The 72,089-nt window shown below is 33.5% G+C and overlaps 5 protein-coding genes across 7 annotated transcripts in view; 2 read left to right on the top strand and 3 right to left on the bottom strand.

Annotated features, from left to right (window-relative positions):
- LOC126717710 (probable calcium-binding protein CML25) overlaps positions 1–355 on the bottom strand; it is a 1,173-nt gene extending 818 nt beyond the window's left edge. The window contains exon 1 of the mRNA XM_050419560.1: positions 1–355. This exon is cut by the window's left edge and continues 818 nt beyond it. Within this exon, the coding sequence (XP_050275517.1) occupies positions 1–39 (39 nt within the window). The 5' untranslated portion in view covers positions 40–355.
- A 16,078-nt stretch (positions 356–16,433) lies between these two features.
- LOC126719480 (F-box protein At3g07870-like) lies at positions 16,434–26,811 on the top strand. The gene is made up of 2 exons (XM_050422028.1): positions 16,434–16,576; positions 25,680–26,811. Exons 1-2 carry the CDS (start codon positions 16,434–16,436, stop codon positions 26,809–26,811), a joined length of 1,275 nt encoding a protein of 424 aa, XP_050277985.1.
- A 6,550-nt stretch (positions 26,812–33,361) lies between these two features.
- LOC126717708 (ankyrin repeat-containing protein At2g01680) lies at positions 33,362–37,642 on the top strand. The gene is made up of 3 exons (XM_050419557.1): positions 33,362–33,916; positions 35,079–35,488; positions 36,405–37,642. Exons 1-3 carry the CDS (start codon positions 33,595–33,597, stop codon positions 37,278–37,280), a joined length of 1,608 nt encoding a protein of 535 aa, XP_050275514.1. The 5' UTR covers positions 33,362–33,594; the 3' UTR covers positions 37,281–37,642.
- Positions 37,643–38,629: 987 nt separating this feature from the next.
- LOC126717709 (DNA-directed RNA polymerases IV and V subunit 4-like) lies at positions 38,630–42,400 on the bottom strand. Of its 2 annotated transcripts, none has more exons than XM_050419558.1 (9): positions 42,172–42,400; positions 41,072–41,170; positions 40,848–40,916; positions 40,611–40,706; positions 40,250–40,367; positions 40,090–40,167; positions 39,893–39,926; positions 39,750–39,818; positions 38,630–38,993 (listed from the first exon to the last, which is right to left on the bottom strand). In XM_050419558.1, the coding sequence occupies exons 1-9, from the start codon at positions 42,182–42,184 to the stop codon at positions 38,868–38,870; spliced, it is 702 nt and encodes a 233-aa protein (XP_050275515.1). In that variant the 5' UTR covers positions 42,185–42,400; the 3' UTR covers positions 38,630–38,867. The 2 variants fall into 2 exon arrangements, with proteins under 2 accessions (XP_050275515.1, XP_050275516.1); XM_050419559.1 differs by lacking the exon at positions 42,172–42,400 and adding an exon at positions 41,480–41,696.
- A 1,959-nt stretch (positions 42,401–44,359) lies between these two features.
- Positions 44,360–56,438, bottom strand: LOC126717711 (protein VAC14 homolog). 2 transcript variants are annotated; one of them, XM_050419562.1, is made up of 20 exons: positions 55,899–56,438; positions 55,647–55,760; positions 55,490–55,555; positions 53,859–53,948; positions 53,644–53,763; positions 53,466–53,494; positions 53,198–53,340; positions 53,010–53,104; positions 52,660–52,746; positions 52,363–52,470; positions 52,109–52,200; positions 51,842–51,923; positions 50,302–50,367; positions 49,256–49,371; positions 49,003–49,123; positions 48,550–48,711; positions 48,262–48,390; positions 46,499–46,567; positions 45,344–45,634; positions 44,360–44,881 (listed from the first exon to the last, which is right to left on the bottom strand). In XM_050419562.1, the coding sequence occupies exons 1-20, from the start codon at positions 55,986–55,988 to the stop codon at positions 44,780–44,782; spliced, it is 2,172 nt and encodes a 723-aa protein (XP_050275519.1). In that variant the 5' UTR covers positions 55,989–56,438; the 3' UTR covers positions 44,360–44,779. The 2 variants fall into 2 exon arrangements, with proteins under 2 accessions (XP_050275519.1, XP_050275518.1); XM_050419561.1 differs by having other exon boundaries at positions 53,198–53,355.
- Between the last annotated feature and the right edge of the window lie 15,651 nt (positions 56,439–72,089).

The following is a 72,089-nucleotide window of genomic DNA, read 5'->3' on the forward strand; positions in this document are numbered from 1 at the left end:
GGTTTTCTTTTTACGGTGGAAAAGGGATTTGAAACCCATGATTTCTTTTTCTTGTTTTTGCTCTTCTTCTTGTTCAGAGTGAGAGAGAAATATAGGGTGTTTTTGTTAAAATTGGGAGAGGGTGAACGGAGACACAGATTTGGGGAAAAATGAAAAAAATAGAAAGAAGGAAACAAAGAAAAACTAAAAGGAAAGAGAGTGAATGAGGGAGATTTCTAAAAGTTTTCGTAACAAACTCAATTTCTCAGTGCGACATTGTTGGGAAATGGAGATTTGTAAGTACCAAATTTGGAGAGAGAATGACTGTTACGCGTGATGGAATCACGGGAGATGGGAGGTTGAGAAGCACTCATTCATATATACCTCATCATCCTTGAAATCTCGTTTTCGTAATTACTTATTTGTCCTTTTTCTTTCGGTTGAATATTTTTCCATACACGTTAATGCCACTCATTAAGAAATTTGAATTTATAAATGCTAATTAGTATTAGCATAAATTTAATTCTGGTTATCAAGGGCCGTGTAATCCGATATGTTTTTTTTTTTTTTTTTTTTTATATTGTGGTTATCGTCCGTGTACATGTCTAAGACATTCTCATGTTCTTCTATTAAAAAAAAAAAAAAGACATTAATTCTCATGTTATAATTTGTAAAATATTAAAAATCTTATTTATATTTTGGTCAAAATATTTATTTTCATTTATGTATTTTTAATTGTGCTGATTTCAACTTTCAACTTAGGTTAAAATCTGCCTATACTTCTTTTCATAAAATAAAAAAAAATAAAAAAATTCTTTCCATACCAAAATAAATCTTATTGATATCTTACCCGGATGATAAAGAATAATCATAATTAGATAATAGGGAGATTCAAGGAGATCCTTTGTCCCTTAGAGGTTTCTCTTTATACAACAATGGTCCTCATTTTACTCATTTATTTTTTGCTGACAATAGCTTGTTATTTTATTGTGCAAATTTGGATGAATGGATTACAATTCAGGAAAATTTGACTTTGTACAAAAAAGCTTTAGGTCAACAAATAAACCGTGAGAAGACTATACTTTTCTTTAGTAAGTTTGTTTCAGAACGGAGGAAAGGTGAAATAATAAATTTCCTAGGAGTTCCTAAAATTAGAGAGTATGAAAAATTCCTGGTGCTTCCAACAGTGGTTGGGAGGAATAAAAAAGCTAACCTCAATTATATCAAAGAGAGAGTTTGGAATAAATCATAGGGTTGGAAGGAAAAGCTATTGTCCCAAGTGGGTAGAAAAATTTTACTCAAGGCTATGGTACAATCTATTCCAATTTTCACGATGAGCTGTTTCAAACTTCCTTTAGGTCTCTGTCATGAGATTGAAATACTAATCAGGAAATTTTGGTAGGGATAACGGGGAGAGCAAAGAAAAATTCACTAGAAGAGTTGGGAGTCACTGTGTCAATTGAAAAACCAAGGTGGGATTGGGTTTAAAGACTTGGTAAAATTCAATGAGATGATGTTAGCTAAACAAGTTTGGAGGCTTGTTAATGACAAATCTTCTCTCTTTTATCAGGTCTTCAAGGCAAAATTCTTCCCCATTGGCTTGGTGATGCTAAGTTTCTATTGGATCTTATGCTTGGCAAAGTATACTAAAAGCTAGATTAGTTATCTCTAATGGTATGTTGTGGAGGATTGGATGTGGGAGAAGTGTTGGATTTTTGGGGATAATTGGCTTTCGGGGGATTTTCCTTCTAATGTTCTATCTCCCTAAACTAATATTCCAACTGACAAAATTGTTTCTTTCTTATTTGACTTAAGGACAAGTGGATGGAACAATTCTAGGATTGATGAAGCTTTCTGTAAAGTTGTGATTTACAACTATGTTTTATGTTGGCTTTATTCCATGACAAAAAGTGTTGTAATTGCATTAATTTTATTCCTTGTATTTTGTGGGATTTTATTGTATTGGGTTTAGTATTAAGTTGGTGAAGAATCGAGCATGAAATGAAGAATTAGTGCAATTTTGCGACTAACTCGCGAGAAGAGTAACTCGCGAAAAGGGCACATGAGAAGCACATACTGGAAGCTGAAGAGTCATGCCAAGCTGTCAGTTTCGCGAGTGTCTCGCAAGAAGGGCCAACCCGCGAGGTACCCGCGAAACTCTCTACTTGGAGGAATTTAAGTGGCTTTCTTACCCTTTATGCATACTATATATACCCCCATTACCTACAAAAGTAAGAAAGGCTATTCAAAGAGAAAAACCTTAGATATGTTTTCTACAATACAACACACTCACCTTTTAGAGAGAGAGCTACTCATCCTGATTGAGAAATCATTATAGTCTCTTCTCATTCTCTCTCCCATTGTCATACCTTGAGAGGAGATTTGTACCCAAACACAACTCACACCTATTCAGAGTGTAGTGAGTGTTTTGGAGCTTGGGAAGCTTTGGGGATTTGCCAAAAGAAGCCGATAAGGCTTGGCGGATGCAATTGAACATATTACGAGATCCGGAAAGCTAGAGAAGACATGACTCCGAGAAGTCCATTGATAGCAGGCGCTTGGAGGGCTCAAGTACATTGGGTAGATTAGGCTTGGAGGGTCTTTTGTTATTCTCTAGTGGATCGATTTCAACTTGGAGGGTCACAGAGAGGTTTTTTGCTGAGTTCTTTGGTTTCCTCTTCGATAACACGTCTTGGTGTTATCTTGTGTTTGCATTTATCTTTCCTTACTCTTGTGCTTTACATTTATTGTTTGTTATTCATGTTTATGCACTAGAGTAGTATCGGTTCATTGTGCACATTTACTCTTGTTCAGCACTTTGATTAAGTAAGAGTAAAAGCAATCTAGCAGTATTTTTTAATTGGGGGTCTAAACAAGCTCTTATGTTTTAGCACAAATCTAAACTTTCACTTTCCTTCCATTTGAAGCTTAGAAGATTAAAGTCATTCCACTTTGTTTGACAAATCAAGAAGATTGTATAGTATGGCCAAGAACTAAGGATGGGAAATATTCAATCAAAATTGGATACCAACTTGTCTGCGAAATGGAAGATAGAGAGAAAGCTTCGAGTTCCAATGCTTTAGCCTCAAGAACTTTTAGGACTAGTGTATGGAAGCTCAAAATTCCTAATAAGGTGAAAACGTTTTTCTGGAGTGCTTGCTCAGAAGCATTTCCAACCATGTCGAACCTCCAAATGAAAAAAATCCTAGACAATCCCTTGTGTAATCATTGTGGAAAATCTCAAGAAAACACTCTCCATGCTCTTTAGGAGTGTGAGAATATTCACACCATATGGGTATCATCTTTCAATGGAACGGATTATCCAACTTTTAATTCGTTTTCAAACCTTGTTAGTTTGGTGGGGAATCAACATCATCAAAATTTAGAGTTGTTTGCTATGGTGGCTTGGTTTATCTGGTATCGATGTAACAAGCTTCGACACAAAGAACCAAGTCTCCCTACCTAGAATATACTGGTTGTAGCCTGCAACCTCCCCACAAAATTCCAGAGTAAGGCTTCGTGCATCCAGAGTCAGCTAAGACTAGGACATACTAAGTGGAGACCTCCAGCACCTGATGAGTTCAAGACAAATTATGATGGACACATTCATTTAAGCACATGTTGCACTCTTTGAATCTTGTAAACTTAGCCATGATGTACACATTTACTTGAACTTCACTACACACTTTTGTTTAGCGTTATTGGATGCTTTTGTTTTAGCTTTATCAGAATTATATTTTGAATTCACTACTAAATGCACCATCCTAGCTTTGTTGGATGCATCATGAGGACTTTATTGAACACGTTATTTTAAACATGCTAGGTATTTTCTGCATCTTTATCACACCGAATGTACAAACCTTGTCTTGTTGGTCCCACTGTAAGCAGACCCTGGTGATTCTTCACTTCTCTTACCATGATTTGAGTGCAAATTTAACTTGCCACCATTGCGCATCTCTACATGGCAGGCTCTAATGTTTTTAGACTATTTTTTGCAATTAATCTTACTGCTTCTTCTCTGCTAGTATTGCTCGATGTCATGTATTACTGTTGAACACCCCACATTTGTATTTATATTGCCACTAGAAGTTGTGGCATACTTGCACGCCACAGACACAGTAACATGTCACAAATAACATCAGTGTTTCTTGATGTCACCAAATCTTTCACTGTTACTATTGGATTGGACGCTCTTTGATCTATCTACCTCCACAAATGAAAAGTTTTTACTTTCCATTGACAAGAATTTCGGATTTGACTACCCTCTCAAACCTTGTTTACTTATAAACATATCAAAACAAAACACGCGCATGATATAGTGTGTTTGTTTACACTTAAGAGTCCAAAACGGACGTTTCCGAGCCCAAAATTCAAAATTCGTGTTTGGTAAACTATTATTATCACGCGTTATCAAAAAGCAGCTTTTCCAAATACGAAGGATTATCGCATTTTCATATTGGACCTTAGAGCTGCTTTGCCGAAAACGCAAATAAGTTTGAAATGTTACCGTTGGTCATTTTTAGCATTATCCCTAAACTACCCCTATTTTTATTTTAAAATCCCAATTTTACCAAGATCTCTATAAAAAAAAAAAAAAATACCGTCATGTAGGAGAAGAATTTCTCTACACTCTATTCTCCCTCCTCATCTCTATGCTCCCTCCTCATCAATTGCAAGAAGCCCAAAAGAAGAATCGCACCGTGCAGGTAGTAGTGGTTCTTCTTTCTTTTCCTTTCCTCCAACTTCTGACCAACCAAACAGACTACAAAATTTTAAATCAAATGTGTAATTTTCAATTCCAACATAAACCCATAAACCCACTACTGCTGCGAGCTTCTTCTTTTGCAGCTGCGGCTTCTTCTTCTCTCATTTTTTTTTTTTTTTAGGTGTGTAATATATTTCTTTCTTCTTGTCTTTGGGGTGAAGAAGAAGAATTGTATTTTGGGTGAGAAAGATGATAGGCCAAGAATGTATTGACCCCTTGTGATATATTAATTGATTAATTAGCCAAGTTTATTAATTAATCAAATTAACATGCAAAGCACATGGTAACACAAACAAATCACCAATTAACTAAAGTATGCAACGGAAAATAAATTGACACAGTGATTTGTTTACGAATGGAGAAAACCTACGCGGCAAAAACCTCACTGGGTGATTTTAAGGTCATCACTCCCGAGAATCCACTATTATCAAAACAAGTATTTACAAGTAAAGGAATCCTAGTACCTTATACCAACGTACAATTGAACCCTTATCCCAATACCCAATTGGACTTGTTCTGTAGTGACAATCTCTCCTTTTCAATGCAGGGCTCCCAGAACGTGACTAACCAATAGATGTGCGGATCTCAATACGCGACTTGATCACCAACTTGAGAAGGATGTCGGCTGCAAAGTTCTTCTGTTCATCACCCGATGAAGATCATGAAGTTTCTTGGTCACAAAACCTTATGGTGTACAAACACAACAGCTTCTTCAAGAGAAAGAAGAACTAGGGCAAACTAGGTTTCCGGTCACATTTTTCTTCACACTTGTGGAATTGTGCTCTTGTGCAACTGCATAACCTTTTACGACCCTTAAAATAATCCTTATATATGTTTAGGATTATGAGAAAAGAAATCCCAAATATACATTCACGGATTGGATGAAAATCAGTTTTGAAAAACTGAACTTCATAAATCTCGACAAATACCCTATCTGTTGAGCAACTGTCAAGGCTTGAACTAAAACAGTTCTTTTAAACCTCGATAGGTACTATTTGTCGAGCTAGCAGTTGAGATTTAATGAACAACACTTCTTCACTTGATTCTTGGACAGACTTGCATGATTTTAACACTTGAACTTGAAATCTTGTTTCTTGAAGTATTAAACACATCCTAGATCTACCTAATTACAAGTAAAGTGCGTTTTGTCAAAGGATTAGCCAATTACATAAAATGTTGACATAAGTTTCTAACATGACTCACATATGTCCTAACAATCTCTCCCTTTGGCAATTCGTGATAAAACCACAACAAACAAATGAACATATGAGAGAAGTCATAAGTCACTTAACTTAAACTCATTTGTTGAATACAATAAAATCTATCCTAACACAAACTCTTGAAAAACTTTGCAAGAAGAGAGTTTATGACAAGTAGACTTTGACAACCTATATTTTTGAAACACTTTAAACAAAACTCATTAAAGAATCTTAGTGTGAAACAGAAATAAAAGATCACATACAATATATAAGAAGCATGTGCATAAAGAGAAAAAAGAAACAACACATGTAAAGATAGGTGAAAGAACTGTAATAACAACCTCAAATGTATATATATCAACAAGTGCAAGGTTTGCTATCACAACATGATCACAAGATCTAAGGTACATGAACAATGTATCTAAAATAAAGAGAAAAGAAAAAGATACAAAAAGTCCTCACTACATCCCTCAAAATATGAACACTCCCCCTAACAAAAATCTCCTATACTAACCCTCCCCCTATAAGTATAACTACTCTCATATCCAAAACTACTTCCCCTTTTTGTCACGAGTGACAAAGGGTAAGTATATCAAGTAGACATCTCATCAGTACTGGACGAGTTAGCACCATTATCCTCAGCATCAGCATCAGCATCATCATCCTCATCCTTAGAAGCCTCTGGAGTAGGAGGAGGAAAAGCAACGAAGCCACCCATGACAGCCTGTCGTCATGTAATACGACCAATACGGGTGTTCACTTGACACAACTCATCACTAAGAGTGTCGAGGCGAGCATCCATGCGCACAAGCTGTGCCATGATGTCCTCAAGAGTCACACCGCCCATAAAAGAAGAGGTAGCGGATGTGGATGGAGCTGTAGAAGCTAGAGGAAGGTAAGCATCCATGCGCACAAGCTGCGCCTCACTCCGTTTAACAGTAGCAATGTCTATGGCACACATGACATGGAAGTGATCGGAAATGGGAAAATGGATAGAAAAATGGCATAGAATCCTCGTGATAGCCAAAGGGAAGATGAGCTCATCACGGGTCGCCGTATCCCTTTATACATCTATGAGGGAAAGAATAAAATAAGAGGGAAAATCTATAGTATGATGCTCTAAAAGGGAAAGCAAAAATCGAGCACAAGGCTCTGTAATGGAGTTTTAATGAGATAAAGGATGCAAAACAAAAGTCATAACCATGTTAATAAACCTAGGACCTGTAGCAAAGGCCGAACAAGAAGTGAACAGACGATCACCCCAATCAGAGGGATGCTCACAAAAAGAAGATATAAGCTCATCTTTATACACGATCTTAAGACGATCACAACCAAGGTAGTTAGGATGCGTTACCCTAGGGACATGGAGCATGTTGGATACAATATCTGGAGTGACCACGATGCGCGTACCTCGAACGCGAGTGACAAAGAGAGGTCATGAATAATCAAATTCATGCATGTTGGAGTAGAACTCCTGTATAAGCACGGATGGACAAGTGACTGGGACGTCACACAATGACTCCCAACCCCTGCTGTGAATGATAGTGGGTAGGTCAGTGTCGGAGAAGTCTGACAAAATGACTTGGCATTCTGAATGAATGCCTCGTCTAGAAAAGTTCTCCAAAAAGTCCTGTCGGCCTTTATCATCATGGAATCAAACATGAGAGGGAGTAAGATTAGAAGAAGAAGAATGAATGTCTCGTCTAGAAAAGTTCTCCGAAAAGTCTTGTCGGCCTTTATTATCACGGAACCAAACATGAAAGGGAGTAGGATTAGAAGAAGAAGATGCCCCGGAATGAAGAAGGTTTCGGAACGGAGTAGATTTTTGTTTAGGTACAATAGAGCAACTAACCGAAAGAAGGAGAGAGAGAGAGAGAGAGACACGCAGAAAAGCACCAATCACAATCAATATATAAGAATATAGAGAATGTAAGGTACGTATGCATGAAAATGCATAAGCATGTGATATGCAATAGTAAAAACATCATGGGCTCAACCCAATCCAATCCTACCAGTACACAATCATTTCAACAAAGTAAACACACATCTAAAATGCATGAAACATTGTTATAATGCAAATGTGATGCAATGCATGATGATTTAAAGCCATTTTCACAAAATCCATGCCAAAAATTTCACAAAAACTCCATTAATTTTAAAAAACCCCAAAGTTTATCAAAAATCCCAAAAGTTAGGTCAGAAGATATGAAATGCATGAGAAAGAGGGAGAAATCAACATACCAGATGAAGAAAAATTATCTTTAGGCCGAAAAACTCTTGGGAAAGAAGTTTGAAGTGAGAGAGAGAGGTTTTGGGAGGTGAAGAGTCAACAGGAGTCGAGAGAGATCGAAAGGAATGAACCTGAAATCGTGCAGATCCTATATATAGAACCTCTTAAATCTCGATAGATCGAGAAGTGTCGAGGTTTAAACTTCGACAGATGCATCTATTGAGCAACTATCCAGAGGTGTCCACAGCAAAAAAAGGCTCGATGGATTGAGGAGCAATCAAGCATCAATCGAGGAGACAGAAACTTTCTCGATAGATCAAGGAGCTATCGAGATTGTGATAAAAAGAAGTTGAAGAGCTCGATAGATAGCCTAGTTGTCGAGATTGCTTAAAAACTGTTTTTCAAAAAGAGAAAAACACAGATATAAATGCAATCAAACATCCAACTTAACCAAGGATCCAAACAACATTTTAAACTCTCAAAAACATCTCTCAATCAAGAAAAATGTAAGCACATAGATCCAAAAAACACTCACACACTAAACAAGTCTAACCAATTTTATATTTCAAAAACAAGTTAAGACAGTTCAGTGAGCATACATTAACACATGTAAACCTTATGATGGTCATATCACATTGTACTTGCACATGTATCAAAAGTAGCAAAGAATATTGTGTGTCGTGTGTGAAAAACATTGAAAGATTGCATAAGTGTCTGCGTGTTATGATGATTTGAGCTATGAGAAAATCACTTTAACTCACACACAATCATAATTGTTTGATGGGGACTATCACCTTCGAGGTACATCCTATAACTCTCACATCTCTTAGAATACACGCTTGCAATCATATATAAAGCATCTTGATTTTTTTGCTTTTATTTTTCTTTGCATATTTTTCTTTTAAGCAAACCATACATAGACATATATGAGATAGAAAAGAAATACCCAATTATGTTAAGCATTTGATATTCCATTTTTGCTATGTCGAAGCATACAAATGTCATTTCATGATTGGCTGGTAACAGTGGTGGGATAGTTATTTATGTCTTTCTCTTAGAATTTTCTAGTCCTTCCCGTCAAAAAAAGTGATACGAGTGTTAAATACAAGAGATTACTTAATTGTACTCATCACAAACACGAGACACAAAGCTCACTTGCTTAGTTGTGCCTAGAGATGCACATCTAAGTTATAAAAGATATAAAGTTTAGAAAACTTTGTTTCAATGGCCATCCAAGGTACACAAGTATCAATGTACACAAACACACACTGTTTTTGTATTTTTCAATTTTTTATATTTTTATTTTTATATGAAAAACAAAATAAAACAAAATAAAACAAAACTGAAAAGTAAACAAACAAAAACATGTTAAACAAAGCAATGCATAAAACTAGATGCAAATGCTTGAGGAAGAAGGAGGAGAAGGAGAGATCAATCCATGGAGATGACACCTATGTTTTGGCGAAGGAATTCAATTACATAAAATGTTAACATATGTTCCTAAAATGAATCACATATGTCCTAACAGAAGAAGAATTGATAAAGAGACAAGATGGTGAGTGGAGGAAAAGAAAATATATTTGATGGGAATGGGGGATGAAACAGGCAGATGAGAAAAAAGTGAAGGAAAAAATAAATAAATAAAGGTATTGAGTGGGATACGTATACATCATGTAAGGAAAATTACTAAATAAAAATTACAATTGTGTTAAAATACAACAAATTTTCACAATAGTTGAGGTGTCAAATCTTTCATATGTCAAAATAAAATTAAATAAATTAATAAAATATTAGACTAGGATTGACCACAACTAAAAACAAAGAGTATTGTGAAAATATTATGACATTTTATTATATCTCTAAACTTTATAAATTAGTACTATTTTTCTTTAGGAAAAAAAAAAAAGTGTTATTGACATAAATTTTTATAACATTTTTATAATAAAGTTTACATGGTAAGTTGTTATTTGTTCTCATTTAAACCTACTAGTGACATTATTATTTTTTTTTTCCTACCATTAACAACTTGTCATATAGACTTTATTGTGAAATTTTTGTGAAAATATTGTGTCCATAACTTTTTTTTTTTTTTTTTTTTTTGAGAAGTATGTCCATAACTTGCATTAAAAGAGGTAATTAAAACAAAGAATTCTCTTTATATATATCTTGTCTTTTTTGGTAATCTACAACTCAAACTGTCACTTTTATAAGTGTTAGTCAAATACTCAGCTTTTTCAAAAAACACTTTTTGATAGTTTTTATCAAACACTCAGCTTTTTAAAAAAACTCAGTTTCATACTGCACTTTTTAAAACCGCCACTTTTTCAAAAAGCACAATTTGAAAAAGCTGAACCAAACTAACCCATAGTAATAAAATATCCCAACAGCCTTTCACAATGTGGGCTTGGAAGTTGGAACTAAGTTTTGTTTATTTTTTTAGAAATAATTACAATATGCTGCTAACCCCGCAGCTCGAATCATTTCCCCACTAGACCCCCAAGCACTTTGTGCATGAGGAGATGCCAATTCAGCTACAAGGCCTTTGGCAGAACTAAGTTTTGTTAAAAAAGGAACCCATATGCCTTTCTACAACCATGAACAAGTTTTGCGTTTAGCTGCTCTAAAAAAGCTTCTACCTATTTGATATTATCATAGGATCCTTACCAATGGAAAGTTTTTAATCGTTACATCTTTACTGTTATGTTATATGGATTATATGTTTCTCAAAAAAAAAAAAAAAAGTTATATGGATTATATTGAACTAATTAGTATGCTATTTATAGTAAGCTAAATCCTAGATCAATACAAATTGAAATTGGATTTCTTTACTTACACACCAAACAAGATTGGATATTAGACTTTTGATTTTCATTAATTAATTCCCAAAAAAATTAGGTTTGTAACAAATCAAACCTTCAATTAGTATTTTCTCTAAATCGTAAAGATTTATTTAATTACATAATTCACTTTTGGTAATAATGAATTTTTTTTTTTTTTTATGATATGATAGAAATTAAGAGAACATTACATGATTTTAATAGTTAGAAATTTATAATAATAGAAAATACTAACATGATGTTTGGTTTATCAAAGACCTAATATGCAAAAGATTAATTGTTCAAAGAAAAAGTTCAAGGACTAGACCAAAATTAATAATTAGAAAAAAAAAAAAAAAAAATCTAATGACTAAATTGACACCCACATCAAAGTTTGACAATTAATTATAGGATTATGATCTTCTAAAGTTTTTAAAATTACTCTAACGTAGGAGTCTTAAACTGCTGCCCATAAGCATTTTAACAAAACATTAACTAGTATTATCTTAATATATATTTAAATTATTGATGATTTAATAGGGTAAAATATGAATTCAACAAAAAAAAAAGTATAGTAAAATGCAATTCACACATTTTAAAATAGATAAATAAGATTTCAAAAATTTTATTGTGAAGTTATTCTAAAAACTCTTAAAGTTCCTAATCAATCCAAGGTGATCATACTTGTGAATAGGGATAGAGTCAGGATTTGGATTTAGAGGGAGTAATTCTGCTGCTTGCTGTGTGCAATAGCTCTAGCCTTTAACTCTACAACTTAACAACTAAGGATTTTTTTTTTCGTTGGTGTCTTTGTTGCATGCGGGCTAGATAAGGAAAAAAAAAAGTTTTTTAAAAAAATTTTAGAGGGCCAGGTTGTTTATTTTGGGAAAAATCAGTTGATTGGACTTAATTTTTTTTTTTTAGTTTAACTATTGGTAATTTTTGTTGTTGAGCTAATTTTTTTGGACTTATATATTTTATTTTAAATTTAATCTATTAATTTTTTTTATGGCCTTTAAAAGGTGATAAATGCTAAAACTATAATTTTTTTACAAATTACTAATGTGGTAAATAATTATTAGTAAATAAAAAGTGATGTAAATGTGCAAACTAATAAGAATTTGCTACTTCAATAGTTTGTAAAAAACATAGTTTTAAAAACCGGACCGGACCGGCCGGTCCAACCGGTTCAACCGGAAACTGGCTTCCAATCCGGTCCGATTATGGTATAAAATCGGTAAAGTAAAAACCGGCCGGTTCAACCTGAGAATCGAAAACCGGCGCGGTCAAACCGGTTTTGCTCCTCAAACTAAACTACGTCGTTTTTAAGTTTTTGGCTCCTCAAAACAACGTCGTTTTTTTCTGCTCCTCAAAACTAACCTAAAGTCCTCACTGACTCACTCTTCTCATCAGCCATCTCACTCTTACCTCACGATTCACGCCTCCTCTTCTCATCTGCCTCACTCTCTCACTCACCTCAAGCTCTCAAGGCCGCTCAACTCAACTCAATCTCTCTCTAGTCTCTACTCTCTACCTCACTCTGTTCTCTCTGCCTCACGCACAACGGCACAACGGCACGCCCTCGCCCTTTGAGCTCACTCCTAGTCTGCTCTACCCACAAACCATTTCAACTACCCACCCAAAACCCACAACTCAGCCACCACCAAGACCCACAAAACATCCCAACCATCCACCACAACCCACAAACCCAGCCACCCATGACCCATAAACCATCCAAAAACCCAAATCGATAAAGCTTCACAACAATAAAGGAAAAAAAAATCCAGAACTGAGATTAAAAAAATGAATCAACGATGGTGGAGGTGGCCAAGAAACAGTGGGGCTGACGACGATGGAGGATAACGGAAAGAAAAAAGAAAAAAAAAACTCAGTGGATCGATGATGATTGGATCGGTAATGAATGGCGCCGATGGCGGTGGAGATGCAATCGGTGATAAGTGGCGCCGATGAGTGGATCGGTGGTCGGTGATGAATGGCGCCGATGAGTAGATCGATGGCCGGTGATGAGTGGCATCTGGGAGTGGATCGGAGGCTGGAGGTTTGGTTTGTGGAAGGGAAACTTTTTTTTTTTTTTTTTGGAGAAAGCACAGTGTCGAGAGAGTAGGGAGAGATGAGTGACTAAGTGATTTTGTAAAATATTTTACTGTTTTTACACCTGTTTGACTTTTACACACACTTGTTAATATATATATATTTTTATATATAATTTAAAAATTATTAATTATTTATATAATTTAAATAAATAATAATTAAATTATTTATGACGTCACCGGTTCGACTATCGGTTGAACCTCGGTCCAACCAAAAAACCGGTAATTAGCTCCTCGACCGGTTCTTTCACCGTACCGGTTTTTAAAACCATGGTAAAAAAAACTGTTAAAAGTTTATTACTATAACATTACTCTTAAAAGAGTTGATAACATTGTTAAGGAGGGCAAAGTGTAATTTTATTGAACAAAACTGCTAAAATTAATATCTGTTAGTTATACTAATATTTTTTTTAAAAAAAAAAATTTGAGAGGGAGGACCCAGTCCCAAGTCCATATCTAGCTCCGTCCATGCTTGTGAAGACCTTATCAAATCGATCTAGAAATTTAATTTAAGTTGGTGTCCAAATCTCTCTTTTTCTCTCTCCAAACAAGAATTTAAATTTAAGTTGGTGTGTTATAGGTTAGTTTATTTAATTTATTTGACTTAGTATAGTTTTGTAAAATTTCACTATTTCTAGATAAATACACTTTTAATCAATTTTTTTTTTTTAATTCAAAATAAGTTGGTGGATGGGATTTGAGAGACCGAGGGTTGAGACAACACAAATGACAGCCCTTACTTGGCTATCACTTCCAAAATCTGTCTCAAATCTCATTTTCCAATTGATGAATGAGTGCACTGTATGGTCACGCGTATTGCTCTCATAGTCTCGTATAATTGGGCCCGCCTGTTAAGTTCATACTCTAGTTCCCTTTTTATTTTTAGATAATCAGAAAGGTTTAATTGAAGCCAGAAAGCTAAGAAACGAGTACAGAACATCAGGAAAAAGCTCCACCTGTTTCTCTCCATGCCAACATGCAAATTGTATAAATAAAAAAGGCAGGAAAATTATGATGATTACTGTCTGTCCTTGTTATTATTATTATTTTCTTACAATAAGAAGATTCTCTGGAACCAGCTGAAATTGCTGTTATCATTTTTAATCTAATTAATATCTATTACTACAAACTATTTTACAACGTTTTTATAAACTATTGACATAACAAATTATTATTAGTTCTAATATAGGTTTATCACTAATATCACATTTTTATTTATAAATAATTATTTAGAAAATACTAAAGTCATATAAAAAATTTGTAAAAATACTATAAAACAATTTGTGTATGTTTACTCTAAAAAAAGAAAAAAAAGACACGAACGATATCTTAACCAGCGTGAATTAATTGGTAATATATATTGCAAGTGTGTCAACATTTATTGCTAATAAAGAGTGAAATCAACATATTAATTTAATTATTACGTGCTCCACGCACCGCATGCTAAGGCACCTAGGAAAATGGTATTGGCGTGTCTGAACTTTTTATTAATAGAGCAGGGCATGCATGTGAAGTGATTTGCGCATGGTGATAGCAATCAATATTAAATTTCCAATACAAATTCATCGTCCAAAGTTATTGCAATGAGTATATCCTGTCAAGCTAGCTAAATTTATGTACAATTGTTTATTTAGGTGTAGTAAGAGTAAGTTTCTAATTTTTTTTTTTTTTTTCTATAGAAACATCTATAAATAAAATTAAATAAATAAAATGTAACATATATGACTTTGTATGTTGAATAATTACGTAAATTATAAATTTATCCATAAAAAAACTAAGATCTGCATCATATGATGTAATTTCACTAATTTGCATGTCATATATCTCTAAGTCTATACTAACAAAACAAATATATTTAAGTTTTGACCCAATATACCTAAAAAGTTCAATAAATGTTTAATTAGCAACCAAATACCAAAATATTTATCAAAACATATGGAAAATATTTTCCAAGTTCTAAGTTCCAAATTTGAAATCCAAAATAAGTTAGCAAATGGAAACTAGCTAACTACAATATGAAATCTAAAAGCAAGATAAATATTAAGGTGAAGTAAACATTTAATTATTCTCATTCTAAGGTTCTTATAACCACCGTCCTAAATTATTAATCATCATCATCCATTTATCATTTATGTAGACATTATATATTTGTATACTAGAGCTATAAAAGATATCAAAATACAATTTCACACTCAACTATTCAAGTTATACTGCTCAGCAACAATTAAAGAGGATGCTCAAAAAAAAAATCAATCAATCAATATACAAATACAACTGTACAAGCATAATTGATAAAATTATATAAAAAAAATATTTTAGTAATATTAAAACACAAATTAGTATATTGATCAAACAAATTTAACAATATTATAGCTTAAAAGTCAGCAAAGTTAACATCAAATTCTTCATTAAGAAATGAAGAAGCCTTTCTTCATTTTGATTACAAGTGAACTAAAAATTAGAAAACATTTGCTTAGGTTAACATAATTTTATAAAAATAAAATAAAAAGTCATATCATCACAACTTGAAAAAATAAAAACCCTTAAAACTTCATCAAAACAAAAAATTTATCCCATTAAAAAAAAAAAAAAAAAAAAAAAAAAAAAAAACAAGAATTTATGTTTTTGGTAAGATCGGTAAGATTTCATATGATCCTACGATTCTATAAGATCCTACACGATCCTACTTAAAATTTTACCATTTTTACGATTCTAGTGCAATCCTAAACGTTTTGGTAAGGTGGAATCATAAAATCGTACGATTCTACGATCTAGATCACGATTTTGACAACCATGAATAAGAACATGTACAAACAAAGGATTTTATTAACATATGCCCTTAGGGCATACATTAGCAAATTATTCTAGGGAATTTTTCATGGGAAAATGAAAATTTAACTAACTTCTTTTTACCTTTATTTATATTTTTCATGAAAAGTTTCTTGAAATTGATGATTAAATGTATGTGCTTAGAGCATAATTAACCGACCAAAAAAAAAAAAAAAAAGCTCGGCCGCTGTAGTACTATACAATAGAGATGATGGAGAGTGGAAGAGAGTTTCCTTAACATTTATTGCTAATAAAGAGTAAAATCAATCTATTAATTTAATGGGTCCGGTTAATGTGTGCTCTTAGAGCACACATTAACCATCTATTTTGAAAAAGTTTTTATGGAAAAGTGAAAAAACTGTCAAAACAGTCAATTAGGGAATTTTCCCTAAGAAGCCACCAAAAGTTACCTTCGATACCAAAATTTACCGCCCCAACATAGACAGCAAAGGCAACATTTACCTTGACATTCTCAATGAACAAAATTGGACCCGTAACTATACCATGTCTGATGTGTTGGTAGCTATATACTTGTTACTCACATTCCCTAACCCTGAGGATCCTTTGAAACCTGAAAGTGAAATTGCACTTCTGTTCAAGAATAAACGTGATATCTACACAGAGAACGCCAAGAAATGGACCGACAGGTATGCCAAGCGATGAGCACTCTACTCTACTGCAGCCATTTAGACTTTGGGTTTTATTCAATACCCATTTTAATAAATAAAGAGAGATTTTTATTTCTTAAAACTTCGTTTGGTCAGTTTCTTAATGAACTCAACATACAATCTCTAACAATACCTTAGTTGTGTTTCTATGATTTAACAATAAATAGAAACATATATTGCATCAATGCAATTTCTTTTTAATTATTAGCCTTAGTGTACCCTTACATTACAATGACATACAATTGTGTTTGTTATTTTATGTGCCCAATGGGTACTGACTTTTTTGGAGGTTAAAAAGTATTTCTAACAAGGGAATATGGTTTAAATTTTGTTTGTCTAATAAAGCCCCTTCCTGGACGTCCAGGTTGGTTTCTCAAAAAAAAACAAGGGAATATGGTTGTTAAAAAATTGAGATAACATATAAAATGGATAAGAGGATCTTCTAGATCGAATTATAGGATCAAATTGAGAATCATAAGATTTTTTTTTTTTTAAAGTAAAAATCACTGGTAATAATGATGTATCAAGAATCTAACAAAGGTGATTAAATCTTTTTCAATAGAAACTAAGAATAAAAATATATAACAAATCAAATCAATTTTAAAGATATAAAAATGTAGATCATAAAATATACCTATCAAACTTTATTACAATAGAATTGACATCAGTATTTATTTTGAAAACATGAATTCCATTAAATAAGAGTGAATAATTAACTTTTTATTTTTTTAAGAAGAGAGTTAATAATAAACTTGTACCTCTCTAAAAAATATAAATAATAAAAATGAAGATGTATTCAAGAATCTTCATCAACATTAGACCTTTTCAATAGAAATTAAGAATAATAACCTACTCCAAATCAAAGAAAATTTAAAAGGATAAAAGTATATATCATAAAACAGTATCACATGATTTTTTAATTTTGAAAAAATGCATTCAGTTAATTAATATAAGCTAATTAATAATTAACTTGTACTATCTTCATTTCTCCTATATGTTTTTGATATGCCAAATGGAGAGGGCGAAAGAGTTGCTTATCTCTGTCACTGGTTTAACCGACAATGACCTTTAGAATTAACAAAAAAATTGTAATAAGTAAGATGTCGATCAGAAATTTATCTAGAAGAAGTGATATATTTGTTACAAAAGCCCCTATAAAAGTTAATATTTTGTAACTTGAAATAAAATGAACAAATAATTGACTATTAATATGTCAAAGTTTAAAGTTAGGTGAGATTGTAATCTCTTATCACTCCCATAATTTGAATATAGATTCTATCTCAATCTTGCTAATTAAAGGTAGAAATACGTAGATTCCAGTTAACTCAATTGGAAAAAATTTTGATGGTTGAATAAGAGATTTGAAATTTAATTCTCGCTTATACCAAAAATTGATTGATGTCTTAATCTGAAGATAAAAAACACAATTATAAAAAACAGATGTCATAATTTGAAACTTTATAATTAAAAAAAAATAAAATAAAATAAAAGAAGAAGAAGAAGGTAATAATGCGAATTAGATTGTCTAAAATTTTAAGATCATATGATCTTAGTATCTATGATCATCAGAATTTCATATAGCATGATGAAAAAAGCACCCAAGTTCAATGGATGCTAAAATGTCTATCTATAAATTATCTATAGTCTATACTAATATAATACTATTTAAGGGACTTCTTCTATTTGGGATTTTCATTTTAGATATCCAAAATACCCTCAAATGCATCTATTTGAAAATTTTAAATAATAGAATTAGACATGTACCCAACATTTACCACTCCATCATCTCTTTCATAAGCAGGTTAGGGATCTATTAGCTTGCCTTATTGCCTCATACTAGCTGTCATCAAGATAGTATCCTTACCTATGATGGTTCTTTGGTGATAACAATAGGGAAAATAAAGATAAGAATTGGATTTAACTGAGGAAACCTTGACCTCTTGAGACTTAGCTCAAAATTAATTCTTTGATGATTTATTCATTAATGTCTTACTGCTTAAATACAGCAATTGATAACAACAAAAACGAAATATGAAGGGATACTGTGGCATAACAACCCAACATGCTAGGGACTCACTCACAATTGAAAAACAGTCCAAACTAACCAACAATCCTAACGTTACAATAACAAACACCTAAAACAGAGGACACTAATAACAATCACCTAAAACAGAGGACTCCAAACCACATCCAAGTAGATAAACGTATCATCATCTGATTTAAAGGCTTCCGTGTGTGTTATGTAAATGTTTGTTAAAATTCCTATGAAACATTAGTCCTATTAGTTTTGAATTAATATAAGAACTCCCAAGGCCAATAAACCCAGGATGTTTCAAATATAACAATGAGCCCAGCCCAATGACCTGTTCCCATGGCAATCATCTTCTAGTTTCTTGTCTTGCTAAGTAATGGGATTAATAGTGATACTGAGGATGACTTGGGTTGCATATTCTGCTTCCAAGACCAGCCCAAGGCTTAGTCAACTTAGGCCATTGCCTGGGGGCCCCTACTAGAGGAAGTCCCCGAAATGTGGGGGCAAAAATGATTTTTTATTTTCTTTCCAAAAATGTATTTTGCACATTTAAAAAAATTTTAATTCCTATATTTTTTTCTCCACTTTTAAGAAAGCCCAAAAAAATTGAATAATATTAGAGATAATACATAGGTCTTACAAATAGATGTGTCATCAATCACAAGAAGTAATTCAAATAAAAAAAAATTAGAAATACTATAAATTTTATAGCATAACATTTACAAATTGACGTGACAATAAATATGATTAATGGATTTCAACAACTTTTTTTTAATAGTATATAAGAATTCAATAACCTATTAAATGCAGATTTGAATTACTTCAACAACCTATCAAATGCTCGTTTATCACTTTCTTGAAGTGTAGATCACATTCGTTACTACATTAATTTGTAAGTTTTTTTTGTAGTAAAGTTTGTTATACTATTGGCATTTTCCCAATACCAAAACTCAAAATAATAATAATAATAAATAAATCATATTAAAAAGTAAGAGTAATGTGAATTTTTGTAATATATAAGTATTTAATTTAAATCATTTATTAATATTCAACTATAATTTTTTTTATTTCCTTAGTATTTAAATTTTAATCAAATTTTTGATCAACCATATATCTTTTGTAAAACATTTTTTTTTAAATCCCTAAATAAATAATGGTTTTATGCACCATAAACAGCTTGTCAACATTTAAATGGTGAGTTTGTAAACTAATATATTGACTGTTCAATATATGTTATTTCTGCTTAAGTTTATTCGCTTAACAACAATTGAAATAAACACTAACAAAACACACGCACAAAAAATTAATAATACACACGCAATAACAAATAAAGAGAAAAATTATGTGCTTAAATTAATCAAAATAATTAAATGCTTTTAATTTTAATTTTTTTTTTTTTTTTTTGAGAAGAAAATGCTTTTAAGTTCATTCAAAGAAGATAGTTCATGTGCATGATATGCATGAATTATAAAGATAATATTTTACAATATATATTTATATGAACTTAAAATATACTGATATCCACTCGGCTTGTATATTAGTAAGAAACAAGTATGGAGCAAGACCTTGTTAGGATTGCATTGGTGGATTTATGTGTAGCTGGATTCGAGGTCAGCTAGGCCTCCAAGATAGAGAGAGAAGATAACAGAAGAAAAAAGAAAAGGAAAAGTTTCATTGAAGAATACAATTTGCTTGGTTGTCCATTATACAACTCACTAGTCTCTTATACAACACTAAGACAACTGTCAAGACCCATCAGTCCCTAACTAACTCTAACTGACTTGCACAGTCAATAACCAACTCTAATGTATCTCACATGTGAACCTTAGGCACGTATACTCACTGCTGCATCCCAACCTACACAGCCTTGCGTCACAGCCTGCTCTGCACCCCAACACCAGCACCCTCTTATTGTACACATACAAACCCTTATTACACATCTTATTTATTACACCTCATTCCAACTACACTTAACAGACCTTTAGGGAATAAGAAAATGAAAGAAGACTCCTTTTTTGGTGCAGCGAAAATGAATTCTGCAAAAAAAAAAAAAAAAAAAAAAAAAAAAAAAAAAACATTGAATCTATATCTATGTCTATGTCTATATAATAATCAATAGTCGAAACATTTGACTTTTTGTTAACATTTTCTCATTACGTAGCATGACTACATAAATTAATGCCACATTTACATTTAAAAAGATTGAAGCATTATATATTTTCGTTTGGAGGAATAAGATAAACGTTTTAGTAATAGTTTCACTTTTCAGAACTGTTGTGTTCAGTCACCTGTAGTAAATTACAGGCACAATATTCTGTCTCTAGGATAGTAGTTACGAAATATCAATCAAACATTTCCTTCTGGTAGTCTACAAATTTTGCCAAACTTTAGTTGCATCCTTTCGTGTTTACATGGGCAGTTACAAAAACTGTCGTTTCTTCTCATTCTTTTACCTCTTTCTGTGACTTTTTTTGATAAAAGGGAATTCTCTTTCTGTAACTTACTTTCTGCAAAAATTCCAAAAAAAAAAAAAAATTATAGAAACAAGTTTTGGCTTATTTGGAATAAGAATTATTCAAGAAGCAAATATTACGATTACTACAAGAAAAGTCACCAAAGAAGTTCAAAGGTCAATTACTCCAAATGTTTCCCTTCTCTCATGTTTTAATTTTTAATCAAATGTCTTCTTCATTTGCTATTGCTTGATTAATGCATATGATTAACACATAAACAAAACTAATCCTAAAGTATCTGAACATTTTTCCCAAAACAAGCACTACTTTTGAATTGAAGTTGATAATTAATATTTTTAGTTTACTAACAGATTAAGAAGTCATTTAAATTTTTTCCCGAACTCTTTCACATCCCGCAAATTGTTAATGCTACCCCAATTTCCTTTTCAAACCACAAAAGGCACCAAAGTGGAGAAGAAGTGAAGAACACATTCAAAATAACCACTCCAAATTTATCCCAATAATTTCAAAAAAAAAAAAAAAATTCATCACTCACCAGTACTGTCTAAGTCTGACAGTATGAAAGTGGTTGATGGAGTGGATTAGGCCGAACTTCTAAGCCCCAATCTCTCTTTCTCTCTTTCTTCTAAGCCCCAGAACTACTCATCTTTTAAAAATCTTTGTAAGGTATTATCATATCACTACTTATTACTTGCTTTCTCCCAACAGCCCCACGTGAGTCTATTTGTCAAAGTCTATTCCCTACTTAACTCACCTTTAGGCTACACGTTAGCCTATATAACTACACGAATTAGATTTAGGTATAGTACTTAGATGCTATTCTTTAAGTTTTTCTTTTGAGATTCTACCATGTGAATTTTTTCTCATGGGAAGAAAATATATTTTTTAATTAAGTAGTTACATGGTTGAATTTTAAAATGGAAACCTAAGGAACAACACTTAAAGTTACCTAAGTTTTGTTATAACTACACATGCTTTTGTCATTTTATTAGTTATTTTTTCTCATTTGTCATTTTATTAGTTATTTTTTCTCAGCGACATTTCACATTTCATTAGTTCGTCATTGATTCTTTAGCAGTTGGTTATGAAGTTGAACATTTAATATAATTTAGTATATAGAGTAATTTTATGACTTACAAATTTTACTGCATTGCTTATTTATTATTTATCTCTAAACAAATAAATTAATCTTCAATTAAACAAGTAAATATATTCATTGTCACATTTTTTTTGAATAATTATATTCATTGTCACATTAGTATGTAAAAGTTATTTAAAAAATTTTGTAGCATTACAATCATATCGTAAATAGCTTATGGTGCAAAATCATTAGAAAGTGAATACCAAGTCATGAATCCATAATGTAGAAACCAAGGAAGTCAATCTCGTATCAGAGGCTGTACCGTTTGACCAGTGGAACGATATATTTCGGTACCGATTAATATCGGTGTACCGTTTCGGGTTTACCATTATTTTTTATATTTATAAATATATATATATATATATATATATATGTATGTATGTATATATGTATGTATGTATGTGTGTGTGTGTGTGTGTATTATAATAAATATAAAAGTTTACCATAAAACATTTCCTCAATTCAAAACAAATTATTCATGGTTTTAGACTTTAGTATCAATTAAAAAAAAAAACATAATATAAAAAATAGAAAGTTTAAAAGTTACCATTGCATACTAAGAAAATAAATAATACTAATAAGTTTATACAAATAAGTTATCATTCTACCCTAACAAAAATTCAAAAATTACAAAACTTAAAAAAAAAAAAAAAAAAAATTTATGTACTGGCCGATATTGCCTGAAATTGGCTGGTATGGCCAGTACATGGCTGATATTTAAACTAGTACGAAATGTTGATGTTTCGATACCGGTATACATACCAGTACGATACATACCGGTTGGTATGGCCGGTATTGACTACCTTGGTAGAAACTACAACTAGACATTAGTAAAAATTTATACGGTACATGACAAATAGATCATTATTAATTGAAAATTTTTATGAGTATTAGATGTTTATTGCATTTTATTTTTGTTTTGATACATAGAGAAACTGAAATTTAGTGGGAAAATTATAGTACAATAAATGTACAAAAATGTTTTGACACAAAGAAGATACAAAAATGTATTGGCAATTTTACAAATTCTACATTTAGAGAGAATCTTTCAAATGTTTTATTAAATGGAAAGATGATTTTGTTAGTTTATTGTTTGTTAACTCCTATATTTACAAGCATTTATGCACACATGCTAACCATTTAAGGTCAAATATAATATTATTTTCTTCAAAATACTTTCAATAGTTTTTTTCCGTGCATCGCACGGGTTAGTAATTAGTCTATATCTAAATAATAACTAATAGCCGAAACATTTAACTTTTTATTGACCACTCTTCACTACACCACGTGGCTACATAAATTAATGTCACATATACATTTAGAAACACCGAACAGTTATGCATTTTAAACGAAAAGGTGCATATTAACTGAAAATGTGTCTGTTAAATGAAAAGGTGTCTCTTAACTGAAAATGTACCTATTGAATGAAAAAAAAAATGTTTATTAAATGAAAATGTGTCTATTAACAGAAAATGTGCATATTAAATGAAAAGGTGCCTTGAAGAGTTATAATAATTTAGGTATAAATAGTAGTTTATATTCATTTGGTAACTTCTTCTTAACTTCTTATCTTTCATCTTTCTTAGAAACACTAGAAACTTGTGGGTATTCTCTAAAATTGCTATTTGTAAGTTGTGTTTTTTTTGTTAAATAGTGAAAAGGTCCAGAAATCATGCCACACCAATACTAGCAACAATAATACTGAACAATTTCTTTACACGTTTTGTGATTGTTACATGATAGCATTAGGTTCTGTGGCTGTCAATTGCTGACTTTATGTCACATAAAAATAAAAATAAAAATAAAAATAAACAAACAAACACAAAATCAACAAGCAATCATAGAGTTTTCTAAATGAAAGTCGGACCAATCCACGAGTAAAGTATTGAATTCATTAACATCATAGAAGCCAAACCAAATTAGAAAAACGAATACTGTCGGACTCAAAACATAAACGATTTTATGTTATAACTGCTAACATTATCTGAAAATCAAGTATGTTACTGAACCAAACAGAATCACAGAAATAAAAAGTAAAAAAAACAAGAATATAAACACAGGCCATCCATACGTAAATGTATGATAATGATACATAGTGTGATAAGTGTTTAAGAGTCTTCCCGGCCCTAACATCACAACCCTATATTAAAGAAAAAAAGCAAGTATTCACAAAGTTTCAAACTTTGGTTTATTCAAAATCAAACTATCATATTCATATCACCCCCTCAAAGTCACATATCAAACCCTAACTTTGTAAACACGTGAAAATAATTAATAACAGCCCTAAATCAATAAATTGATTACAAACTTAAAAAACAATTTTCTTTTAAAAGATATATTTGAAAATATAAAAATATAAACTCACCTTCATTTTGTCATCGTCTCTCTTTTTTATCTATGCTACTGCGTTGCAATTTTTCTAAGGTTTTGATCAAAGGTAATAATAATAAAATAAAATAATAAAAAAAAAGACGTTAATCTATCTATATTTATATCTATCTATATATAAGCATTCGATATGCACCTTTTGGTATATCCAATATGAAGAATTATGACATTTCAATAGACACTTTTTAGTATATCAAAATTGAAGGGTTATACCATTTCAATAGGCACCTTTTGACATATATATTACAATCTATCTTTTATATATATATTCAACACAAACTAAACTAAAAGCACAACTTTCTGTCTCTTATTTCTTCCCACAAAAAACTAATAAATAAAACAACATTGCTTTGTTCTGCCTAACTAATAAAACTTTGTGTTATTTCCTTCAATATCAATATTTTTTTTCATACATTTTTGCTTACTATTGCAACTTAAAAATAATGACTTTTTTTTTTTTCCTAAAACACATTCAATAGCTATTCGGGTTAGCGACTAGTAAAAGTATAAAACCAAAAAGGCCTAATATCTTTTGGGACTATCGTTTCTCAAAAGATAAAATATATAAATAAAAAAAGTGACTGTGTGACTCTATATGAGTGAAATAGTCGTGTCAGTTTAATACAATAATACATAACAACCAAAGCGTGAATTGCTCTTTGCCTATTAATTACTCCTAATTTCCAGCTTATTTCTGATCTCTTAATTATATAACAAACATAGGAATAACGAATAATAGGAACAAACTAAGAACGAATGGGGTACAAAAATTTCAAGACCTTATAGCATGATTTATAAATTTCTTTCACAGTGCTGTATTGCATGTGAGAGTATCATTTAGCATATCAAAACCTTTTGCAAACTCATGTCCTTCGACTCTGTATTCATGGTTTTTTCCATTTTCTTCATTATCTGGCTAGGAGTTGCATTTCGAGTCCTTCCCTCTACATTGAACACTGAGATATGGTTGAGGAAGAAGAAGACTAATATATCAATAGACTCAATACCAGAACTGCCTTGTATAATACTTATGGATATTTTATCCAGACTTCCCATTACAAGCGTCCTTCAATATAAGTGCGTTTGTAAGACCTGGTTCAATATAATCTCAGACCCTTATTTCGCTAAGCTGCACTTTGCAAGAGCACCCGTCAGCCTTCTTTTCAGCAACGCAGCTGATTTAAGTATCTTAGATAAGAGATTGTATGTGCTTGAGCTTGAAGGTTGGGACACACATGATTCTTTTGCTCCGTTGAAACAATTGCCAAGAGAGATTAACCATCTAGGTGGGGTACTGCAATTTCAATCTTCCTGCAATGGCTTGTTGTGCATCAGTGCAGTTTGTCGCAGGAAACCTGTTACGTATGTGTGTAATGTAATTACAGGAGAGTACATGGCCCTTCCACAACCCAAGAATGATGGATTCAAAAGAAGAATACTGGGGTTTTGTTTCAGCCAAACCACTAATCGATACAAGCTGATTCAAGAAATTTGTGATAATAGGTGGTCTTTTGCTACACAGGAGCATCAATCACATCAGATTGAGGTATACACACTTGGTACAGAGAAATGGAGAAATATTGGAGATTTCCCATATTCATTTCCTAAATCAGAATACCAAAGTTTTTGTGACTCTTTGAATGGTGCTCTGCATTGGTTGGTTCAGCCTCATAACAATACCACATTCATATGTCATTTTGACATTGAGAATGAGCAATTTAAACCATTTCCCGGACCCCCTGTTCAAGACCTTTCGAGGGTTAGGCATATGCATTTGGGAGTGTCAGGAGGTTTCCTCTATTTATGTGAGAAATTTTTGACTTCTTATTCTGTTGAAATTTGGGTTATGAAGGATTATGGTGTCAAACAGTCTTGGACGAAAGAGTTTGTTATCTCTAATGCGGAATGGACTAATTCAATATGGAATCGTGGACCTGTACAAATTTTGAACTATGGTCTATACACAAAAATGGAAGCAATGGAAGGTGCTGAATTATACATTTTGCATAATTCTGAGTTGTCTGCCTATAATGCCAAAAGACATGAGCGGAAAATTCAGGTTTGTGGTATTGATCCATTCCACTTTGTGATTCCTTACGTACCAAGCCTTGTTTCACTCAAGGAAGCTGTGATTGGGGAAAGTTCACAGGTAATTTGTACCAAATCAGAATTGTCTTAATTTTTTTTCCATTTAATTCTTCATCCTCTTCTGTTAGTAATCACAGGTTTAAAGTTTAAAAGAAAAATATCTTCTTAGGCTGTATAGCGCACATACATGACATAATTTTCTTTATATGGTGAGTAGCAACAGCATGTAAACGTCGACATGTCATGTTTGATAATATAATTCTTGTTGCGTACATCTGTTGTTCTCAAAAAATTCATGTTTGATAATAATGTCGTAATACTAACGGTTATGCTTTGCTCACTAATCAGCATACCTCTATAAACATTTAGTTCTTTAGAATGATAAAAATGTGAATTTCGTGTTGAAAATCAATACTGCTCTAACTTTTTATTCAACTTACACTTCGACTATTTTGCGAAATTACACATCTTTTTTATGGTAAGCAATATAACAAAGTTGGATGTACTTTCAGCCATTTTCATTAAAATTGACATAGTTGTTTTTTCACCCGCAGCTCATCAAGACCATCCAATCTCTTGAAGTGAGTAGACTATATTCCTTGTTGATTTCAGTGACTGATAAACTTGATTCAGCGTTGTGTAAGCTGGCTTACCTGCTTTTTTTTATGGGTGCTACGCCGGGAATTAAACTGAAGCCTAATCCTTGGTTCATAAAAAATTACATTTGCCGTTTAAAACAAAGATGACAAGAAAATATGCAAACCGGAAGTACAGCCAACCAGTGAAATGTAGAAATGCACTGCTTGAGAACTTCTGGGTTTCTCTAATTGGCAAAGTTTCACTCAATCATTCACATTGTGCCCAGTTACCATTTCTCATTGATGCTGATCCAGTGTATATGGCAACATCAAGAATAGATTATAGATCCATGGCAACACCAATTAAGAGACTACTTCTTCGTTCAATTGAATCTAGAAAACACTACTATACTTATTGCTTATTTGCTTCCACTTATTCCACAATTTGTTTTACCTTTTTGGCTAGGTACAATTTTTAAAGTTTTATTTTTAATTTTAGGGACTGCTGTATTAACCTTTCTTTTTTACTAAATAAGTAATCATAAAATCGTACTTAGTCTATGGAGTTACCAAGATGAAGACATCAAATTTGAGGAGTGCAAGATCACCCAAATCATTCCATTGCAGAAGTAGGCGAGTGAGATAAAGAATGGCATGTACTTACACTCTTAGTTGTAATTACTAATTAGTAATTACCCTACCCTTCCAAAATACTAAACGGTTATGCTAGAAAGAGTGCAATTAAAATGTGATCATGCACTCTTTCCTTGCTCCAAACAATCTGCCACAATTTAACTTCTAGAGCTTTACAATTTACCTACTCAGTGATAGTTTTTGAGGATTATTCCCCATTCATTGTATGTGTGATCATAAATGTCTAATGGCCATGGCCATGAAACAAATAAAAAAAATGGAAATAGTATAAGAACAAATCCTCAGTATACTTGGATGAAATTAAATGACACAAGATGAAAAGTTCCCCAATAGAAGTGAAATAAAAAAAGTTCTTGGGAACATGAACATTAAATTTTTGTAATATATATAGTGAAGTTTTAAGGTACTAATTAATGATGCCCACAATGGTTTTACTTGTGTCAATGTTAACCATAGTTGCAATGTCCAGACAAGAGATAAGGATGAAAAGAAGGAGATGAAGAAAAGAGAAATACAAATATGGATACCAAAATTTTTTCTATTTAATACATTCTCTTATTAAAAAAAAGGGGGGGGGGGGGGGGGGGGGGGGGAATTGGGGAGGAAGAAAGATATGCAATGCCTAACTAATCAAATTTCTACTTGTGTTTGTTATTTTAAGTACCCAATAGGTACTGTCGTACAGACTTTTTTGGCGGTTAAAAAATATTTCTAAGGGGTATGGTTGTTAAAAAATTGAGATATTACATACAATTGGTGGATCCTGCAAATCGAATTATAGGATCAGGTTAGAATTATAAGATTTTACTTCATTTAAATATAAAAATAAAAATAAAATTTGAGAATTATAAGATTTTACTTCATTTATATATATAAATAAAAATAAAATTTAAAAATATCCAATAATTTTGATGTTTCAAGAATCTAACCTAGTTGATTAAACATTTTTCAATAGAAATTAAGAATAATAACATATGACAAATCAAATCAATTTTAAACAGATAAAAGTGTATATCATAAAATATAACTATCAAACTTTATTACAACAATATTGACACGAGTATTTATTTTGAAAATTTGAATTTCAATTTAATAAGAGTTGCTAAGGACCTTATAACTAAATTGCTACTTTTTCATGCACAAAGTGCATGAGGGTCTAAGGAAAAAGGAGTTTGAACTGAAAGGCTAATAGCATATTGAAACTATCTCATAAAAAAAAAAAAAATTTAAATAAGAGTTAATAATTAACTTGTAGAAAAATAATTAATTTGTATTGTCTTCATTTCTCTTATATTATATTGATATTTCCATTAGAGAGGGAAAGAGAGTTTCTTGTTGATGGGAAAAATCCTATATAACTGTGAATAAATTTCAACAAGCACAACAGAAGCACAATCACACAAGAACACAAAAATTTACGTGGAAACCTCTTCTCCTTGAAGGGAAAAATCACGGAACAAACTCTGAACAATTTCACTATATTACATAGAGATACAACTTGAGCAAAAAAAAACTCTCTCTTTTTCTTTTCGCTCATTGCTCTTTTCCTCACCATGTATCTCTCACTCACTGGGACTTCTCTTCACTCTTCTCTTCTGCACCAAATGGTCGAATGACCTTTCCTTTTATTTCTTCACCTTTTTCTTCTTTTCCTCCTTCTACATTCTTCACATTAAAGGCCTGTTTGGTTGTTTGTACTTTTTGGTAATACGTGTGGATGAAAAATTGTGTAGAAATACATGTAATATTATTTAAAAACTGAAAACTGTTGTTTAAAATACCATACCAAATGGCCCCCAAGTCACAATAAATGCAAGCCAGTTACCTTGACTTTTGTACGTAACAAAGATGACTTCAACTCCTCTTTTTGGCAAGCTTCTCCAGCAAGTTCACTTAAACTTTTGGCCAAAATGGCCAAACTCCACTTTTTTTTTTTTTTTGTGCAATCTACCACTATTTGTGAAATATTTAGCAATCTACCACTTTTTTTAAACTTGATTTCTAGTGAACTTGAGTACCATGAAAAAATTTTGAAATATTTTGATGTAACTCAAGTTCATGGAACTCGAGTTCCATGAACTCCTAACCATCAAAAAAATTTAAATTTTTTTTTATGGTACTTAAGTTCCATGAACTCGAGTACCATGGAAAACTCGATTTTCACAAAATCGAGTTTCAAAAAAGTGATAAATTGCTAAGTATTTCGCAAACAGTGGTAGATCCATAAATATTTTCCCAAATAGTGATATATGGCCATTTTTACCTAAACTTTCTGACTTTTGTACATGATGAAGGAAAACTAAGAGACATGAAAAACAAGGTCATTAAATAAACATGTCTATTACAAGTGGGTTGGAACCACGGTGCATTGCACCCCACACTTGTCTCTGTCACTTATTTAATCGATGATGACCATTAGAATTAACAAAAAAAAAAAAAAAAAATTATAGTAATAAGTAAGATGTCATCCAAGCCCAGCTATAGATAAGAGATAACTTGAGAAAAATCAAATATGACAGTTTGTAGGAGAGGCTCGATCTTGTTCCACGTATTCCAGGGATGAACAGAAAGTAAGAAGTCTCAAAGGGTGTTTGGTACATGGAGTACCATGAAAAACTCAATTTTCACAAAATCAAGTTTCAAAAAAGTGATAGATTGCTAAGTATTTCGCAAACGGTGGTAGTCTGGTAGATCCATAAATATTTTCCCAAATAGTGATATATGGCCATTTTTACCTAAACTTTCTGACTTTTGTACATGATGAAGAAAAACTAAGAGACATGAAAAACAAGCTCATTAAATGAGCATGTCTATTACAAGTGGGTTGGAACCACGGTGCATTTCACCCAACACTTGTCTTTGTCACTTATTTAATCGATGATGACCATTAGAATTAACCAAAAAAAAAAATTATAATAATAAGATGTCATCCAAGCCTGGCTATAGATAAGAGATAACTTGAGAAAAATCAAATATGACACTTTGTAGGAGAGGCTCAATCTCGTTCCATGTATTCCAGGGATGAACAGAAAGTAAGAAGTCTCAAGGAGTGTTTGGTACATGCACTTAAGAACATGTGTTTTATTATTTGAAAACATGTGTAGAAATACGTGTAGGTGAAAAATGTGTGAAAATACGTGTAATGATGCTTAAATTTCATGTAGTGTGTAAGTAATTTTTGAAGGTGGAAATACGATTTACCCACCTGATCTAGCGTATAAGTAAATTTTTGAAGGTATGGAGTATTGTCAAATTTCATGTCGTGCTCTAAATGATAAATATTAATTGTAAAACTAGCTGTTGTTTGTTAGTCAATGAGTCTTTCCAACCCAACCCCAAAAAATCTTTTTTTTTTTTAAAAAAAAACACGAGAGAAAAAGTAACCTTAACCTTAACCTTTCCTTTATGGGTGAGGTTTGTATATAGTGGTCAATTCTACTAAGGGTGAATTTGGTTTAGTTTTTTGAAACTGAGCTTTTTGAAAAAGTGGAGGTTTCAAAAAGTGTGGTATAAAACTGGGCTTTTTTAAAAGGCTGCTTGGCTAGTACTTATAAAAGTAACGATTTGAATTGTATATTACCAAAAAAGACAATGTATATATAAGGGAGTTTATTTCATACTTAAATCAACTACTTAATAATACTTACTTAAAAATAAAAAAATAAAAAAATAAAAAAAAAACTACTTAATAACAATAATAATAATAAATTTATTGTTAACTAAAATTTGTTGTAAAAATACTTTAGAGATAACATTACTCTAATATAAAAAATAAAAATAAATAAATAAATAAAAAAGAAGATTTGTTCATGCCCTTACCCCCACATCAGATGTATAACCAACACAACACCCTTTTTCTTTTTTTTTTTCCAATTTTTTTCTCAGCCACATTTTCTTCACCTTTTGTCTTCTTTATTACTCCCTTATCTCTATTTTCCTCCACACACACACACTTCTTTACATTTTGTCTTCTTTCAAGTTTCAACACCTACCTCTCTCTCTCTCTCTCTCTCTCTCTCTCTCTCACATATTACTGGTAGTACCTAATACCCACACTTCAACAAAGTGATTTTTGTGAGTCACAGTTTCCTTCTTGCAGTAAGGCTTTGCCTCATGGCTCATCAAGAATCAAGACCCACTTCGGCACCACCATTTAAGGCAACTTTTTCATCGTTGTGTTGATTAGTGACTCCATGATTCTCATCAAGAATCAAGACACAATTCATTTTGGCAATATCCACTGTAGCAAAGAGATGAGATCTAGTTCTAGAACTGAGGACTGCAGATAGCGTGATCTGTCTTTTGAAACACAATGGGCAATTTGGGAAATTCACAGTAGCTTCCAACGATAATATTGATAACACGCTGTAGCTTTTTGCAAAAACTAGTGCCCAGCTGCCGCACAAAAAAGTGCGAGTCTTTTGTATTTGGAAAACAAGTTTTTCTAAAACACGCATTTGCATTTCGTTACCAAACACACTTTTTGGATTTTCAACTTGAAAACATGCATTTTAGCTCCTGAAAGTTGAACCAAACTCACACTAAATATGTTGAGATATGGATATATATTCAATTTAAACACATGTCTGTATCTTAACGTATACAGTAGAACTAACCCTAAATACAAGCCTAACCCTTTATTTTTTTAAGGAAACCTTGACCTTAACGTTTAATGGTTAAAAGTCGCTGAAAGTGAATTGTGAGTCTGAGACCCACAAAAACGTATGTAATATATATATATATATATATATATATATATATATATAGAGAGAGAGAGAGAGAGAGAGATATGAGTTTAAATTACACCTAATATAACTCTAAACAATGTTACACTACTCAATAACTTATTATTGAATTCATATTTTGAAAATTCAACTGTTGAATTACATGTTCTATATGTTCCTAACATACATGTCAAATTTCATGTCAATTAAATGTAATTTACCATTCAATTTATAAACTAATCTTTTATGCATTATTTCAAATTACAAAAACTTGAATTTAAACAATTGATTGATAACATTACTGTTGATCTTTGATTACCTTAAAATTTTTCAAGCATGAAAAATATACGAAAATAATGTAATCTAATAATAAATTTATTAAAATTTACATCTAATTAAAAATTATTTGTTAGTATAATATTATTAAAGTTTCGCGTGTAACTTTAGCCTAACCTCCACACACACCCACACACACACATATATATATATATATATATATATATATATATAATAGAAAGAAACGAATCTTTGAAGTCAAACCCTTCCTCTTTCCACAAACGACAATCCACATGGGCTTCACCTCAAAAATAGACCCCACCATTTCCACCATCAACATCATCAATCAAACAAAGGAGAGGAAAGGATGCTTGAGAGTTTCAACAAGTTGCAATAAACAAACAAAAGTTCACACCGACCCACACATCTTCTTTCATCTTCCTCAACGCTCTCTCACACACATACCTAGTCCTCTCTCCTTTCAAACCCACAAAGAAAACTTTCTCTAAAGTCTTTCTTTTCCCATTGAATAATTCTTGATAACTTTTTTCCTTTCCATCAATGGAAAGATAGAAACTTCTTACAGTTATTGATCACTCAGTACTGTTACTACTTACCATTTGCCTTCAACTCGTCAACACGATGGAAGTCTCAAACTCATCAAAGGCTCTACGATTCATCACCCACCAGCCCTTCTTCTCCGCCGTCGGATCAGGCGACCTTGACTCCCTCAAGCAGCTCTTGGATAAGCTGTCCGGAGATGACCCATCAGATGCTTCCCCCATCTCCGATCTAATGCCTCTGCAGAACGATGCAGGGGAGACTGCCCTGTTCTTGGCTGCAGCCGAAAATCGGCATGAAATTTTCAGCTACTTGCTTAGATTCTCTGATATTCAGACCCTCAAGATCAGGTCTAACTCTGATATGGATGCCTTTCACATCGCCGCTAAGCTTGGCCACCTGGGTATGTTACTCTCAACTCTCAACTCTCAACTCTCAACTCTTAATTTAGGTCCGTGTATCTGTTTTTTTCTTTTTTCTTTTGATGGGATTGTTGGGAATTGGCTAAATTTTTCGTTTTTGTGTTTTTTTAATGAATGATTAGCTAAAATTTTCATTTTCTGCATGGTTGTATTTGATTTATGGATCAATAGTTATAGAAATATAAGCTGCTTTGGCTGAAAGAATGGTAAGAGTGAGTGATTTAAGTCAGTTTGTTTAGTACTTACTCTTGCTTTTAACAGCAAATATGAGTGTATTTTTTGCTCTGCGAAGCAATTGAAGTGCTTTGAGAATTATGACTAAGTGATACCTAATCGTTGCTAATTTCTTGTGCATATATATTATGGCTTACAAGTGGTTCTCTTGATCTAATCAAATTTTGTATTGATATGATTGGATTTGTAGGAGATCGAAATTTAATTGATTGGATGCATAGCTCTGTTCTGGACTTGGGTGTGAGGAAGTAGTTCATGTAGTACTGGGCTTTTGTGTTTCAGGGAAGAGCTTGTTTCATATGAGTGAATTTGTTGAACCTTGTAATCATTGAACTGCGAATGATTTTATTGATCTAGCGTCAGACTCAAACTGTGAAATGAGATTATTTACTTGTGGAGGAATGCTTTTATCTTTGTCATTTTGGCAAAGCTTTTTACCCCTTTAATGGGGTGTATATAATGATGTATTAGAAAGAAAAATCTGACTTACGATGGTTCTAAATTCTAAGCATTCCTTGCTTTGAGCATTTTTTGTAGATTTAAGGTTGAGATTAGAGAGTAGAAAATAACCTTCGTGGTAAATTTGAGAGTGATGGCCTGTAGTCCTCCTCAAAACCATGCATGGAAACAACTGATGTGAATTGCATGCATTCAACAAGCCATGATGGTGCTTTATCTGAAAATAAGTGTCTTAGCCTACTATCAAAATACTGAAGCGATTACAACAATCCTAACAGTGTATATAATTTGGCCGGTAAAACTGAGCATCATTCATCCAGGAGTTTACTCTAAGTACCATTTGCTTAAATTATTTTACAGTTATTATGTAGTGTTGAAAGGATATATTTCACTTACCCAAATACAGAGAGGATTTCTTTTTGAGTAGTGTTTGACTGTTATTTTCTTCAGATATTGTGAAGGAACTTTTGGGCATTTGGCCTGAGCTTTGTAAGTCATGTGACTCCTCAAACACCAGCCCGCTTTATTCAGCTGCTGTGAAGGACCATTTGGATGTAGTGAATGCCATCTTGGATGCTGATGCCAGCTTAATTCGCACAGTAAGGAAAAATGGGAAAACTGCATTGCACACAGCTGCCAGGTATGGCCTCCTTCGAATTGTAAAAGCACTTATAGACCGTGATCCAGGAATAGTCAGCATCAAAGATAAAAAGGGTCAAACAGCACTCCATATGGCAGTGAAAGGTACGTGTCCTTCAGTAGTTGAGGAGATATTGGAAGCTGATCGCTCTATTCTGAATGAACGTGATAAGAAGGGTAATACAGCTGTGCACATGGCCACAAGGAAAGGCCGTTCACAGGTATTTTTGTTCTGACTTTAAAGATGAAAACATGTTGGCACATTTGTTTCCTCTAGAATTTCTTTTTCTTTTTTTACATTTTTGCAGTTAGTATTGATTTTAATTACAGTAGTAACTAGTAAGATTAGGAGCTATCCATTTCATTGTTGTGAGAATTCATCTTGCACCTTCAGTACCACTTGCCAAGGACCCTTCTGCTGGACTCTTTCATAGTTCATACTACCTACGTGAAATATCTCTATCACCTCTTAGCTATCACATTAACTGTACCACCTCTTTAAACAGAAGCATATAACCGTGTCCGTGGTAGCAATCTAAGATGAGGAAGAGGATTAGGAAAAGCATAAAGCGATCACTTCCTTAAAGAGGCCTTAAAGTTATAAATGAAAAGACTACCTGTTTTATGAGTCAGCATTTACTGATGACTATGAAAGTGGATCTATAAAGTAGATGCATCAAGTTAACCTTATTGGGTGCCTCTTACCAGCTATTAATCATTGCCTATTCACCTTTTGGCTGTTGGAAACCTTACCAGTTCTTCAGCTACTGATGTTGGAAGCTCGATTTTCCTGTTATTTGAGTGAGATAAGTTGAAAAGGCAAACATCAATATTAAAAATTAATTTTGGTTAACTTAGAGGATGAGGAAGTAGAAACTTTCAATACCAATCATCATTAGAAAGACTATAGCAACTTAAAGGGTTTTCATCCTATCAAATTGCCTGTCTGATTCCACTACCACATTTATATGTACAACTTTTATCCTAGAAGAAACTAGAAGTTTGATATCATATCCTCTTAAGTTCATTCTTGATCACAAATATTTGAAGGCTTTATGCACTTTAAATGTGCTTGTTATTCCCTCTGTAGTTGTGTTAGTTGTTTTCCTGTACTGAATATTGTTCTCAATTCTTCAGATAGTAAGCCTGTTGCTGACCTATGCATCTGTTGATGTCAACGCGATTAACAATCAGCATGAAACTGCAATGGATTTGGCAGATAAACTGCAGTATGGAGAATCTGCATTGGAAATTAAGGAATCTCTAACTGAAGCTGGTGCTAAGTATGCCAGGCATGTTGGCAAAATGGATGAAGCAATGGAACTCAAAAGGACTGTCAGTGATATAAAGCATGAGGTGCACTCACAATTCAAAGAACATGAACAGACCCGTCGACGAGTTTCTGGTATTGCCAAAGAATTAAAGAAAATCCACAGAGAAGCTGTTCAGAACACCACAAACTCTGTCACAGTCGTTGCTGTTCTTTTTGCCTCAATAGCTTTCTTGGCCATATTCAACTTGCCTGGCCAATATTTTACAGATAAATCAAACGCAGGGAAGGCTAACATAGCTAATAGTATTGCTTTCAGAGTATTCTGCCTTTTAAATGCTACCTCACTCTTCATTTCTCTAGCTGTTGTTGTGGTTCAGATCACTTTGGTGGCCTGGGACACAAGGGCTCAGAGGCAGGTTGTGTCTGTTGTTAACAAGCTAATGTGGGTTGCCTGCACTTGCACTTGTGGAGCGTTCCTGTCAATAGCTTTTCTTGTTGTTGGAAAGCCAAATTCATGGATGGCTATAACTATAACCATTATGGGAGCTCCAATTCTTGTAGGGACTCTTGCAAGCATGTGCTACTTTGTTTTCCGGCAACACTTCGGGATTTTCCGCAGTGACTCCCAAAGACGCATCAAAAGGACTGGTGGGAGCAAGTCTTTCTCATGGACACACTCTGCAAATATATCAGATCCTGATGACTATAACTCTGACCTTGAGAAGATCTATGCTTTGTAGACACCAGATTTAGAACAATGAGTAAGCTGCTCAAGATCTTCTATTGTTCATGCAATTTTAGGCACACAATTTCAAACTATGATGAGGTGCACAGAAAAGTTGTTGGGTTTGGCTCTGTATGATGGTTGACCAACAAAAAATTATGTATATTTAGGCGCAATGAGGTGTAATATGATAGTTCAGTCTGTACGAGCTTGCATAAGTTTCCAACAAATTGCTTGTTGATTGTGATAGCATGTTGCTGTGGTTGTAAATTTGCAGTTTTGTATGGTTCCAATCATACTAACATAGCAACTTGAATTTGTGAACTTTATGAATTCCTGTATATCTATTCAAGGCAAGAGAATTGTTTAATGTATAAATTGAGTCAATATAAGATGGCCGAAGAATCTGAGCAGGTTGATGCTCATTGACTACAAACTAATGCAAAATAATCAATAAATAACAAAAAATATATTAGAATGTACCTTAAGATTTCATGCTAGATATCTCCCTTTTTTTACATTAGATTTTTGTTTCTTTCACATTTTTCCTTAGATACTTGGTGGGGGTTACAGACATGAGATCAATTGCTTTTACAGAGCTAGAAATAAGAATCGTTTGGTGCAGAAAGAAAGGAAGATGGGTTCGTCTGCGTGGTGGGGGTGTATCAGCTCTGACATCCTTACATGAAGTTTAGGAGCATGGATGTGGAACAGGACAACAAGACTTGTGTTTGTGTGTGTGTGTGTGTGTGTGTGTGTGTGTGTGTGGGAGAAACAGGACAATAAGAACTTAATGTCATATAATAAAAGTTTGGTCTTAGAAGTAGATATCTCACGTGACTTTTAACAATAGTTTTACAATTAAATTAAATCTAACAGTTCTTTAATACACAGCTACATATTTATAATGGTTGCCAAATGGAGTCTACATGACCCAATGAATCACTACCTTCAATTCCACCATTAACTGCATCCCACAATCATTAGTGAAAGTTTTTGGTCATTTCCATTTTAATAGTTCTTTTTTATTTTTCTAACTACCACCATGAAGCTGTTCTCCGTTTTGTAGCACAGCCTTGCTACTCTTTCATGCATCATGGAATATTGGAAATGCCTTGATTTTGGGGTTCACACTCCATTTGTTCATTGTGGCTTTCTCAGTTCTCACACCTATATTTTGTCCATGACGTCCACTTTTTTTTTTTTTTTTTTTTTTTTTTGGGCTGAATGAATTAATTTATAAAACACAAAAAGCAACGGAAGGGCACGGCCCATCTCTCTCTTGGGATAAAAGGCCAGTCAGGAAGAACGAAGATGGGAAATGGCCCAAAGAGTTACATCAAAAGTCCATTTCACAACATTGCAAGCAACAAAATTAATGGATTTATAAGTGTACCAAATCCCAAGCTACACAGTTCTTTTAACAAAAGTTTCATATCAGCTACAATACCATTGATTAACCATGGAACATCAAAGAGATTGCCATTAATTACATTTAATACTGAAGTCGAATAACCATCAAAGATCATAAAATCAAATTTCGTTTGGATTGCTATCTTAACTGCAAGTAGAGCTGCTGTTGCTTCACCACACAAAGGAATCCTCATGTGAATTTTCCCCCATGTTGACTTTCCTCCTCAAGTTGACTTGCCAAGCTAGCAGACTCTTTAAGCTTAGCTAGCTCACTTAGTACACCTTTGAGGGGTTCACTAAGCTTGCTTCTCTTAGCCTGTGAGAAAATATGTAGTGTATCATGTTCAAATGATTGAAATAAAAAATAGTTACAGCAAGTTGTCACCCCAGATAGTAGCTTTAAAACCACAACACAAAAGAACATAACCATAAATAATTCTTCCAGTAGACTGGCACTCAGTGAGCTGAACAAAGTCTCTTGAATTGTTGAATGTAGCACTAAAATTTGGGTCTCCTTCAACATTGGCCTATTAAACTACAGCTCAACATATATAGAGAGAGAGAATCCACGGTAGAGCTGTAGAAACTAGTAAGTGTTTTAATTGCAATACCAGATGCTTTCCTAGGGATTTGCTGAATGGCAGAACACATTCAGATTATGACAACATTATCAGCAACTGAAAATTTTTCACTCATATAGTCATTCAAAAGAAATTAAGGGAATGGCATGAATATTAAGCCCCAAAGTCAGGAAATATTAACATTCATATTTAAAATAATTGGTGGCGCAACAAATGTCAGTTCTGCAACTATAGTCATCAATACACTAAGCACCAATTTGGCTTGTTTCTACTAACTTACAAAAAAAATCCAATTGCTCAACAGATATCAGCTCTACCTTTGCAGTTATTGATATAGAAAGCATAAGGTTTGCAGATTTTCTACTTGTTTAGTTATTACACATAAACAACCTTTCTCAAGCATAGAACTAGAAATGAACAGTAAGCAAACACTAGCGTAGTAAGCAATCTAACATATCATTATCTAAAAACTACAAACCCAGACATCATACCTTCAAGGATGGAACCAGAGAAAAAACTTCATCAACAGACTCTGGACCAACATTGGCAATCTCACATAACTGCAGTCAAAAAACTGAAAATAAGAGTGCTGCATGACTTTTAAGATTTAAGTGACTCAAGTTGAGATTGAAACCTCGCTATTGGAAACGCCATGTTTTGTGAGAGTCCTTATTCCAGTTAAGAATTCAACAGCATATGGGTGATTTAAATGGATGACGCATCAGAAGAAGTGATGGGTCAACACACACTCAAAGCAAATCTAAAGAATGAGTATAATTAAAAATAAAAAATAAAAAAGTAAATGCTCTGAAAAGTGAAGTTCAAGGATACTCAAGAACTTTTCTAACAGACTGGGGATTTGTATAATGGACACCCCTTTTGGCATACTGCAGTCCCTTGTCAAATGGTCTGGAAACAAACGACAGATTATATCACTAATTAAATGTACTAATTTATATTCAATAGCAAAATCTGAAAATGTGTTCCTCACACAGGGAGTTTCAATTCTGGATCTTTTGATAATGTGACCATCTGATCCTGGATTCCTTGTAAAATACTTGCAGCCTCACAATCCATCATGCTCATGCATTTGACATTTTCTGGTAGCTCTGCATATGCCACCATAAACATGTCACAACATGGTGTTAACCTACCAAAGTACATCCCCAGCTTAAGAAATTGATCTAGAACTAAGTTTTCCAAAACCAAGAAAAAATTCACAGTATACAACCATAAAATCTACAGTATTAACAAGTGAAACATTCAAACACATAAAGAGGCCAAATTTTCATTATCTCAACAAAATAATGAATATATGCCTGTAAACCAAAAACATACATCCAAGTACCCACCTAGCTCAATGTTAAGCTCCAGTGGTTGTGGTTCTTTAGCTGGGGTCTTTCCACCATTAGCAATTTTGTCTCCTTTTCCCCCTTTGCTTGAATAGCCTTTAAAACATTTAAAAATAAAAAAGAGAAGCTCTTTCAAGGGAAATCAACACAGGAGGTAATCGATCATTGATTGTGCATGGAAAGGTAAAATCAACATAAACAGGCAACAACCAAACAAAACAATCATCAAAATTGGACCTTTTGGAAATGGAGTGTCATCCTTCCCTACATATTTTGGTGAAGAAAGAGTTTTAGGTTCAGGGAAACCTATAAAAGCAAGACCACCAATTAGAGAAAATTAATGAATACGATTAAGTTTCCTTCAAATGATTATTCAAGATTAAGAAGATAAGCATATTTATGACTAGCATATTCCAGTAACAAACTTAATATACACTAAAGGAAAAGAAGAAAACATTAACCTTCAAAATTGATATGAACTTTCCTTCCATACTTGGACTTCATTGAGCTGTCATCCTTCCCTTTAAAACTACCTTCCTTTCCCTTTGATTTCAAGGTTGCTACACCCAAGAATTTACACAAAGAAACAAGTGTGTATTCAAAACATTGTATGTTCTAAACAAAGCTTCAGTGCAGGTTAGAAAGAAAGAAAGAAACAGGAATGTGGATATTGTACAAGTGCTATTGCACATGTCACCACTGATTGGTCTGACTGGTACATGCAGTTAACCAGGGTCCCAAATCCAACCAATACCCATTTGAGAAATTACAAATTTAAAAGAACAACTGAGATATAGCAGAGAATAAAAAGTGAAGAAACCAAATCAAACAAACCCCAAACAAGACATTAACAAAGAAAATTTTGGAACCTGGGTATATAACATGTACACAGTATACTTAAACTGCTACCTGAATCATTATACAATTATTGGCTTTATTAATACAATTACTCTTACTCATCCAAAAAGAAAATTTTTCCAACATGGACCACCAACATTTTCCTCAAGAGATTTTCTAGGCCTTACTTTTTTCTTTTTTCTAGGCCCTACTTTGACTCTTGGGTAAGATAAAAACAAAATTAAGTATCAAACTTTACACTATCAACTATTAATTGCAATAGCAATGTTGAGTAACATTTTCACTGTTAACCAAAGATAAAAACGAAGTTTTTATCAAGAGTCTTGTAATTAAATAACATTTCTTGCATATTCCATTAAATAGAGATATGAGTTCAAATCACCTCACCACATTATTGTAACTATTGAAGTTTAAAAATAAATAATAATAAAAACTCAAAAAGCAACCAAAACTTAAACAGCGTAAAAGATATTGTAGCTAAAAGTAAAAAAGACAACAGTTTTTCAGATACTCTTCTTGTAAAGAAAAATAAATAAATAATTAGTGGGTGTTTCGGGAAATGGGTTAAAATAAATGAAGAAATAGCTCACGAAATGTTTAGGAAGAAAACAGAAGGAAAATACAAAAAGAAAAAAGAGATATATTTGAAATCAGGCTTTCCATGTGCGTTAGTGGAGATAGATAGAGGCAGAAAACACTTTACCTCCTTTCTCCATCGCCACCTGTATTGTATTTCTGCGATCACAATTCACAACACTTCGTATTTTAGAACAGTGTATTCACAACAACTTTGACTTGGCTTAGATCTAGTGCTCTCACAAAAACCTTTTTCCTCCCATATGGGATTTTTTTTTTAAATAACTATAAATCTGAAACAATATTATTAGTTGGACAACTTTTCAAACTATTTGCATTTTTAACAATTCGAATTTAATAGACTATTTTATCATTTGAAAATACTCTCAAGCTTTTTTTTTTTTTTTTTTTTTTTGAGAAACTTTCTCAATGCCTACATAGCTAACATAACAAACAACGTCATGGCATTTTTTAAGTGACGTGATAACGTTTTTAATATTAAAATTCAAAACTCATTATATATGCATGAGAAAACCCATCACTAGTTTCAAAATTGGAAGACTTTGACTATGACACTGGTCATTAGTCTCTAAAATTTCAAGTAAAAGCTATCGACTAACAAAATAATGTCATGGCATTTAGTGACACGACGACATTTTTAATTTGAAGGAATTAAAACCCATTATTTATACATGATAAAATTATCACCAGTTTCAAAATTAAAAGACTAACGCATTATGAAATAGGTTTTCTCCAAATTAAATGATAATTTGAAAACATTCCCAATCACAAAGAGAGAGAGTTGACACTAAGATCATTGTCTACTTTGGATGCCTCACAAACTCCTTATGCTGATGAGCTGCTTGAGAGCAAATTCTGCCTCCATTTTAAAGTCTTTAAAGTTAAAACAACTCGTATTGCAGATCCACTATATCATAGTTGTGTTACTATGATCATTTTATGAGAAGATCCACTATATCATAGTTGTGTTCCTATGATCATTTATGAGAATCTTTTCATGAAGTGTCTTCCACCTCATTAAAGTTTTGTATCTAACGTATTAATTAATTTATTTATTCAATGTATTAGTATGGTTCAAAGATGTGTAACATAAGTGAAATTTATTCTCAAAATATTATAATGCATAATAAGTCAACTTAATAAAATAGTCAATTATAAGTAATGGACAATCACTTTCATATTAACATAAAACTTTTCTCTTACTCAGTGTTGGTCATTTTATACAAATGTTATGGTACAAACATTGTGCCACATACTCTCGCATTGGAAAGACTCCAATGCACTTTATCTGAAAAAGTTTTGCATTATTTTGAGCAACTTCTTCCAAGAACAAATTTGTTGCATTTTGCAAGGTGAATCAACTGAGAACAACATGAATATCAATTGACAATTATAAGACAATGAAGTGAGAAACTGATAGACTTAATTGTATCCTTTTCTTGGACTGAATATGGCAAGGGAGGGTGGTGCTATTAACAAACAAAAATTGTTCATCGGATTACATTTCAGAATGAACCTTTGTTGTCGCACATGCTTCCGTTTGTCGAAGCATTTTCCTGCATTTGGTGTCTATTAATTTTATCACTGTTGTAATTCGTTGGCTCAAACATGTCTTGCACACTTCCTGTTTCGACACATTATATAAGACCTAACAAACTTAACATTACACCTTTAATCTGACATGGTATTAAAGATATTATAGTTCAAAAGGCCCAAACCTATTGTAAGCAAATTAACCCTAAAGTTCTCATTCCTCTCATATAAAGGATAAATCTTACTTTACATTTAATTAGTAAAATCTAATTACATGTAATACTGTCTCATCTCACATAATATTAGATTCCACTATTTTTTTTTTCTTCATAAAAAATTAGTAGAATCTAATATCATGTAAGAGGAGAGAGTATTGAATAATTACTCCCTCTATTGAATGATTGGAGCTGAATCTTGATGTTGTGCAAGAAATTAATGAGACTTCTAGTCTAGTAGCCGTGTTGTGTAAAATCACACGGGAGAGCTAACTTAAGTTTGGACAGCAAAGGAGGCCCCTAGGAAATCTGCTATTCTTGATTGGTCCCATTAGCTTCCATCATTGAAGATATCTACGGTTGGTTACCTCTTTGTTATTGGCATTTTTTCATATAAAATGGGAGGCTGCATGCCTTCTTCTTCTTCTTCTTCTCCTTATTCAATTTTGAGTACCGGGGGGAGAGAGAGAGAGTCTCTGTAACACAATTTATTCGTTAGCATTATTCAAAAAATGGATGACACACATGCACACAATATACTAGTGGTTGAAAATCGATAAAAATAATTATAACACATCCATAATTTTTCTGTAGGATTTGTATACATGAATTAGCTAATTTCTTATTTTATAAGATTTCTGTAACAGATGAACATAACAAAAACAGACTGTATCTTCTAAAATAATTATCTCCCTCTAGCCCTCGTGGTTTTCAATAAAAAACAACAGAACCACATGGGTATATCTTGCTGCTTACTATGGAAAAAGAATAGCTCAGGAAATCCAAGCTCATCTTAATTCAAAACCCTTTTAACCGTCCCAACCTCCATACAGTTTAACAAAACAAACTACTACGATATACAATTTTACAGATTACACTAGATCTCATCCATGGGTCAGACATCCTCTGAGACCGGTGTACAATTAGCCTTGACTATGGGCAGGAACCAGGAAGCAGCAACAATCATCACAGTTGTAATTGCCCCGGGCCTCTCTTTGATGATCTTGAAGGAGGCCCACTCGTGTCTGATGAAGAAGGGTGCCGAGGTTCTTCATTTCTTTGCACCTCCTGCATATTGACACACAACAATATGATTGCAAGAATAGCAATAGCAGCCTTAAATACAAAACTCAGTAAAAGTTGAGACAGAAAACTATAAGTAGAAGATGATAAATAAATTTTAAAAAAACCAGTGCCTTATCACAAATACTTGAGGCAGGCAACATAAACTTTGCTCCAAAGTCAAGTCACTCTAGCCCCACACAACCCTTGACCCCAGTTAAAAGAAAGAACAAAAGTATCCAGCCCTACTGACAATGTTTTGTCTTCAGCCTCAAGTCTAACCCCTAATGCTTTGAGCTAAAGCTCACCGGTATCTTTTTCCTTTTCCTTTTGTTGTGAGCATGAGAACATGACAAAAATCCCATTTGTTAAATTAACTCACTTCATCACATTTCTAGAAAACACTCATTCAGATCTTTATAAAGCTCAATGACAGTAAGAATAACAAGAAAAAAAAAATCATGAAACCTTTGATAATGAAGTGGTAGAACTGTTGCGGTATTGTGCCTGTGCTTGTGCATGCATACGGTGCTGGTACTGCATTTTCTCAAACTGTTGTAGCCTTAAAGCGAAGTTAATTCCATTATTTGAATTTCCACCATCCTGCATTCGGTCACCATCCTCAGTGATTTGAGATCCACTTGGCATGTGATGTAGATAGGGGTTCCCTGAAGAAGTTCGCCTGAATTGCTCACCATTGAAGGAATACGACGGTACAGTTTTTAAACGCGTTCGTAGTATCTTGAAGGCGGCACTTTGCTGCGATCAAGAGTCAAATGCAAGGTAAACATTAATTACTAACTACACAATTAAAGCACTTTACACACACACACACACACACACACACACATATATATTGCATTTTGGAATAATCGCCACCAAGCAGCTAGTGTTAGGAGCAAGATTAATCTGTTTGGGCTGAGACGCATTGAGATTTTAGTATGAACAAGCCCAATAGCTGGGGTAACAATCAGATGAAAATCACCTTGATGTGAACCTTACTCTTTTACTTGGGTCTCAAGATCCAAATACCAAAAAGATTTCCCAGGAAAAAGAGGAACATAAAACCATTTTCAGCTGGAAAATAATCTGTATTCTAGTTCTACTCCTAAACAGTGCAATATACTGATTATAGTTAGATGAACTCTATATGTTTTGGCAAATTTTGTTTTCAGGCTCTTTAATTTGCAGCTCCAGCTCGAATTACCAGATCCCTATCCACCTCACTAACTGCAACTTGACCATGCATCCTAATTTGTGGTCACTTTTATGTTCCAATTACTCAAAACTGGAAATCCCAATGTATCATGTTTGTGATTGTTCATCATTACAAGGCATTTGGCTAAAAAGTTATTTAAAAAATTGTCAAGTATGACAAAGATAAAGAGAATAAAATAAATAAATATTTTTCATGGATTAATTGTGTTTATATACACGCGAGGACACAACTATCTTCTCAAAAAAACCAAAAAAAAGTGTGTACAAAACTACTTACATTACATGATAGTGTATAAGTCGGTTTTTTTTTTTTTTTGATAAGTATAAGTCGGTTTTTAATGCAGGCAACATAATTGTCATTAACAAAGGGGAAGGAATGAAAGTAAAACTCTTCCAGAATCATACCTGGGGAAGCAACATCAGAAGGCCATTTAAGGCTTTTAACAACCATATATATCTTCCAGGTTCAAGAAGCTGCAAGAACCATAAAAGGGGTCAGGCACCAGAACATATCAATTGTAAATTGGGAAGACAAAAGCAGGAACATAAACTAAAAAAAAACCCCATTTAGTTGCAAGAAAAACTGCACCACCATTAAACACTCTGTACAAGAATAACATTAGATACTGAGGATGCCAAAATTCAAAATTTGGGACAAAGGCCTTGTTGTTGTTGTTGTACTGAGAGCCAAAAAACTCTTTTTAATGCACCAAATACAGACAGCACAAGAAAAAAGATCATACATCACGCCACTGTACAAACACACTAAGAGGCATTAAATTATCTTTGCCGTGTACAAGGGTTTTATTGCAAGATAAATAAATAAAAGATTAAAAAAAAATTATTAATTGATTGGACATCCATCACATATAAGCAATGCTTTAACATTTTTTTTTTTTTTTTGGATAAGTAAATAACTTCATCGAAAAAGAAATGAGAAAATACAATGAAAACAAAGCACACAGCATTGTGCTGTGGAAACAGCAGAATCACGCCAAGAATTAAAGGTAGAAACACCCGAAGCATTTACCCACTCAAACAGAATCTGAAAGAATGAAAGCTTCAAATTGTGAATCAATCTTTCATTCACTTCAAAATTACACACATCCCTCTCTCTCCAAATACCCCACATGAGGTGAGGGATCATATTCCAAATATGCTTAAACAGTATATTTTCAAATTCAACTTTTCTTAGAGGTAGAGAAAGTGGTTGCTTATGCTATAGTTTCTCTTTTCTTTTCTTTTTTCCCCCTTTTTCTAAATTTTCAAACCAGGAACTAACATTAGAAATTTAATGAATAAAACCATTCATTACTTCATTAGACCCTAAAAGGGAAGTACAACAATAACACCCTTCTCCAAGAGGGGGAAAAATACTTTTTTTTTTATAGGTAATAAGAATTATATTGATAGCAAAAGTGCAATGTGTTTATGATTGAAAACTCACTGCAATAAGAGGGGGGGAAATACAAGAGATACTGAAGTTCAAATGATCAATAAACTCCAAAAGATTGAAAATGGTCCACTGTTTGCACGTGTAACAGATATTGAAAGCAAAATTCTTCCACTTCCACAAGGGCTACCACTTTAGTACAGCCCTTACTAGCCAAGTTCTCTTCCAAGAAAACCTCATCAACCATTCCCCCTAATTCCACACAGCACCAAAGAGAAAACTTCTCACCTCAATCTTGTGATTGTTGGTCTCCCACACATCACATTTTCTCCTATCTCACAACCTTGAACATCATACGAGAGACAAAGGGCATCAACTGACTATATTTTTCCATCCTAAACAGGCCAAACAATCCTCAAAATTCAAATGCAACACTCCACCTGACCAACATATATAGATAGCCAAAATTAACATTAATGGAAAACAAATCGGGAGAAAATCCCCTTCAAAGCACACTTCTCCACACCATGCATCCTACAAAACGAATATTGGTCCCCTCGACCTCCTTAAAAGGAAATATGCTCCAACTCAAGCCAGCCTATTCCTAATTGTTTTTCACTCACTCTCAATGTGACATTTTCATAGGAAAAACATATTAATATTTGTTAACGACTTGACCAGAAATAACTATAATAGGCATTATTTTGATGTTGCCAAGAGAAAAGACCCATAAGGTATGAATGTATGTCACTACAATTGTCTTTTACTTATGCACCTGCAGTCTAAGATAAGCAAAGATAGGAGTTTCCAACAAGCGAATCAATTTATCCAGCTGGACCAAAAAATTGACATTAATATCTTCCCCCACCAGAGACTGAATCACATCACTTGCATGCTGGTATGTCTGCCAAGCAAAGATAAAAGATGATCAATAAATGCAACAAGAACATAGAGGTGGTGGGACAATCAAGATCACTAAATGCTACATTTTTTTTTTTTTGTTGGGGGGGGGGAGGAAGATTGAAAATGAAACAAGATGCCATGAATAACTCAAAACGCTCACCTGAGCTAGTAAGCATAGGCTTATAATTGCCATGGGTGAATGGCACCATGAAGCATACAACGAAACAAACAAGTCTTTCCCAGCGGGATTCACCAGTGAAAGTTTTAAAAGATTCCGAAGCTCATACAATTCAGAGGATGTAAGTAAAATCAAATTCAAAGCCTGAAAATAAAATAAAATAAAAGAATCAAATGGATAAACAATAATTCACCTACATTAAGTGGCTAAAGAATCAACACAGACAAGAGAAAATAAAATTAAAAAAAAAAATAATAATAATAACTAAAAGAGAGCAAAGAAAAGCATTCTAAAAGATATGTACTGTTAGATGTCCCAGTTATGCCACACCATCTTAACTCAACGTACAATCTTATGATGTTGCTTCATGTTCAAAAAATTATAACCAAGCAAAGCACTACAGGTTTATACAAGTTCTCAGACAATCAACAGAACCTGAACCATAATAGATGCAAAATCCAGATCCGATTCTCCTTCTAGTATGGTTGAGAGTTCAAGGTAGACCCTTTCAGCATCTAAAAGTACACATAGCCGGCGGATAATCAGAGCACCACGCCTGAGGAAAAAAATCAAGAATGAAACAAGAGATTTAATCACAGAAGAAATAATATGATTAAGTTAATATTGATAAAGAATCAGTACAAGACTAGCAACAAGAAAGCAAGAAAAGATAAGGAATGAAACTCACTTCTCAAGAAGAGAATTATCTACCCGGAAAGTATGAACTAGGAAAACAACAAGTTGGCGGAAGTGCTGAGGATCTTTTGCTATGCCAGCATGAACCTCCAGAACAAGGAGCACAACCTGGGAAGATCATTAATAGCCAAGCAATTAAGAAAAAATTGAAGCCAGTAAATGATTCTTTTTGGCACTAACTACAAACACTACCAAAATGCAGTCTCAGATAAGTAGCACACGTTCTAAGGATTAACCTAAGGCTACAAATAGTAGAAGTGCCAGCATTTGATTCAGTTTCACAAGACCACTTTCAAACCTGATATTTATAAATTGCTCTTTGTAAAAATTTAAAGCATCTATCTCAGATAAATAGACCAACAATATGAGCTCATAGACCATCCATATTTTGACAATTATAACATACTACCAACTCCCAAAAGAAGTGCAAAGAAATGCAATACATAAATCTTGAACTTTGAAATATTATAACACAACACCTGAAACATATGCAAAACATATTACATTCAATATATAGTGTTTGTGAGTGTGTGTGAAAGCCTGCAGAGAGGCTACTTCTCATATGAATAGCTGAATTGTTTCAATGGAAACTGTAAATTATCTGGCCACACCCCCAAAAGACAATGGTCAAATTTCAGACTATTGCTCATTTTTTACAAAATTTTAGCTGGGAGATTTGCAAACTCTTAACATTCTCAAACCTGACCAGCAAAAGACCAAGAACTCTCAATGACTTAAGTTTTTTAATAGGCCCGAATTTCTCACTTACAAAACATACAGTTTAACCCTCCTGTTTTCCTCATCAACAACATCATTTTCTAACTATCCTCTTTGCTGAGTTATCTCACTATGAACTAATAGCTGATCCCCAAAGATTCAAGAAAAGAAAAGGTGAGAGACTACATATATGGAGATCACAACAAAGCCACAAATAAAAATAACTCCAACTACATTACTGATGATGGTGAAATTCAACAGAAAATGCAACTTCATTATACAATCAGAAATGAAAATGTACAATCAGGATAAAAGAATTACCACATCAGAAGGATCTGACAGCGCTTTCAGAAGGGAGTCAAATATGTCATTGAGGGAACTTAAGACCTGTTTCAGGAAGAAAATTGAATTTAAACATAATGGACATTAACAAAGAAAGGTCCACCAAACAAAACTACAAAAATAAATTCAGAGCAAAACAACCAATCAAAGAGAAATTGCCCAGTAGTTAATTGGTAACACCAAGCTGACTACACTTTTCACCCCTTCCTTTGATTTAGTACTTCTTCGCTTGTTCTGCTCACTTTTACCCAGCAACATAGACATAGATGGGGATTAATGAGTATTATATAACCATATCAGGTTACATTTCTTTTCTTTGTAAGTACAACTTAGCCATAGGACACATATTCTGCATCACTTATTCACAAATTCAAGAGCTGGAAATGAGCTAAGCCAAATACGATGAGCTGAAAAAAAAACCTAAACCTGAGCTCACCTCAACCAGAAGCTTTAGTCCAGCACAAGCCATTAAATATAAGCTCAAGCTCAGCTTAGTGAAAACAAGCTCACAAGCCACTTGATGAGCCCAGGCAAGTTGCCCCTAGAAGCTCCTGGCAACAACAATTTTAAGCCAACATCTAATTTGGGTTGGATAAGAAATGCACCTTAAAGCCCAACCCTTTCAAAACTTAAAAAGTTAAAAGCTAAATTTCAATATATCAACTCCATGTAATGGGCCTCATTCCCATGAAAGTCCAAGCAAATTGAAAAGGTGGAGAAAGCAAATTATAGACAGTATATATCACCTCAATGACTCAATTGCACTCTTTCCAATGTGGGATTTACTGTCATTTAGTCCCTCATTTGACAAAGCCTATCATTAACTTATTAAAAGCTAGCTCACAAGCTTCTGAGCCAAAGTGTGTTGTGTTCAGGATTGGCTCCTATTCCATAACGAGCCTTTTAGTAAGGCCAGCTCGCAAGCCAAGCCCAAGCTAATTGAAAGCCACTCATTTGGGGAGAATTCATACTGAATTTTTTACCAAGTCTTTATGATATTTTCTAGTGTAGCCTCCCCACTCTCCTAATGTAAACATATAGTGAAGAATTAGGGATCTGGATATGATCATTTGGGAGTCCTATGTATAAAACCAACATACTTCCAATGGAAAATGCGAATAAGCATTTAAAAGTAGACTCTCTTCAATCCTATAATGAGATAATATCAAAGAGGAGAATGTAGATGAGCAGTTAGACATACTAAAAGGCACAGAGATAATGGATCTATTTTTGATAATTCGATAGTTGGGGGAGGGAGGATTGAACCCTAGACGTCTTTGTTCGCTACACCAAGAGGTGCCAATTGAGCTACAAGGCTCTTGGCCAAAGAGATAATAGATCTAGATCACTTCAAATCCCAAGGGACCTTTTGGGAAGTCAGTTGTCATTAAACTCCCACATTAGAAATAGGTTCGCTTGGCAAATTCCTTGAACCAAGCACAACCATCATGATGTCAGTCAAAAGGCAGGAAACATGCATCTAACGTGATATAGATATGATTCATAGACAGGCGGTTACCTCAAAGCGATGTCTATTAAGAAGGCTTGAGATCCAATGCAATGCTTCAATTCGAGTAGCCTCCCATTCGCTATTTAATTGCCTGATCAGTAAAAATAGCCAGTAATAACCATTAGAATAATCATTGTAACCAAGATAAACAAGGGACTCTTGTACGCACCTCTCATATAGCTCCTTAGACGGAGACATGCTACATATACCCATAAAAGTACAAATTACAAGTTACATTTCCATACCACTTTTTTCCCCAGGTTTCAAAAACTATACCTCCTTGCAATACCGAGGATTGCTCCTACATCAAATCCTTCAGCTGGATCAGCCTGGATTGAACGAAGCTCTTCGTTTGTTTCACGAGCAACCTTATACAAATATTAATGTATTTAGATGACCAGGAGAATCAAATATTTTATTGCATAAACTAGTTAGAAACACCCCCCCACCCCCCCCCACAAAAAAAAAAAAAAAAAAAAAAAAAAAAAAAAAAAAGGAAGCACTAAGTGGGGAAGCATGAAACAACTTACCACTCTAATTTTCTCCTCTTTATCAGATATGCAAGGCAAAATGGCTCCAAGAATATCAGCATAATAAGGCACAAGCTGGTCCCCACCAAGTTTCACAAACTCATTTATCTGTACAAAACCCCAAAAAAAAAAAACCTATAACAAAATAAAATAAAATTTACAATGAAGCAGCGAATTCTCTGTAAATCAAGAAAATACGCGAAAATACTCACTCCACAATCAGATAGAAAAACCATATCAAAGAGTGATACTGGTTAAAAATAGTAGAAATACTCTCTGAATTGCAGTTCTACTTACCCATGTGATAGCTGTTAACCGAGTAAATTCATCTGAAGAACCTGCCCTCTGCACCAGTATTTCAGCCATGCGACCATAATCTACAGACTTCAAGAGTAGCACTGCTCGAGTCAGAAAATTACAAATGAACAAAATATTTTGTTTTTGTCAAAATAATTGGGACTGATGATAAAGTCATTCTTTGTTTGAAGCTAGAGTCAAAGTGCAACAATCTTATGATTCCAACAGTATCAGAAGAAAAGAAAAGAGGATAATGCATTGCACAAGATTTCAAATAGCTTGGTAACAGCACAAGGAATACTAAACAACAAAACTGGGATTTGGGCATTCATTGTTAACAGAAGCCTTACTGGGGAGTTCTTGATCTCTTGTAGAAACTCCGAAAGAGCTGAATCAGCTTGTTGCCTTATTTCATGGCTAGAATCGCTTAACATATTAAACAAACCTGAGATTTATCAAGGATGTGTAAGTTCAAATGCATTTAAAGAAGAGAGCAACTATCAAAGAAGCTTATTAGTTTTGAATAATGACCAATTACCATCAAGAAAATCAGGAAGAAAGCCCAGCATATCAATATCTGGAACACTGTCCAATACAGTAATCCAGCCTACCAAAAACTGCCGGACATAGGGATTTAGGACATTCATACGCTCCCTCAGCAATGGTATAAATTCTTCGATGCTGAAGAAAAAATAACTTTAAAAGCCGCATAAGTTACACTGTTAAAGCAGTTCACAAACTCATCCGATGATATTTGATTCTTAAAAATACAACAGGTCTAAAACAAGAGCAAGAAGATGGCGCACCTGAATTGATCGCTTTCAGTAACAATGTCCTGTTTCATTATAGTAAAATCTGAGAATTGATATAAAGAAAAGGAAAGCCTATTTTCAGACAACTAAGGGAACAACCCAACAATCTACTTGGTGTTTTAGTCTGTACATGAGTTGGAAGAATGAGGAGGATCAAGGAATAATTTTTTACCTTCACAAGCCGATCTAAAAGATGAGCAGCACTTTGTACATTGGCATCTGAGTCTGCCGATAGTTTACATAAGGCATCAAAAATCTTATTAAAGAATATGATGAAATCCCCTCTTACAACCTGTGCATCAGACCACCACCAAAAGATAATGTATAAAGCCCACTACCAATCCCAAAGAAACACCATTACATATAATCCTGCTAATCCAATCTCACCTTTGCAATATTATATAGAGCTTCACAAGCATAATACCGAACTCTGCTATCTTGGTCAGAAAAAGAGTCAAGCACAGGAGTCACAATTTGCTGGTAGGTGGATCAGAAGCAAAAACAAAATTATCAATACTATAGCGACAGGAAGGTGGGAAACACAAATGGAAAAATAAAATGTTCAACAATGTTTATAATGTGATACAACCAACAGGTATATCCTTTTTGAGTACTCCAGCAACACTACGACTCACTTCCATAATAATGATTAATGGTAAAATGGTCTTCTTCAGTGTTTAAAATGTATTTTTGTGTCTAATATGCACAGCTGAAAACCTCTAAAGAACAAAGATCATCTCATCCTGAGTACTAAAATACGCAAACACATTATCTAGTTGATATATATGCCACAAGTTGGTCACTACTTAGTACCAAATTAAGTTAGTAAAATGCAATGTAAGCTCTTATCACTGGCACACAACATTCCATTGAGTATCGATATCTATAGAATTCTAAGCAGTACACACACTATAGAAAGCATGATTTGAAGAACCACTAATAAAAAGAAGCAACTTCCCATTCCATTATATGGCACCATATAACATATTGAGTTTTCATTTCTTTAATAAAAATTGAGATAGAAATCCAATTTTAGAAAATCCAGTGTTACTTCAAAACAATCGATCTCACAAATCCCAATATCACTCCAAGTATATTATACCGTCCAACTACAAAACACTAAAGATTTACTTGTCTTGCCTACACACATTAAACATCCCAAGTATTATCAAACATGAATGATGAATCTAAATAAAACACAATGTCATGGTATGCTGTTTTTAAGTAAAAGATATCGTCTTAGAATATGGGAGAAGAGGATTGGCCCTAAGTGATACAAATTCAAAATTCAACAAGTTAAGCTGAAATGTAAGAGTAAGCTGCAACCAATGGACAGCAGCAAATAATAAAGCAAGCCCACATCCATATAAAAGTGACAACCTTTCAGAGGTAAGTCATAACATGAGGGGTTTCTACACCCATTAAAACTTAACAATACTAAAACCAAGCCAATTTTCTTTTCTTTTTTTCTTTTTTCTTTTTCTTTTTCTTTCTTCTTTTTTTTATTTATTAAATAAATCCATCTCCCTCAAGATTGCTTGGCCTGCCATACACAACTAAGGCTAAATCCTATAACCTACGTCAAGCAATAACCATTCTGCAGTCTTATAACAAATATCAGTAACAGTAAGTAGCAACAACACTTCAAATTCAAAACACAAAATATAAGACAAGGCACCATTCCCACCAAAACACATTGAGTTATAAGTCTATCTTCACTTCAAGTCAAAAGGTTAGTCTCCTAGTCCATCCAGAATCTCTACTTAGCAAATCACTAAATTAGATTAGCAACATTTCAATTTACAGCCAGTTCATATTCTTAGTGTAAGCTAATATATTTACACTAAGGTTTGACTCATTTCAATTCAGCACCTATAGCATATCCGGGTTCAAATCGCCCCACCCCAATTGTTAAAAGCCACCAAACAAAAAACCCTTTGACCAAATATATCAATTGGTAAAAGTAAAACTTGACCCAGAATCAATATTATAAAGTAATGATGCATAATTGTTGTTACCTCTAGATGTTGAGCCGCCTCACTAGTCAACCCAACTGTGGCAGCAGCTAATCCTATCAATCCCCCCTACATAATGTAACCAAAATTCGAACCAAACAATCATGTTTACAGTCACAAATTCGAAACAAGTTGACGAAATTCGATAAATTGAAAATACCTTCCGATGATTCGCTTGCGGAGACTTCGTGAACTCCGTAGTCAACAAATTGATCACCGCCGTTATCCTATCATGATCCCCGGCCACCGCGAGTTGCTTCACAATTCCTTCAACCTATACATACACAACACATACATGTACATATAATTATATACACAACTCCAACAAGATCCAATAAAACCATCAAAAACCCTAGAAACCAAAACCGATCAAAACTGTTAAAATTCTAGGGCATAGGAAAGAGAAAGAGACCTCAAGAGCAGCATTCTTGCGCTTCTCGTAGAGCTTATCGGAGAGATTTCGGAGCACGGAAGCGGGAATCACTGAGAGAGCGTCGGCCATAGCAAAAAACCCTTCCTTCGAACTCTCTCTCTCTCTCTCTCTATCTCTTTCTCTTTCTCTCTCTCTCTCTCTCTGAGAATTCAAATTCGTTTTCGGATCTTCTCCTCTTGAAATCGGAACATTGCACTCTACGCTTCCTTCTTTTTCTCTTCGCTCACTTGATATTTTTCTTTCTTTATTTATTTATTTTTTTTCCCAAAGATCGCGGAATCGAGGAAAATGAAATTCGGGAATTTGAATTATTTTAAGAAGAAAGAGGAAAATCAGATCTACGAAAATCTGGAATTACTTTTACGTACTAAATTTTTCTGCCTAGCTTTGCTTTCTTTTTTCTTTCTATGTGTTTGGGTTTTCTTTTTTCTTTGCTTTTCTCTCTTTCTCTCTCTGAAGCCTCTCCTCGCCGTGACAGAGTCTCTCTCTCTATATGTGAAAGGAGTCTGAGTGGTTTGGAGCTTGGAAACTAACGGTGGTGTATGTTGTTGTAATGACCAAAATGTCCTTGTTTTCTATGTTTTTTGTTTTTTTTTTTTTAATGTATGGTCATGTTGGGTATTTTATTTTTTATTTATTTCAAACAAACATGAAACATGTATGTCAATACTTTTTTGTGTGTGTAGTTGTGTACTGTATATGTCCATATTTGGTGGGATGGAAGACAGTGTGATTTCCAAAAAAATAAAATAAAAAATTAGTTGCAGCAGCCAGCCAGCCACATAGTACATTAGTCAAATGGTATTTTATAAAGTTTGAGATCAAATTCTTCTATCACTTATAAGCCCAATATGGGAAGGTAATAATTAATTTATAACAATTACTTAAAAAAAAGTAATAATTAATGATAAATAATCGCAATCTAAATTGAATCTAACCTTTTTTTTTCTTTTTTTCTTTTTTTTGTGAGAATCAATTGAATCTAACTTAGATTCTAGTCATAGTCTAATTTTGTGTCATCCATTTTAATTTTCTTAATTTTAGGGTCTAATAACTTATTCATAATATTTAGCGCAAAATTCAGGATGATCATCCCTCTCAATGTCAATTTCTTTAAAACTTTTTCCCCTCGCCCAATATGTGTGTTAAAAATAATTAGTATTTAAAAAAAATAGAGTAAAATATATATATCTCAAATTATAATTCAGATACTTTTAAGTAATACTGGAATTACTTTTACGTACTAAATTTTTCTGCCTAGCTTTGCTTTCTTTTTTCTTTCTATGTGTTTGGGTTTTCTTTTTTCTTTGCTTTTCTCTCTTTCTCTCTCTGAAGCCTCTCCTCGCCGTGACAGAGTCTCTCTCTCTATATGTGAAAGGAGTCTGAGTGGTTTGGAGCTTGGAAACTAACGGTGGTGTATGTTGTTGTAATGACCAAAATGTCCTTGTTTTCTATGTTTTTTGTTTTTTTTTTTTTAATGTATGGTCATGTTGGGTATTTTATTTTTTATTTATTTCAAACAAACATGAAACATGTATGTCAATACTTTTTTGTGTGTGTAGTTGTGTACTGTATATGTCCATATTTGGTGGGATGGAAGACAGTGTGATTTCCAAAAAAATAAAATAAAAAATTAGTTGCAGCAGCCAGCCAGCCACATAGTACATTAGTCAAATGGTATTTTATAAAGTTTGAGATCAAATTCTTCTATCACTTATAAGCCCAATATGGGAAGGTAATAATTAATTTATAACAATTACTTAAAAAAAAGTAATAATTAATGATAAATAATCGCAATCTAAATTGAATCTAACCTTTTTTTTTCTTTTTTTCTTTTTTTTGTGAGAATCAATTGAATCTAACTTAGATTCTAGTCATAGTCTAATTTTGTGTCATCCATTTTAATTTTCTTAATTTTAGGGTCTAATAACTTATTCATAATATTTAGCGCAAAATTCAGGATGATCATCCCTCTCAATGTCAATTTCTTTAAAACTTTTTCCCCTCGCCCAATATGTGTGTTAAAAATAATTAGTATTTAAAAAAAATAGAGTAAAATATATATATCTCAAATTATAATTCAGATACTTTTAAGTAATACTGGAATTACTTTTACGTACTAAATTTTTCTGCCTAGCTTTGCTTTCTTTTTTCTTTCTATGTGTTTGGGTTTTCTTTTTTCTTTGCTTTTCTCTCTTTCTCTCTCTGAAGCCTCTCCTCGCCGTGACAGAGTCTCTCTCTCTATATGTGAAAGGAGTCTGAGTGGTTTGGAGCTTGGAAACTAACGGTGGTGTATGTTGTTGTAATGACCAAAATGTCCTTGTTTTCTATGTTTTTTGTTTTTTTTTTTTTTAATGTATGGTCATGTTGGGTATTTTATTTTTTATTTATTTCAAACAAACATGAAACATGTATGTCAATACTTTTTTGTGTGTGTAGTTGTGTACTGTATATGTCCATATTTGGTGGGATGGAAGACAGTGTGATTTCCAAAAAAATAAAATAAAAAATTAGTTGCAGCAGCCAGCCAGCCACATAGTACATTAGTCAAATGGTATTTTATAAAGTTTGAGATCAAATTCTTCTATCACTTATAAGCCCAATATGGGAAGGTAATAATTAATTTATAACAATTACTTAAAAAAAAGTAATAATTAATGATAAATAATCGCAATCTAAATTGAATCTAACCTTTTTTTTTCTTTTTTTCTTTTTTTTGTGAGAATCAATTGAATCTAACTTAGATTCTAGTCATAGTCTAATTTTGTGTCATCCATTTTAATTTTCTTAATTTTAGGGTCCAATAACTTATTCATAATATTTAGCGCAAAATTCAGGATGATCATCCCTCTCAATGTCAATTTCTTTAAAACTTTTTCCCCTCGCCCAATATGTGTGTTAAAAATAATTAGTATTTAAAAAAAATAGAGTAAAATATATATATCTCAAATTATAATTCAGATACTTTTAAGTAATACTAGTCGATGTCGCATACGATGTGTGGATACTTTATACTTTTATTATGAACTAGCCATGGTCCCGCGCAATGTGCATATAATGATTTAAGCTGTTATGTGAAAAACTTATATAGAATATCCAAAATATTTTAAAGAAATAACATGAAGTAATGTTGAAATAACATGAAGAGATTTTTGTTAAATTAATAATGTAATACAAAATTAAGGGGATGGAGAATTTAAACTATAGAGAAAAAGCTACATAAATTAGAAATTAGTTGTTATGTGGTGTAATATCTTCTAAAAAAAAAAAAAAAGTGGTGTAATAAGTTGATTGTTTGTTTAATCATTTATTTTTTTGGTAAAATTTTTAATCATAGTTTTTGATTCTACATTGGCTTGGAGTTAGCATAAAAAATTTGTAATTTCATGTAAATGTTTAGTTTTTTTTTTTTTTTTTTGAGAAAAATGTAAATGTTTAGTTGGCTTATGGAAATGTCATCTAAAATTTATGATATCACGTTTATGGTATTGAAGTATGATAGTGGTAAGTTAAACACTCAATAAAAATAGTGATATCCTATTAATAGAATTTTATTATAATCCAAACATGTAAAGAAGTTGAGGTGTAAAGCTAAATGAAAAATTACTCTTACAAAGCGCCACATGACAGAATCGCATGGTCTCTCACGTGATATTTTTTCTTTCTCATATATATATTTTTAAAACCATATGAAATTCTTATAAATATAAATATATATATATATATATATATAATTACTGCATACTTATAGATAATTAATGTGTATTAACTTCATTGACACATTCAATGAATTAAAAGTTTTTCATAAATGTAAACTTTGATGAGGTGAAAGCCTAAATGAGAGAAGCCCAATGAATGTGCCACTTGGCAGAACTTCATACTCTCCCACATGAAGTCTTTGCTTTTATATATATAGATGATTAATTGATTGATTGATATTGATTGATTAATTTCTAGTTATTCTTTATGACCCAACCGAGAGATGCTATGTCTACAATATTTTTATAAAAAATTACAGGTGATTAGTTGTTATTGGTTCAAATTTCAAGTTAACGCTAAGATTACTTTTTTGTCCCAACAATAACAACTAGTAACAACTTGCCACTTAGGATTTGTTGTAAAAATGTTATAAAAATGTTGTAGACATATCATTTCTCTGACCCAATAACATTCATCTTATGTTCAATTATATTACACATATCATTAAGAGGAAGAAATGAAAAAGAAACAAAATTATTATGAATATACATAATTAAGAATATGAATATTATATAGTCTAAATGAATTCACAATTATTTAATTATTTTGGCTAATTAAAGTGTACAATTATCTTTTACATTCCTTGAAAGAGAGTGGAAAACTGGACATATAATTTGTTAGCTTCAAGAGTCTTCTACATTAAAAATTAAAACAAAAAACAAATTGAAGGAATTATTGTTTCTATCATATAAACTGTTTATTTATTTATTTTTAATAGATTCCACTATATAAAAGAAGATCATGTAGAAATAATCCATTTTTGTGCAAAAATACGATCAGCGATGGGAAGAGGAAAGAGCAAATTGATGTGGCACTTAATAATAAGAGTCTTATCAAGAAGATTGTGGAAAGAGTCTTTCAACGTGTGTGTCCTATTTTATGATCCCAGCCCATATTTTGGAGAATGTGGGAGAAAAAATTAATTTGAAAGGGTCACGCTCGGGTCATAATATGTAAGATAATAAGTGAGATTGGGCTTTTCATAAAGTTTGGTCTAATTTTAATTTAATTTTGAACTACAGGTCATCTTTTAGATAATAGTTAAATAATTTTTTTTTATTTAAAGTTTATGTGTTCTATTGGATAACAGTAAAAAAAAAAAAAACTTAATGAAAATAGGTTAAATATGCTAATTAATTATTAAAATGCCACATGGCAAGAGCTAATGCACTCACGCATGAGGTCTCTGCTTATATATATATATATATATATATTGAATATTGATGATGATTACACCACTTAATAAATTTTATTTGAATTAATATTTTAACCATTGAATTACCAGTTTTCTAATTTATTAACAAAATGCCAAATTTCATGTCAATTGAATTTTATTTACTATTTAAAATACAAAAACTTGAAATTTAAATGGATGACATGGGTATTAATCTATGATCTTCTTAAAATTTGGCAAGCATGGAGTGACATTACTAAATATTACAATTTAATCCAATGGTAAATTTATCATTATTCACATCTATACAGTGTACAAGCCGGTGTAAATAAGCATGCTGATTTGGTTACATCTTGGCCCTCCATGTAGATAGCCTCGAGTTACAAAAGCAGGGACTTTGTGAGGAGAGCCACACCTTTGGCTCATGCCAATAGCATGGATACCATCGAAGAAAGAGAAATTCTGGCATGGACACAAAGCACTACAAGGAGAGAGAATTCAACCCCTGTTGGTCAGAGGCTATAAAACACCTCTTATTGGTTAGTGCAAGTTTAGATCACTGCCAAAGACACGTGTAATGCCCTTAGGCCTCACGCTTTCCCTCTCCTCCTCTTTGTTTGTCCTTCATGATGGTACAAAGCTTCCCTTCAGCCCACCACCTTGACAAAAACAGTTTTCCTCTCTCATCCAGCTGCAAAATAATACTAGTAATAGTTGTATTAGGGTTTGTAAAAGGGAATAAGAGTAAGACATCTGTCCTTGTACAGCCAGCAATGTTCCTCGTACTATAAGAGGAGAATATTGTTGAGCAAAGAGGGAGGACAGAGAGGGAGAAATATGGGTAAGGAAGAAAGGCAAAAAAGTGTAAGGTTTTAGGAAGAGAAACACTGTGTTATCCTTAAACTTTCTCAATATTGCATAGTCTTTAAGGGATAAGGACACTCCATCTTTCATCCCACCGTGGTTTTCATCCCTTCCATAGGGTTTTCCACATACATACTTTGTAGGGGTGTGCATGGGTCGGGTTGGGTCGGGTTGAAGGGATTTTTTGACCTAACCCACCATGGTGGGTCAAAAAAAAATTCAATCCAACCCAACCCATCACATAAGTCCAACCCAACCCAACCCGATTCATGTGGGTCGGATTGGGTTGGGTTGAACCCATGGGTTTGACAAATTTTTTTAATTATTATTATTAAATTGAATAGAAAAAAATATAAATATATATTAAAAAAACCTAAAGATTAGTATCAATGTAACTCCTTAAAGGCAAACAACATTAATGGCTAAACAACAATAGTAATTTATTAGGATTTGTGTGAACTAATTAGCTTTTATATAGGATAGGAAGAACGGGTTATTTAAAAAAATTTATTAATTATATAATATTATATATATATACATATATATATATATTTATATTAAATTAGTATTAGTAGGAGGAACTGAGGAAATGTTGCTCTACAGTTGGTTTTTTTTTTTTAATTATTAAATATATATATATATATATATATAAGTGCCCTACAATTGATTTTAAAAAAATTATTAAATATAAAATATATTTTAAATATATATTAAATATGGGTGGGTCGGGTTGGGTTTGGTGGGTTTGTAATTTTATGACCCAAACCCAACCCAACCCGCTATAAAAAAAAATTTTGTAACCCAACCCAACCCAACCCACCAAGCCTTAAAAACCGACCCAACCCGTCGTGTCGAGTTGGGTTGGGTCAGGTTTGGCGGGTCGGTGGGTTTTCTGTACACCCCTAATACTTTGTCATTCTTTACTTTCCTGTTCTTTTCCCTTTTATTCTTTGGTGTTAAAAGTGACATTTTTTATACTCAACAAGCATGAAACTCAAATGTACCATTAGGATTTAGGTCACACATCATCTGAGTCATCCTAAAGTCTAACTTGCACGTACAACATCCAATAAAAATATATTAAATGGTGTGATATTACTAGAAGTACACCATATATAACTTTTTATATATATGTATATACACACACACGGCTAACTTCAATTAATTATTTCTTATTATTACATCACTCAAATAATTTCATCATTAGATTACATATTCTTATAGTTGTACACAACTTCCGTATAATTTTGAAATTTAAACATTTTATAGATAAAATAGTTATTTATTTTTTATCATTTTCAAATTTTCTAGGCATAATTTTCTTTTTAGATACAGTAGGATTTGAACATGAACAAATTTTGGCTCCAAACATGTTTAGCAATTTCGAGGTTATTTTGGGTATTTTTTAGGTTTATTGGTATTTTGGTCATTTTAAAAGTTTCAAGAGTATTTTAGTTATTTTTTAGGTTTTGGAGTTTTTTTCTTTTTTTTTTTTTTTTTTTTTTTTTTTTTTTTTTTTTTTTTTCTTTTTAGAGGTTTTGGGGGCATTTTGGAGGTTTTAGGGGCATTTTGTAAATTTGAAGTGTATTTTAGTCATTTTAGAGATTCCAAGGTTATTTTGGTCTTTTTAGAGGTTTATTGGTATTTTGTTAGTCATTCTCATGAGTAAAATAAATTTAATTATCACGAACAATTTTGTCATATGTATAAATTATTAGTTTAGCAACAAAAAAAAATGTATAAATTATTATATCTCCCACCATTAAGTAATGTAAGATTACCTCCATTTAATAAGGTAATGAACTAAGCATCGTAATGTTCACATTATCTAGGTTATTGATTAGGGTTTACGATTACAATAATGTGACCTTGATGTAATGCATATCACAGCAAACCACACATCCCCTAGACGTCCATATCAAAGATGCTCCAGCAATTGCAAAAAGGTTCATACAAAAGAATAGACAAGCCTATCATTTTTCCTAGTCCAAATCTTTTGTTCCACTTTTTGTGCTCAGTTTATACTCCATGAATAAAAATTTGATATGTGTAACCTAATTAATTAAATTATAATTTTATTCCTTTAATATTTCATACTCCAAATAAATAAATCCAACACACTCCATGACCACCACCTACATTCACTAGCAAGAGGTCGCCATGCCATCAACACTGCAATTCATGGACAACCACCGCCTTCGACGAACCCATCTCTCTTTCATTTCATCCTTCTCAAGCCCACCCACCACCATTGTTATCTTTATATCGAAGGATTATTAAGGATTTGTTGTGACTATTCATATCAACTTACAATGATCTCATTTATTTTCAAAAGGGTGTTAATGGTTTTGCTTTAGATTGATGGGATTGTTGTTTAACCAAAAGTTTGATTTTGGTATTTGTTATTTGGTTGAAATTGGTGGTGGGTAGAAGAGAGATGGGTTCGTCAAGGAGGGTGGCTAGCCATGACTGTGTTGAAGGCATCGGCAGCCTCTTGCTAGTGGCACCAGCGCAAGTTAGTGGTGGGTGGAAAGGGTGGTAGAGTGGTGGGGGTGGGGTTTAAGATGAATGAAGTGGAAGAAAGAAGGATTCATTGGAGGCGGTGGTTGGCCATGAATGGAAGTGTTGATGGTTTCGACCACCTCTTGCTAGTGGTGTCAACAAAGGTAGGTCATATGTAGTGAACCAATGGTGGTGATGAGGTGTATTGGGTTTTTTTTTTTTTTTAGGTAACTATAATATTAAAGGAATAAAATTAGAATTTAATTAATTAAGTTACATATATCAAGTTTTTATATTTGTAAAGTATAGAATATAAAGTTGGGGGGGGGGGGGGAATGAAACAGAAAAATTGGACTCCATTTTTCCTCTACACAAATGCTTATGGGGTTGTCCAAATTATCTGAATGTTACCCCCACACTCTTAGTTTGTTTTTTTTCCTTTTATAGCTACCATGCATAAACCACAATCAAAAGAAGATAGCAATCCCCAACTACACGCAAAAGCATTTGTTCTTCTCCATAAAGCCTCAATCCAATAACTTGACTCCAAGTAGCATAACCCATGATTCATGCCATGGGTTCTTGACAAAAGAAAGAAAGAGAAGGGGGAATATGGTTTACAAGGATAAGGAGAATAGCTATGCAGGATATGTGGTCATCACACATTAGAGCCTTGAAAGCTTGAATAAGTATAGGTGGGCTGAAATCTATAGTGTAGGAGTGTATGATGTCCATTGTCAATGCCTAAAGACTAGTTTGCACATAGCCTCTAGTTGGACGAGGAGGTTAAGGTTCCAATCTCTAGCACTTGGATAGAGAGAATAAAGACTCCAACCAATCAACATCAGAAGCTTATTTGGTGTAAAAATGCTTGGGTAAGGAAGAACAATGGAGAAAAGTGAGATATGACACTCCAATATTCCAAAGATAACAAGCAATAGAGAAGTAGAAATTAATGAAAAAGAAGAGAAAAAATGATAAGGAACATTTTAACTGAGAAATTTTCTAACTCTTTTTTCCCTTCGAGTTTGGATTGCCCTTCATGTCCATTACCCTTCAGGTTAGAAAGTACTCGTTGGGTCCATTTACCCTTCGAGATGGAAATGCCCCTTGAGTCCATTTACCCTTTGGGTTGGAAAGTACTCGTCAGGTCCATTTACCCTTCGGGTTGGAAATGCCCTTCAAGTTCATTTACCCTTCAGGATCCATTTACTCTTCGAGATGGAAATGCCCCTCAGGTCCATTTACCCCTCGGGTTGGAAAGTACCCGTTGGGTCCATTTACCCTTCGGATTGAAAATGCCCTTCGAGTTCATTTATCCTTTGGGTTGGAAAGTACCCATTGGGTCCATTTACCGTTCAAGTTGGAAATGCCCTTCGGGTCCATTACCTTTCGGGTTGGAAAGTACCTGTCGGGTCTATTTACCCTTCGGGTTGGAAATGCCCTTCGAGTTCATTTACTCTTTGGGTTCCATTTACCCTTCAGGTTGGATAGTACTTGTTGGGTCTGTTTACACTTCAAGTTGGAAGGTACCCGTCAGGTCCATTTACCCTTCGGGTTGAAAAGTACCCATTAGGTCCATTTACCCTTCAGGTTGGAAAGTACCCATCGGTCCATTTACCCTTCAAGTTCCATTTATCCTTTGGGTTGAAAATGCCATCAGGTTCCATTTACCATTTAGGTTTGAAAGGTCCATCGATCTCTTTTTACCCTTCGGGTACTAGGTCCCTTTCAGGATGATTATGAAGTGACATCGGCCATGCTCTCCACTCACATTCACCATCGGGTAGGAAAGTACCCATCGAATTACCCAATACTGAGGATGGATTACACTAAGTCCCACACCATTTTAGTGTTCCCCACTCATGCATCCTTATATGGAAAGAACTTGCACACCACTTCCAAAGAAACTTCTATATATTTGTATCCTCCTAGTATGAGAAGTAAAGCCCTAAGATCTCGGAACATTAACTCCATATCTTTCATACAAGGAAAGATCCTATGTTCATGAGATCTTGGTCAGCCCTACACCACTATATAAGCATCAAGTCTCCTCTTCTCCAAGGTACATAAAAAATTTCCTAACTCTCACACTTTTGAGTTATTGGAGATTCTTCTATCACTGACTTAACCTTTGAAAGGTCTTTGGCCAGCACCTCACCGATACTCTTTGTAGGTTCTTCTTCCTTTTGTTCTTCAAGTACCCGATTGGCATGCGTCTGGACGATCAACTCACTAACAATTTTTGTGCATCATCATAAAAAGACAAGGGAAAGTTTCCTAGGTGCAAGAAATTATTTCTCGTCTCCCGATAGCATTTTTACAATCAGTAAGGAATCAAAACACACACCACCTCAAGACTATCACTCTCCCCCTATCACCACTCCCATTTCTCTCTTTTAAGTTCAGAGCCAACACTAATTTATTTTACTGGGTGAACAAGTTCGAATCTTATGGAATCATCTATTATTATCTATATGGTACTAATTTTTACTAAGGATGGCTATCTGAGGCAAGGCTTGCTTTTGTTCTCTGTGTGGACTTGGTTTTTAGGAGCTGGATTGTGCTACTTCACTAGCAATTAAGATGAGTCTTGATTAGCGTGGTAGGTTCAACTCCCCATAACAAACCTAGGGTTATGCTACAAAATTTTCAAAGCCATATTTGCACCTGTTCAAAAGTATTTGAACATATAACATAGTCTATATATATATATGTAACCCAATGCATTTTTGACGGGTGAAACCTTACAACAATTGCATCCACAGTCAAAAATATGTCTGTTTCTTTCCGATTAGGTAACTTCCTTCTATGATCCCTCTATGGATTGAAGTTGTGTCAGCAATTGTTTTCTTTCCCCTCTTACAAGCAAAGACCTTCTTATAGGGTTTGGGTCTGAGGCATCATCACTGTCTGAGTCTGAATCTTCTTCTGATGTGGAATAAGCCATGACCCTTATCTTGTTACATGTTTGACCTTGCTTATATATATATATATATATATATATATATATAGGTAAAGTTGTTAGAAAATTCAATTAGATTTCAAATTGAAATTTAATTAGAGTCTAATTTTGCACCACGTGTCCCATCTAATCTAAATTTTTAAATTTTTGTGCCAAGTTAATTAATTCAATGTAAAAATTAGAATTTAATTAGAGTTTAATTTTGCGTCATGTGTCTCATCTAATGTAAGTTTTTTAATTTTTGTGTCAAGTGAGTTAATTTAATGTAAAAAACAAGGAGTTCAATATATATAAACCATAAAAAAAAAAAAAAAAAATAGTAATGAACCGTATATAGTCATGACATATATAACCAATGCTTAGAGAAAATTTAATTATATTCAAAATTGAATTTTGCTTTTGTCAGCTTTCTATACAAATTAAATTGTTTAAATTTTTGCATTTATTTTTTCTCTCAGCTAATGAGCATAATTTTTTATACTATTTTTATTCAGTTATTTTGTATGCCAGGATCTTGAACATAATAAATTGTAATTGAGTTGAACGATCCCATCACTTGTCCCCATTCAATTTAGGAGATATTATTGGACCAATTTATTCTTTTATTTTTGTGTTGTATTTATTATAATTTCACAGACAGTGATTGTGAATAAATATTGTATATATAATATCCAATAATGATTTTCAAAATTATATACATAATAGCAGTGTAATGAGATATTTGACGTAACCAATATCATGAAAATTGCAAGGAAAAATTATTTTAGCACCTCAAAATGTCCTACTCGAACTAATATCCTATTTTAGTAACCCAAGCTAACATCAATAACACCGCTAAAATTTATCATTTACGTGCGTAAGCACAAGTTACATACTAGTTTTTATAATTTTTCAATTTTATTTATTTTCTTCCATTTTTTTTTTTTTTTTTGGATATAGTTCTCTTTTCATACAAGTCAAGGGTGGCAATTTATGTTCACGTGTCAGATTTGTGTTGTTTCAATTCATGAGTATTTGACTATATTACCAACATTAACCCAGCATATTTATTAAACCGGTCAAGATTTCCAAACGCTAACATGATTTGTTACTAAAGCATCCATGGGAAGTAGAAGTTCCTGCTAAAGAGGTCCCCTAACTCAATATGGATGTGCACGGGGAAAAGGATCAAGACTAAATTAATGAAATTTTAGATTTCCAACTTCGAGACAAGATCTCAAAGAAGGAGAATGAAATAAGAAGGGTCCTTGAAGGGCTGATCGAGGGCGAGATCCACAAACAAAGATTATCTAGCTCGGATTTTGATTTCCGCAACTTGGACCAGTTTGTGGTGCAAAAAAAATAAAAATTAAAAGTATTCCAATCTCATGTCTTAAACGAAACAAGCGGACTAGAATTATCAGTATGGTAGAAAGATTCATATATTTCTTTCTACCATAGTTATTATACTATTGTAGTATATAAAGTTTTACTGTATAATGATAGAGGTTTAATATAGATCAATCCACAATATCTATCTTCATAGATATCAACTACATATAGATATAAATTCCATAGATGAGTTAGTTGTCTCGACTTGTTTATCATATTTTATCAAAGTAAAAAAAAAAAAAAAAATACAAATTTTAGTATTAATTCAATTGATAAGAACTATGAAAAATCAATCAAATAGTTTTTTTTAAATATAAAATTCAAAACTAACAAAGTAACTACATCACAAATAATCATTCAAAACTAAAGCATATCTCAATATCACAAATAATCAATTACAATATATCAAACAAAATAAACCACAATAGCTAATGTCAATCCCAACAATTAAGTTTAGGAAAATAAATAAAGGTAACAAAAAAGGTAAAAGTAAAGGACAACAACGATTATGCAATGATGGTAGAGAGTTCAAAGATGAAAGTAAAGAATAACGGTAACTACGCTTAGAGTGATAAAGAGAAGTGAAGGATGAGGGCAACAATGGCTTAGCACCACAGTGACAATGGCTAAGAAAATAAAGTGAGATTGAGGTTTGAGAGACAGAGGCATCCACACGGCTTGGGAGAATGCAACTAAGAAAGAAAATAAGTTTATATACAGTTTTGAAGGATATATTGGTAAAATGACACTTGTAGGTTGAACACAAACATGAAATGTTTATTAAATGAGTCAATCATGTCAACTCGAGTATGATATGAACCTATTAAGTCTTAACCCATAACCTACTAACTTTGTCTTGTCTTGTGTCGAATTTTGCCACACCTATTACAAGTGGTAAAAGTTGTTTCCAAGTTAAAATGTGCTATGTAACATCCTAGGATGGTTTAAGTATTTATGGCTGGTTGAAATTTATTCTATTCATTTTTTTTAGATAATTCGATAGTTACAACAGGAGAGAGAGATATTTGAATTATAGATGTTTTGGAAAATACCAAGAATTGCCAACTAATTGAGTTACAAGGTTCTTGATTTTGATCTTCATTCTAAAAGGAAAAAAAATACCACTAAAAAAAGGTTTAAAAAAAATACTACTTGAGTAGATAATAATCACGTTGCAAATTTTTCTTGATTTAAGTGGCCCTGGGAATCCATTACATAAAGCAAAGAAAAAAATAGGAAAAAAATACAAGAACATATTTGATGATGCACAAGATCGTCAGCAAGAATGAGCAGATGGAACCCTTTGTAGTGCGAGAGAGTATGCTTAATGATGGTCACCGGTGTGGTGCCTGCCACAACGTCTCCGATGCCAAAGTTAGAAAGATAAATAAAAATTAAGAATCAGAATATGCTCTCAAGATGTCAGTATGTGTATATATCGTACCTTTTGTTGACTCTGTGAGAGCTTTATACCTGCGGCCTTGGGGGCTAGCCGTTGGGGTGGTTAATGCTTTCTCAAGTAACGCCCTTGGTCCAGTAATGAGACTTTTAAGAGGTTCCCAACGGTCTGCTGGGTTGATTTCGTAACCGCTCAGGTCATTGATTGGCTGCATTGAATGACTCCCTACCTTCGTCAGTGATGATAGCTTTCTTCGTTGTTCCAGAGGACTTCGTCAAGGACGCTTCCTTCGTCATTAGTGTTATCTTCGTCTCTGATGTAGCATCGTCATTCCCATCAGTTGCCCCCTAGGGTTCTGGGGTCGTCGGTGACGTGTCATGACGATCACGGAAGATGAAAAGTTTTTCTTGTGACTCTTGGGGTTCTATTCCGCTTTTAATGCTTAGTGGCGGCGCTACACGCAATCATGGCCACGTGGCGTGAGATGATCTGGGGAATTAATGGTATGACTCTTGGGTTTCCCGCTGGTTTTCCAATCGCTTTTTGGCCTAAGTTTAAAACTTCTCTTCTTTAATTTTTCTTTTACTTTTCAGAGAGCAAAGACAGAAAAATTCCCTAGTGATATTCTGAGACCTCCTTTCTTCTCCAAATCACCTTGCGCTGTGCTTTTGCTGTTTCCGCCATTGGAGGTACGTTTCTCTTTCCTTTTACTTCCTTCTTTTTTCTTTTACTGCAGCATAATTTCTGATTATATGTTTCCTTTTATTTCTCTTCTGTTGTTGGTCTCTGTTTTTCTTTTTTGGGGATTTAGTTTGTACCGTATTTCTCTACCCTTTGATTTCTGCATATCCATGGTTGATAGTTTGGAGATTAGGACAGCTTGCCCATCGGTCTCCTTCCTTTTTGCGCGCCTAGGGGGGTCTTTGGGTACTTATCCGTTTTTAGAAAATTTTGTGTTTGAGGGCAATTGTCTGAGCGTGGTTTTGGGCGACTTGTTGCCCTTGCTCCGTCAATCGCTAAATTGGTTCGAGGGTTTAGCAAGGAGAGGGTCAATGTCTGAGGTTAGGTCTAGTGACCTTGAAATTGGGCTGTCATCTAGTGGCGACCCGGCTGAAGGGGATACAGCCGTCTCTGGCCTTCGGGAGGTTAGGGCTTTTTACGCCCTCGGGGAGGTTTGTGGTCTGGACGCCAAAACCGTAAATAGGTTCAAGGATAGGTTTCAATTTCCGTCTAGGGTTCGTGTTCGTCTACCTAGGGAAGAAGATAGGGCCTGCCACTTTTTCCCAGGTGAAGTATGTTTTTACGAGTCAAATTTCACTTGCGGGCTTAGATTCCCCGTCCACCCGTTCCTGATGGAACTTTTAGATCACTTTGGTATCGCCCCTGGGCAGCTCATGCCTAACTCGTGGAGGATCATGATCAACTGTATGCAAATATGGTTGGCCTCCAACGGGGATATGATCAGGATGGCTGAGCTCACTTACTTGTACCGTTTGAAAGAATCCAAGGAGTGGGGGTATTATGAGTTAGTCCCTTGGGAGAGAAAGACTAGGATCGTCAAGGGCTTGCCCTCGTCCTTCAGGTATTGGAAGTCGCGCTTTTTCTTTGTGTTTGGGGATGACTTCGAGACTCAATCCAGCAGTGATTGGGGTGCTATTCCGAGGTTGCTCCGTCGGTGGGGAACCCCGACCTTAGGTGCGTCAGTATTTTCTCCCCGTCGTTTAATTTCGCCACCTTTGAGGTTCTGGTTTTGCTAACTTCTTTGTTCCTTTATTTGGCATAGTTAAGAGACGGCCTGGGCTTACGAGCCGGTATAAGGAACGCATCGAGACTACGTTCGGGTACGCTGAGACGATTAAGAGCTGGGACGAACTGGTTGACCCCCGATCTCTTGCATTTTACAACCTAGGTCCCGACCCGTCTCCTTACGTCCTTCGTCAACTTGGTATTGAAGGCAAAAAAAGTAAGTATTATCCTCGTCAGTGTTGATTCTTCTTGTGTACTTAAGCATTTTGATAAGCTTTTTCTTCTTGCAGAGATGATGACAAAATTTAACAAGGACATGTACGCAAAGATGAGATCGAAGAAGGATGAATCGCTGTCCAATCTGGGGAAGAAGGTCGTGCGCGTGACCGG

The sequence above is a fragment of the Quercus robur genome, chromosome 3 (assembly GCF_932294415.1).
Source record: "Quercus robur chromosome 3, dhQueRobu3.1, whole genome shotgun sequence".
In the NCBI taxonomy this organism is placed as follows: domain Eukaryota; kingdom Viridiplantae; phylum Streptophyta; class Magnoliopsida; order Fagales; family Fagaceae; genus Quercus; species Quercus robur.

What these genes read in the sequence shown, in the direction of transcription:
- LOC126719480 (XM_050422028.1), top strand. Translation starts at nt 16,434, where the DNA reads ATGTCTGATGTGTTGGTAGCTATATACTTGTTACTCACATTCCCTAAC. An exon ending in GCCAAGAAATGGACCGACAG is followed by an intron (nt 16,577 to 25,679) that starts GTATGCCAAGCG and finishes TATTTTATCCAG; the next exon opens with ACTTCCCATTACAAGCGTCC.
- LOC126717708 (XM_050419557.1), top strand. Translation starts at nt 33,595, where the DNA reads ATGGAAGTCTCAAACTCATCAAAGGCTCTACGATTCATCACCCACCAG. An exon ending in CGCTAAGCTTGGCCACCTGG is followed by an intron (nt 33,917 to 35,078) that starts GTATGTTACTCT and finishes TATTTTCTTCAG; the next exon opens with ATATTGTGAAGGAACTTTTG. An exon ending in CAAGGAAAGGCCGTTCACAG is followed by an intron (nt 35,489 to 36,404) that starts GTATTTTTGTTC and finishes TCAATTCTTCAG; the next exon opens with ATAGTAAGCCTGTTGCTGAC.
- LOC126717709 (XM_050419558.1), bottom strand. An exon ending in TCTGTTAGAAAAGTTCTTGA is followed by an intron (nt 39,927 to 40,089) that starts GTATCCTTGAAC and finishes AACTGGAATAAG; the next exon opens with GACTCTCACAAAACATGGCG. An exon ending in CTCTGGTTCCATCCTTGAAG is followed by an intron (nt 38,994 to 39,749) that starts GTATGATGTCTG and finishes ATTTTCTCACAG; the next exon opens with GCTAAGAGAAGCAAGCTTAG.
- LOC126717711 (XM_050419561.1), bottom strand. Translation starts at nt 55,988, where the DNA reads ATGGCCGACGCTCTCTCAGTGATTCCCGCTTCCGTGCTCCGAAATCTC. An exon ending in TTTTAGATCGGCTTGTGAAG is followed by an intron (nt 53,495 to 53,643) that starts GTAAAAAATTAT and finishes ATAATGAAACAG; the next exon opens with GACATTGTTACTGAAAGCGA. An exon ending in AAGAGGAGAAAATTAGAGTG is followed by an intron (nt 52,201 to 52,362) that starts GTAAGTTGTTTC and finishes TATTTGTATAAG; the next exon opens with GTTGCTCGTGAAACAAACGA.